We start from the raw sequence: 57,292 nt of genomic DNA, 5'->3' as shown, positions 1-57,292 counted from the left end.
GAACGTTTGTAACTACAGATATTTTTCAAATACATGTTTCAGCCAGATGTTTTGTTTCTTTGTTTTAATGTTCACTTTTATCAAGTCAGCAAATGTTAATGCCGTAAAATGAGAGTCACTGAAAAAAATTGTCAAGAGTTTTAACACAGCAGCTATCTTGTATGATGTAAAATTATTTATTACAAATATAACATCGAACAGTGATTTAAAATGTGTCAAAATATTTGAGTCGGAAAACCGTGGAAAAACTGAGGAATATTGTTTCGTTTTCTCTATATAAAGTGGAGAAGTGGATATTAAATGTAAATAATGCAGCATCATCAGGGCTGTAGTTCCCACTATGGCCACCAGAGGGCGGAATTTACAGGTGAGTTTATCGAGCTGCAGCTGGTTTCTGACTTCTGTGAAGTTGATCACGTTTATGTCTCTCTAATGACAAATATTATTATGGTCTGTCTAAAGCAGGAATGTTCAACTCCAGGCCTGGAGGGCCGGTCACCTGCAACTTTTAGATATATTATTATGGTCTCTCTAAAGGCCTGACAGCTGATTTAATATATAGATGAGTTATTTACATACAGATAATTCATCTATATATCTAAAATAGATTACATATTAATGTTTCCTGATTAAATAAATAACTGGTTTGTTCGCCAAGATGTTGAGTCAGGAGAATATTTATGAAATATATTTTTTGTCTGGAAAAAATAATAATTATGATAATTTTGCTTCAGAGCCCAATTATTTAATTTATATAACATCCTAAGAAAATTACACACTTATACTTTCTGATATTATAAACTAACAAGCTAAAATGTACTAACATGAGAATTTAGTTCATTGTGTTTTACTTTGAAAGAATTCCAAGGAAGTGCTAGTCACATATTAGTTCTCTAGCTTTACTCTGATTGTATTTACACACCGAGTCCACTAGGGGGCAGAAGGCTAAGTTAGCAGTTAGCTAGTTTCCCGCTGCCGACCGGCTAATGAAGCTCTTGCTCTCTTTGTGTTTCTGCTGTGGTATTTCAAAAACATTTTTTTCTATTTTAACATGAAATCAGTGTTTTATCAGTCAGTGTGAACTACAAGCAGCTCCAGAGAGAAGAAAACCTGCAGAGACTCTGAGCGGAGCTAGCGATGCTAACAGACTAGCAGCAGCAGCAGCTTGTTTTATACTCAGTGATTCTGGTGAATGTTGATGTTTTGATTCATCAGCTGTTGCTTTTTCTCCAGTGATGACAATACTCGATCAGCTTATTGACAGAACCAAGTGGGTTTTAGTGGAACCGCATTAAAACGATTCTGGTCTGATCTCTCTGACAGAATCTTGTTTCTCAACAGCTGATTGAGAATCTTCATCCATTCATCCAGAGCTGGAAGTGAGAGGATGAGGACCTGAGGCACTTCAAGAAGCTGGACCCCTGCAGGGAGGGAGGATTCCAGAGGCTGAGTCTGCTGCTGCTGCTGCTGCAGAAACACTGAATGCCATTAAGTATTTCAGTCCAGTTTCTTGGACTCTGCAAATAAAACACCAACAAGTAGCTTTTCAGTAAGATATTTTCCTCTGCAGTGCCTGCTGCTGGCAGGCCGCAGACGATGAAGGTCTCCATCCTCTTCCTCTGCAGGTGAAGTCAGTGATCAACTTGCAGCCTACACTGGAAACGCTTTGTGCTGAAAACAATCATTGCTTTTGTTGTTTTTTTCTCCCAAATCCAAACTTTAGAAAAAGGAGGATCATTCCAGAAGTCGGGTCAGAACTGGCCGGTAGTGGGGTCAAAGATCACAGAGGAAGCACAAAGCTGCGATGGCGGCGCGGTCTGAGCTGCAGCTTTTTGGATCATGTGACATGTTTGTCGGTGCAGCTTTCTGAATGTAACGTTTTGTTCTGGTTCTTCTTCTTGTATTTATGCTGCTGAGCCACCAGCAGATATTTATTCACATCCAAATAAAAACTAAATATATAAAAACAAACTGAATTCCTGTCATTTAATTAGTATTAATTTCATCTGACATTCAGGAAATAAAACAACTGCTTCTAAACGTTTCCGATTTTCCAGACTTTTTATTTTATTTTTAAAAATTTCAAACTTATTTTTTGAATAAAAATTTAAAATGTATTTAGGGTCATTAGGCTGTGTTTTAATTAAACCTTATTTTATTTTTCCCTCTATTTCCAACTAGGTGAGGCTAAATTTAAAAAGTTTTTTATTTATGTATTTTATGAATTTGCAGAGAAAAGTTTTATTTTTCTCCCTTTGCAACAGAAACTGAAACACTGGGTAACATTTTGTATTTTTACAAAGTTCAAACTGAACATTGGATGGAAAATCAATATTTTCCTTCTGGTTTCAATGATCTTAAAAGTTCCCAACATGTGAGGAGAAATAAAAGCCTAAAGCCTCCAAGTGAAGAAGTAAAAGTGGAGCTGCAGATGAAGTGAAATTGTTCCAGATCTCCTCCGTTGTTGTTCTGAACATGTTGAGCAGTAAATGTTGATTCTGCTTTTCCTGCCCAGATGCATCAGCTCAGTTTGGACCTTCTGGATCCTGAACTTTGAGTTTTTCTCCTGGATCAGAGACGATTCTGAAGCCACGCCTCCAGTTGTCACAGTAAACGCCCCTTTTTCACCCAAATCCTCCAAAACAGAAGACAAGTTTAAAAAAAAAAAAAAGCAATTTAGTGTAGATGAGCGAGTGGCAGAGAGAGGAGGAATACAGGCTGCTTATCTAAAGGTTGTTGGTTTGAGTCCAGCAAGGATCTTGTTGCGTTTTGACTCAAATAAAGGAAAAATTAAAGTAAAATTGGTAGAGTTCAGGACTCGAACCTGCAACCTGTGGACTCCCAGTCCACTTCTTAATCCTCTGAGCTACTGCTCATTACAAACATAAATGATTTCCGCGTAAATTGTCACAAAAAAAACCACCACATTTTCACACTTTGTTAAATTTTGTGGAAAAACCTGGCGAGGGAAGAAAAGAGGCGAGGAAACGTGTTGATCAGAGAGTTGATGACAGCTTGGAGCTTCAGGTCTTCAGATTCTCTTCATCTTCAGACCAAAGACTTTCCAGATTCTCTGCAGCGACTCGTTGGGCTCCTGCAGACCTTCGTCTGTTCAGCAGTAAATCCACCAGCAGGACTCGGCTTCTCACAGACTCCAGCTTTATTTCTTCATCTTTACACAGAAATACTTTCTCTGGGCCTCCACCTCAGAGGGAACAATTAAAGCCCGACAATGACTTCTGAGTAGAAAATATTTACAAACAAGATTTTATTCTATTTTAAATGTAAAATTATTGATTTTTTGTTCAGTTCAATAAAAACACTGAGTAAACACTTCATCGAGAGGTGCAGGCTGCAGAGTGAGGCCCAGCCTCTTCACTGACGTCATCATTGTGGGACTATTTAAGATGTGAGACATGCGCAGTTCTGACTTTTTGGAATAAAGGAAGCGGTGGTTTTCCTCCTGGTTCAACTGAACCAGGACTTTTCCTGCCCTTATGACGCCAACCAGAGGAGGCTGCAACATTAATAATAAAGAGCTCGACATTTCCCAACCAGAACTTAGAATCAAAGAGGAGATCCGAGTGGCGGAATGTTTACGAAGCAACACAAAATGACACTTTTATTAAAGCGCAGCTAACAACCTGCATGGGTCCAGATGCTCGGTCAGAATATGACACAAATAAATAGGAAAACCAACAATTACCGAGCAAAGCAGGTCGGTTTTAAATGAAATACAGAACCGGTGTTAATTATCTTCTTCTTCTACTACTACAGGGTGTCAGTGGCGGCTGCAAACCAACTTCAGGTGCATTACCGCCACCTACAGGCCAATCAGAGAAGCACTCACCTGTACGGTCAGAGAGAAGCTGGAAACGGAAGTTCAGGTTTGACATTAAAGTTTTTATTGCTTCTTCTACTTTTATTTAATATTGTCGTTCAAATACGTTTGCCCAACGTAAAATACATGCAATGCACATTATGCAGGAAAAAATTATCTAAAATCTGTCATATATCATTATTTGAATGCAAGCGTTTAACTTTGTGTTGAAGCTGGTGGGATGAGAAAGAGGAAGCGCTGATGTAGCCACAGTTACTGCAAGACCTGTTCATTTATTAGTGCTAAGAATAAGAAAGTATTGTTGAGAATTAAAATTCTATTTCAACAGTATCTTGGGATGTGGAAGAACAGCTGGAAGAAGTGGCTCATTATTTGGCCTCAACTTTGAAGTTGAGGCCAAATAATTTCTTTGTGACATGACAAGTTCAGAATGAATGACTGTTTTCAAAACTTACAATTGGGGTCTATTGATTAAATTGTGGTCAACAGTTTAAAGGAGATAGCTCTCATTTAGCTTTTTATCCAAAGATAACAGCTGCAGGTGAAACATTTTGAAACAGAAACAGAGAATAAACTAGAAGAAAACCAAGATAACTGATTCCCAGTAAGATAAATGAAGGCAGATTCTTCTCCTGGGTTCATTGAAATGTTTTCTCTGTCAGTGTGAACCAGAAGCAGCTCCAGAGTTGAAAACATCCCGCAGTTGAAAGAAATTCAAAGTCAATTATTTGAATTCCTTTCTTAGACAGGAGCCCAGTTCTGCTTCTATTATTATTATTATTATTATTATTATTATTATTATTATTATTATTATTATTATTATTATTATTATTATTATCGCTACAGTTCTGATTACAGACTGTTGGATCTATTACCTAACACTCTTGCTGGACATTAATGAGGACACAGGGAAACGGTTAAATTTTCTTATGCAATCTTCCAATTGAACGGAGAACTCTGCCCAGAGTCATCCCGTTATCTCTGTCTCCGGACCAGTTCTAACGTGCTTCTCTGCAACTGCATATTTTATTACATTGAGGCGTAGCTTAATTACAAACATTTGCATAGAAGGAGTGGCAAACACAATACACATTCTCAAGGTACTGTCTTTGCATCTCCTGATGTCACAGTTGTTTGTTGTCTCTGGACCATAAAACTAGAGTTTCTTGGGACATCTAGCCTTTGATCCACTCTCCTGCTCGGTGTCAACTCTTTCTCCCTGGTTGGCACCTGTGGTGCCCTTGTCCTCCTGTCAGGGCAATTGTGACTGCAGGCATACTGCTCCGTTCTCTGGATTCTCTGGTTCAGTTCCCTCTGGGGTCGTAAAGTTCAGTTCCCGAGACTCTGGGTTGTTTGCAAACGACCCATTCTTCCTACCAGGCTAACTGTCACCCTGGCCATCCGTCTCCAAAGTGACAAACTCATTGCTTCAAAGATAAAAGAAACACAGATCCCAGGGGCAAACAAAGATTTATCAACCTGTATAGTCTCCTAACCTTGAATATTTATATTTGTATTTATATAAAATCTAACACAGACACTCTCAGTGAGTGCTGGTTGGAGACATCCTCAAAGTTCACAGCTCACACAAGCTGATTATCAGCAGCTGTGGGTCTAAACTCTGATGCTGAACAGCAGCGTCTGACCTTCAGTTCACTAATAATCGATCCAAATTTTATCATTATTCAATTTTATCATTAAGCTTGTCTGAATGATTTGAGCAACAAGAAAATATTATATTTCTAAGTATCTGTTGTTTACCTTGTGGTCTGAATTATTTTAATTATACATTTCCATCTCTAATCACATACAAGTCCGAAATATATTGATTTCTATCTACAGGATTGAGTCAGAAACTGTTTCGTGAAAAGTTGAAAGTTTATCAGTTTTGAGGTGGTTGGGTGAGTTCATACTGCCCTCTGGTGGTGAAATATCGCAACAACAGACATTCGTCAAGTACATTTTTGTTTTAATGTTCACTTTTATCAAGTCAGTTCAAGTCAGCATATGTTAATGTCGTTAAAGAAGAGTCACTGCAGGTTTTTATTCAGTCTGATTCTGACCAGAAAAAACGTCCAGCAAAGAGTTTAACATAGCAGCTTTTTTATTATTTAAAACTCTCTTCATTACAACAGTGAATTTTAAAAATGTCATAAAAATTTGAGTCAGAAAACAGTTGATAGAGTCAGTTTTTCTCTAAACTCCACATTAAGTGGATTTTAAACGTAAACAATGCATTATGGAGACCGTAATTCCTATTGTGGCCACCAGAGGGCGGTTTGTTTTTCTTTCGAAAAAGTTTATTGATACTTGGGACATTTTAAAAACATGGCATTTATGCAGTTATCCAGAGAATTTTTTATCTTTCTTTAAAATACGGTTTCGTTATTTAAATTAAACTAAAAGCAGATAAGAAACAAGAATAAAAACATCACAGTTCAAACTCCGGACTTGACAGGGAGTCATCCCGGTCCTTCCAAACAGTGATGGCGCCCAGCGGGGGTCCACCCTTATGCTCCTTCCCACCTGCGTGACACGGAGAGCCAGGCCGCCGCTGCCGGGACCTCTGTCCACGGAGGCGCAGGCGATTCTTGGTGGCTGTGTCCTCGGCGCGCCACCTGCAGCTCTTCTTGCTGCCGCCATCCGGATCACAGCCACGGGGGGGATCTGCCTGCGCCTGCTCACCAGCAGGTTTCTGGAGGTCCAAATGGCGTCTTTGATGGTGGCTCGGGTGAGCCACACCACTGCAAAGTCTGTTTTTGTACATTTCTGTTGGCTCACCCCGTACAGCATAAGCTGTGCATTGAGGACCCCCCCTGCCGGCAAGTGTGGGAATTGCGAGGAGCCGGCCGTTGCCCACAGGTCCTCAGCAGCGCTGCACTCCCACAGCAGGTGCCTCACCGACTCCGGCGCGCCACAACCGGTCCTGGAGTCTGTTTGGGAGGACGGGATGGCTTACGTTGCGCCAAACGGAGGTGGCGTCCCCGTACAGGAGCCCGCGCACTGGGGTAACTGGTTCCCGGTCCTGCACAACAGGGATGATAAAACGGTGATTAGTTAAAACCCAGAGGGCGGAAATACCCCGCTCTGAATTTAGAGGTGTTTGTGGAGCTGCAGCTGGTTTCTGACTAATAAGTTGATTACGTTTATATCTTTCTCATTATAAATATTATTATTATTATTATTATTATTATTATTATTATTATTATTATTATTATTATTATTATTATTATTATTATTATTATTATTATTATCGCTACAGTTCTGATTACAGACTGTTGGATCTATTACCTAACACTCTTGCTGGACATTAATGAGGACACAGGGAAACGGTTAAATTTTCTTATGCAATCTTCCAATTGAACGGAGAACTCTGCCCAGAGTCATCCCGTTATCTCTGTCCGGACCATTCTAACGTGCTTCTCTGCAACTGCATATTTTATTACATTGAGGCGTAGCTTAATTACAAACATTTGCATAGAAGGAGTGGCAAACACAATACACATTCTCAAGGTACTGTCTTTGCATCTCCTGATGTCACAGTTGTTTGTTGTCTCTCTGGACCATAAAACTAGAGTTTCTTGGGACATCTAGCCTTTGATCCACTCTCCTGCTCGGTGTCAACTCTTTCTTCCTGGTTGGCACCTGTGGTGCCCTTGTCCTCCTGTCAGGGCAATTGTGACTGCAGGCATACTGCTCCGTTCTCTGGATTCTCTGGTTCAGTTCCTCTGGGGTCGTAAAGTTCAGTTCCCGAGACTCTGGGTTTTTGCAAACGACCCATTCTTCCTACCAGGCTAACTGTCACCCTGGCCATCCGTCTCCAAAGTGACAAACTCATTGCTTCAAAGATAAAAGAAACACAGATCCCAGGGGCAAACAAAGATTTATCAACCTGTATAGTCTCCTAACCTTGAATATTTATATTTGTATTTATATAAAAATCTAACACAGACACTCTCAGTGAGTGCCGGTTGGAGACATCCTCAAAGCTCACAGCTCACACAAGCTGATTATCAGCAGCTGTGGGTCTAAACTCTGATGCTGAACAGCAGCGTCTGACCTTCAGTTCACTAATAGTCGATCCAAATTTTATCATTATTCAATTTTATCATTAAGCTTGTCTGAATGATTTTGAGCAACAAGAAAATATTATATTTCTAAGTATCTGTTGTTTACCTTGTGGTCTGAATTATTTTAATTATACATTTCCATCTCTAATCACATACAAGTCCGAAATATATTGATTTCTATCTACAGGATTGAGTCAGAAACTGTTTCGTGAAAAGTTGAAAGTTTATCAGTTTTGAGGTGGTTGGGTGAGTTCATACTGCCCTCTGGTGGTGAAATATCGCAACAACAGACATTCGTCAAGTACATTTTTGTTTTAATGTTCACTTTTATCAAGTCAGTTCAAGTCAGCATATGTTAATGTCGTTAAAGAAGAGTCACTGCAGGTTTTTATTCAGTCTGATTCTGACCAGAAAAACGTCCAGCAAAGAGTTTAACATAGCAGCTTTATTTTATTATTTAAAACTCTCTTCATTACAACAGTGAATTAAAAAAATGTCATAAAAAATTGAGTCAGAAAACGGTTGATAGTCAGTTTTTCTCTAAATTCCACATTAAGTGGATTTTAAACGTAAACAATGCATTATGGAGACCGTAGTTCCTATTGTGGCCACAAGAGGGCGGTTTGTTTTTCTTTCGAAAAAGTTTATTGATACTTGGGACTGTTAACATGGCATTTATGCAGTTATCCAGATAATTTTTTTATCTTTCTTTAAAATACAGTTTCGTTATTTAAATTAAACTAAAAGCAGATAAGAAACAAGAATAAAACATCACAGTTCAAACTCCGGACTTGACAGGGAGTCACCCCGTCCTTCCAAACAGTGATGGCGCCCAGCGGGTCCACCCTGGTGCTCCTTCCCACCTGCGTGACACGGAGCCAGGCCGCCGCTGCCGGGACCTCTGTCCAGGCGGCGCAGGCGATTCTTGGTGGCTGTGTCCTCGGCGCGCCACCTGCAGCTCTTCTTGCTGCCGCCATCCGGATCACAGCCACGGGGGGGATCTGCCTGCGCCTGCTCACCAGCAGGTTTCTGGAGGTCCAAATGGCGTCTTTGATGGTGGCTCGGGTGAGCCACACCACTGCAAAGTCTGTTTTTGTACATTTCTGTTGGCTCACCCCGTACAGCATAAGCTGTGCATTGAGGACCCCCCCTGCCGGCAAGTGGGAATTGCGAGGAGCCGGCCGTTGCCCACAGGTCCTCAGCAGCGCGCTGCACTCCCACAGCAGGTGCCTCACCGACTCCGGCGCGCCACAACCGGTCCTGGAGTCTGTTTGGGAGGACGGGATGGCTTACGTTGCGCCAAACGGTGGTGGCGTCCCCGTACAGGAGCCCGCGCACTGGGGTAACTGGTTCCCGGTCCTGCACAACAGGGATGATAAAACGGTGATTAGTTTAAAACCCAGAGGGCGGAAATACCCCGCTCTGAATTTAGAGGTGTTTGTGGAGCTGCAGCTGGTTTCTGACTAATAAGTTGATTACGTTTATATCTTTCTCATTATAAATATTATTATGGTCTGTCGAAAGAACTGACAGCTGATTTAACATATAGATGTCTTATTTGAGTATAGATATGTCTATATTTCGTAAGTAAATCTCACACTTAAGTTTTGATTAAATAATAAACTGGTTTGTTTGCCAACATGGTGAATTTCCAGTTTAGAGTCAGGAGAATATTTATGGAAATTGTATTTTTCTGGAAAACAGAATAATTGTGATGATTTGGCTCCGGAAACACATTTTACTATTGATATCATATCCTAAGAAATTTACACAGTTCATGATTTCTGGTAAAATAATTAACAAGCTAAAATGAACTTACAGGTGAATTCAGTTAATCGTGTTTTACTTTGAAAAAACCTTTTATATTAAATTTTTCTCCATTAGATATTTTCATCCTGCTCTATTCTCTGATCTCAGCGGGTTGGATTTGATCACAAGCACATTTTTATGTTTCTATTTTTCAGGCTTTGATTCTCAAATTTATCCACTGTTAATCTTTTTGGGAGGATTTTTGTGAAGTAAGTTTAATTTTCTTTTCCATTTATGAGAGCCCTGCAGTGACTTTTTAACAACATTAATTTCAGTTGATTTTATTCGACCTGATAAAGTTTAATGACTTCAGCAAATCATCTGGTTGAGTAATTAATCAATCCTCCACCAAAACCTGTTTGTTCTGCTGGTTTTCTGCTGAATCCATGAAAAAAGATGCTCAGTTTCGGATCTACTTCACTAAAAGCAAAATCTAAATACTGAAGGTTTTCAATCTTTATTCTAGTTTTGTTGTTTCACTCTGTGAGTCACGTGAAGTCATGTGGAAAAGAAACTGAAAGCAACTTTGGGTTCCTTCAGAACAGCATCCACTTTGAGTCGCAGGAGGAAAACAACTGTTGACTTGTAAATAACAGTAAGTGTTGCCGCTCCGTGTCTCTCCGTGTTTCTCTCGGCTCTCTGGAGCCTTTCTAACCGATGAACCACTGCAGCTTCCCGGGTTCTCCACCACCGGGTCGCTTGGCTTCAGTTTACTTGATTACTTCCTCATCTAGACAGGAATTAGTCACGGGTTAAATAAAATGCTTTATTGTGAGCATTTACAATTTTACTTCACTAATAGGTTGATTTGTGGTAATAACACTGTTACTGATGATTGACACATTTGTGAGGTAAAAATGAAGATTAAAGCCGCACAGCGGCGTCATGCGTCCCTCGCAGCCAAGCGCTGCTCGGGCCTTTTGGCCGCCACGGGTTGAGGCCCGCATGTTAGTCAACTCAGGCAGGTACTTATGGATCTTCACAAAAGATCTGGTACAGATCGGTGGATGTAGACAGGAGATATACAGTCAGTTTTCACAGGATGAAACCCATATAAATCATAGAAAAAGTAAAACATACAGCAAAAAAAAAGCTGGTGACTGCCTGTTAAAAGTGGGCAGGGCAAAGGTGATGTCATCAAGTGACCATGTAAATGTGATCAGGACTGGTCTGCAGAAAGACGTCATACGAAGTGTGATGCAGCTGTGATCTTGCATTTGGAAGTTATTGAATCTTGATGTTTCAGGGGAATAGTCAAAGTTAGTTTCAACCATATGGTATTGAAGGAGACCCAATGATGATCAATCACAGTAACTTTGGTGACTCAGTGAGTTTCTGTGTAGGAGATAAAACAGTTTATATTTTCATGGCGAGTAGGTGAACTTTGACCCCTGGTGACACCCCTTCAGCATGCTCAAAAACTCAGTTTTGATAACTTTAGATGGGACATGCCTTATGAGCAGACTGACCGAGTTTGAAGCCGATGAATCAAAATCCCTAAGAGGAGTTCGATCAAATACGAAGGCTGTAAACGGCAAAAATGGGGTGAAAATCGGAACTTCAATCCAAAAGGGCCGACTTCCTGTGATATTGTGATACTGCAGCTGTTTACCCATGATTCCTTGCAGTGGATCCAGCTGGTATTTACCCATGATTCCTTGCAGCAGGTCCTGCTGGTATTTACCCATGACTCCTTGCAGTGGGTCCAGCTGGTATTTAGCCATGATTCCTTGCAACAGGTCCAGCTGGTACCTCAGCTGGATGCTGTGGTCCCTGAAAGCTGCTTTGTGACTCTTTAGTTGAGAGGAAATCCTGTGGAGCTGCACACAGAGGCTGACATGTTGCTGAGATCCCAGCTGGACCCGGTTCTGTCTGGAGGAGAGCTGTGGACCCAACCTGAGCTGCTGCTCCCTCAGAACCTCCTGCACACTGACTCCCTCCATATAGATTTACAGTAGATCCAAATGTTCACTTCTTCATTCACCTGATTCACTCTGATTCTCTGAACACATGATGGGAACCAGCTTTCTGCTCCAGTTACTGGAACTGGATCACTGGGACTGACGTTCTGGTTTCTCTCTCAAAAGGTCCAGAAGATGGAAGATCTGGATCTAAAAGAACCTCCAGTCCATCAGTCCATCTATGAGGAGTGACGGTCCAAAGAAAACAACCCAGAGTTCAGTACTGAACCTGGACCCTCAGACAGAAAGTAAGAAACCAGTTTCTAACTGATTCATGTGAATCTATAGAGATAAAATATAAATTAACTGGTTGATCTCAGTGTTTTAATAAACAGTAACTTAATTTTCTCACTTATTAATTTAAAGTTAGACATGAAGGATGTTGGTCAGTAAATGAGTTTGAATGAAGGTCTGAATGAATTAATATGGATTAAAATGTTGCATGAAAACAAAAACATGTGAGGAGCAACAATACAGATTGTCTGTAAACCCACTGAAGCAGTGAAACCAGCATCTTCCAGACTGGGAACACTGGCATCAGTCATCATACCAAATATAATTCAATGAAGTACTTAAAACCAGAAATCATCAATGTTCTGAGGTTCTGTTCTGACCCAGTTTCTGGTCCCTGGTTCTTTGTGGACTTCATGAACGTGTTCAGCTCCAGCCTGTTGCTAGTGAATATTTCCGAGATGAAGAAATGTCTTCACAGGAGGAGCTTTAGTGAGGAGGAGCTTCCATCCTGCTGTGCTTTGGGTCAGAATGTTCTGATGGATCCGGGCTGGACCAGCTGCCCCCAGTGTGGGAAACAACCCAGAACAGGATCTGGACTGACAGCCAATCAGAGCAGCCGTGCTCCAGGTGAGACTGAACATGTCCAATCAGAGCTTCTTCCTTCCAGATCCACGTCTTTAGTTGAGATTTGGACATTTAAGGTTTAAAAGTCTTTTTGTGGTCAGTAACTCGACTTTAGAAACTATTCATGTAATTTCAGCCTGTTCAAAAAATGGCCACAAGATAAATGTACAAATTTGACTTTATTTTGTTCATTTTAAAATGAGAAGTGAAGACTCTTACTCTGAAGGGTCATGTTGCAGCAAGTTAAAATAATCATAATATGATGAATCTGCACATTTTAGTTAAAATCATAGACATTGTCAAACTCATAGCTGAAGGGTTTCTGTATTTTATGTTTTCTCCTACATATTATATTATTTCTAAGTTATTTAAGTGCCATAAGGTCTGTATTATTATCATTATAATAATTATTATTATTGTTTTTAATTTAAAATGAGCAGCTCTAAATAAAACATTTCATAGAATCAATTTGATGATTCTTACAGATAATTTTATTTGTGTTTCAGCACATTATGAGTTTAAGGGGGATGAAATAGCAGAAAGGATGCTCAGGGTATTGGTTGATATTAATGTTATGTTTAGAATAACAGAAATAAAGTGAATAATAAAACAATAAAAGAAAGAGAGGTGACAAAAGTTCTGGGTCAGCAAAAAAGTGGAGGACAATCTGGGGACCAACAACTAGAACAGAAACCTTTATTCACTCTGACAATATAACACAGACTGCATTATATATATTTACAGTATAAATGCAAAATGTAATAATACTAACAATCTGAGGAAAGTCATTTTAAATGTGAACATTATCAACATAATGAGTCATTTCTTTGGCAGATTAAACCTTTTTCTCCAGATTTCTTTCATATAGACTGAAAATGAAGGGAGGAAACATTTTTCTGCTTCTATAAGGACAATGATGACATGATGCAGAAGAGTTGATGTTACTGAAAACTCCTGGATTCAATGACTCTGATGGTTTTGTTCCAACTTTATCACTGAATCATGTTTTTTACTACAGTTGTCTTCTGTGTTTCATTTTTATTTTTAAGTCTGAATTGTAAATGTGTGGCAGTGAGCATGTAAAACAGTAAAACAGAGAGAGGAGAATGAAAACATGTCCATACATAGAGTATGGAATATTCAGAACAATTCAAAGAGCATCAAACGTTATAAAACTGCGTTTTGAAGCCAAAATACCTTAGAAATATTCAGAGCCAACCATGAGAATCAAGTCATTTCAAAATAAAACTCAGTTTCACACAAAGACGCAGCTTAAATGTTTGGCTGTTGAACTGAATTGTTCAAAGTGGCAATGAAGTTAATAATCTATCAGCAGCTTCACAAATCTCTTTTATAAACATTACATTACCAAGACACATTAAAACAAACCTTTATCTTGGCTTTTTTTCTATTATTCCTATTTTCTTTCTCCCTGAAGAATAAGTTGTTTTTTGAGACATTGTTTTCCAACTTATCTTCTGACCGGAGCTTTGGATGTTTGGATCGGCTCTGGAAGCACCAGGTCTCTAAAACTATGATTTCTACATACATTATCAAATATATTGTAACAAATCAATTCATGAGGAAATTGTGTGATTATGTCATTGTGAGAGATAAAAATTGATATAAAAAAAAAATCAGGTCCACTGATAGGGCCCCTTGGAGGCCCTGGGGATGCTTAGTTTCTTGGGCCGGCTCTGAGACTGACGTTGGGATAACTTTCTCTAATTATTGAATTATGTTTCCTTCATCGAAGTTTTATGAAGAAGAACCAACTGGCCACTTTATTAGTCCAGCAAATTGTTTTTATTTTGTTTGTTTTTCTTTTTTTTTTCAGATATTGTTGGTCAGTATCAGCCTGATCTTAAAGAGTCTCTGAAGATGAAGATCCAAAGTCTCTCTGAAGGCGTTGCTGAACATGGAAATAAAACTGATCTGAACCAGATCTACACTGAGCTCTACATCACAGAGGGGTCAACTAGAGAGGTCAACCAGGAACATGAGGTCAGACAGATTGAAACAGCATCCAGGAAACAAGAACAGTCAGAAGAGAAGACATCTTTAAAGTCCCACCTGGAGGAGATCAACCAATCAGAACAGTGATGACCATGGGCGTGGCTGGCATTGGGAAAACACTGTTAACACAGAAGTTCACTCTGGACTGGGCTGAAGGCAAAACCAACCAGAACATTGATTTCATATTTCCATTCACCTTCAAAACTGAATTTACTGAGAGAAGAAAAGTTCAGCTTATTAGAACTGATTCATGAACGATTCACTAAAACCAAAGGAATCAGCAGCTTTGAATCGTTCCAGGTTCTGTTCATCTTTGATGGTCTGGATGAAAGTCGATTTAGTCTGGACTTTAACAACACTACAATGTTGACTGACCCTGAAAAGTCGACCTCACTGGATGTTCTGCTGACAAACCATCAGGAGGAAAACTGCTTCCCTCTGCTCTCCTCTGGATAACCACACGACCTGCAGCAGCCAATCAGATCCCTGCTCAGTGTGTTGACATGGTGACAGAGGTCAGAGGGTTCACTGACCCCCAGAAGGAGGAATACTTCAGGAAGAGATTCAGAGATGATGAAGAGAAGGCCAGCAGGATCATCTCCCACATCCAGAAATCCAAAAGTCTCCACATCATGTGTCACATCCCCGTCTTCTGCTGGATCACTGCTAAAGATCTGGAGGATGTGATGAAGACCAGAGAGAGAGAGAAACTACCCAAGACTCTGACTGAGATGTACATAGAGTTCCTGCTGGTTCTACTGAAAATGAAAAGGGAAAAGTATGAAGGAGGACCAGAGAATGAATCTATCTGGAGTCCAGAGAACAGGAAGCAGATTGAGTCTCTAGGAAAACTGGCTTTTGATCAGCTGATGAAGGGAAACCTGATCTTCTATGACAAAGAGCTCAAACGGTGCGGCATCAACATCCAAGATGCGTTGTTCTCAGGAGTTTTCACTGAGATTTTTAAAAGAGAGAGAGGGACACGTGACGTCTCCGTCTACTCCTTTGTTCATCTGAGCATCCAGGAGTTTCTGGCTGCAGTCTACATGCTCCACTGCTTCACCAGCAGGAAGTCAGAGGAGATCAAGACGTTCCTGGGAGACGAATACAGAGAAACATCTCTAGATGAGTTCATGAAGAAAGTCATGGAGAAATCCCTCCGCAGTCAAAATGGCCACCTGGACCTGTTCGTCCGCTTCCTTCATGGTCTCACTGTGGAGTCCAACCAGAGAGTCTTAGAAGATCTACTGGGTCAGACAGAGACCAGTCCAGAAACCATCCAGAGAATCATCACCACCTGAAGAAGATGAACACTGATACAATCTCTCCTGACCCATTTATGAAGAGCACTAAAATATTCTCTTCTGGCCCGTTTATGAAGAACACTGATAGAATCTCTCCTGCCAGAAGCATCAACATCTTCCACTGTCTGGTGGAGATGAACGACGTCTCATTTTATCAGGAGATCCAACGGCTGCTGGATTCAGGGAAGGAGCTCTCAGAGACTAACTGTTCAGCTCTGGCCTTCATGCTGCAGATGTCAGAGGTTCTGGATGAGTTGGACCTGGAGAAGTACAACACATCAGCATCAGGACAACTGAGACTGTTTCCAGCTGTGAGGAACTGCAGAAAGGCTCGGTGAGTCCAGATGTTTTCATTGTGTGATGCTGATTCAGCTCTATTGTCCTCCTGTTTCTTCTTCTGTCTTCAAGTTGATTCTGGATGTTTTTGCTCTTTATCTACTTCCTTCATCCCCTGGATTATTTCAGCCAATCAAACATCTAAACATTCAGCTCATCCAGGACAGATGCAGCTTCTGGTTTTAGACATGTTGATTATTTTAAAAATATTTAACTTTTTATCAGTTTTCAGTTGAAATGAATAGAAAACCCTGAACTCTAGAAAATCTATTTTCTCTAAGATCCAATCAGCCAGAGAAACTTTTAAACTTTAAACTCTTCACTCATTGAGCCGCTGCTCCATCATTCATATTTAAGGATCTTTGACTGTTTTTATAAATAATTGTTGGGTTTAATAAAAACATTGACCATTCAAATAATCCTCCTCCCTCTAGTTTCCTCTGAGTTTGTAAATGAGACCAAAAATGTGGTTTTTGTCGTCTGGTTCCAGAAAAAGTTCTAGTTTCTGTCAGATCCTCCCAAAGCTCTGAGAATCTGCTTCCAGAGCTGGAACCATTTTCCTCATCAACTCTTCATCTGCAGCCTTTGTTGAAGCTGTTAGCTGTCCTCCATGAAGACTGCAGAGACATGAGCTTCAACTCTGGAGACATCCAGCCTCTTCTAGTTACTGGAGAACTTTCACTGCTTCACCATGAAATGCTGCTGGACCCAAACGCTCCGTCTCCTCCAGGGGTTTTGCTCTTCAGCTCTTTAGGAGTTTAGCAACAATTTCTCCTGACATCCAAACCTTTGTTCCTCTGAGACAATGGACAGACCACTGCAGAGACATGTGTCCCTCTTCCAACCAGTTTGTCCAGTTCCTCTCAGATCCACAGTCTGAGAGGACGGTTCTGACCCGAAAGAGCAGCAGGACCGGTTCTGCTGCTGCTCTGCAGGACGACCAGAACAACGTGAAGCTTTTAGCTGCAGCAGGTTGACGACTGTCCACTTTCTACTTTGTTAAAGCATCAAATCCAGCAGATGAATGGAGACAGAACTGGAGCATCATGTGTTTGTTCTGCTCCCAGTTTCCTCTGTGGCAGCATTTAATAACCTGCTGCTGGGAAACATGTTTCTATACAAATATATTACTATTATTCATGATGATGCAGCAGATATTGGCTCAACAAACCAGAGATGCCAGAGGTCCACAGCAGCTGGACTTCCTGTTCTGCTCACTTCATTTATAACTCACTTCCTGCTTGGTGGAAGATCTAAACGGTCTAGTCAAGTCAGAGCTGTGAGCAGTTCCTCCTCCTCTCCATCATCTCCAGTCGTTTCCTTCATTCAGCTCAGTCAGCCTCTTCATCAGCTGCTGCAGAGAAACTGAACTTTCCTTCACTGATGATAGAAGATCTTCAACAACTGACTGCAGCTGAAGGTCTGAGGACATGAAGCCTGAACCAGAACCAGAACCTGGACCTGGACTCTAACCAGGAACTGCACAGATTCTCTGTGGGGTCAAACTCAGTAGATTGAAGATCAGATGTTGATCAGATGATGACATCACTGTTATCATATTTTAGTCTGTTCATGATCCAGATTGATTTCATTAGAACTGAATTTATTTCTTCTCTAATCACAGACTTGGTGACTGTTCGCTCCGAAAGGATGAATGTGAAGTTTTGGCCTCGGCTCTGAAGTCCAACCCAGATCTGACTGAACTGGAAATAAATCAGATCTTCATACTGGGAGGTGGAGACTCTGATATTAAGCATCTGGTTGAGATCCTGGAGAATTCAGTCAGTAAAGTGAAGATTCTGAGGTTTGTTTTCTCTATTTATACAATAAAATCATTTATTGATACTTTAATCAATAGTTAATCAATTTAATGTTAATATATATTATTTTAAAACAACCTGTTTAATCATCAGAATAAAATCTCTAAAACATTTGACCTTATTAATTATTTTCTTATTTCAGACTTTGACATTATTGAACTTTGTTTTTCAGTTTTTCACTTTAAAATGTTTTTGATGAACAAAATGAGTAAAATAATTGAAATGCTGTGAATGAATGATGGAGATGTTTCAGTTTGGTAAAGATTCAGATGCTTTTATTTCTGATTCTTTACATCAGAATGAAATGTTGATCCTCCAGAGCCACAAACACTGACGAGTTCAAATCCTCATTAATGAACGTCTAAGAAACCACTGATTGTAGAAAAGCAAATCTAGATGCAATGAATGAAAGTGAGGTTTGCAGCAGCAGCAGGTTCCTCAGCTTTGACCTGAGGCTGTGGTTCTGTTGGGCCGGGTCAGAGAGGAACCGTCTCCTGAGGAAATAATGGCCTCCATTGGCTTTCAGCAGCTTTAATAGGAACCCAAAGGCCATTAATGAAGAACCTGACTGGTTCTGATCCAGTTACCAAGTCGGGTCTGATGATCAGGAACCAGCAGAAATAGCTCAACTCATCCAGACTGATAGAAAACTTTGAGTTTTTTTGTTGAACAAATGTTCTGGTTCTGCTGGTTTGGACTCTTTAAACCAGTTTGACTGGATCAGATGTTAGAATCAGTTCATCATGTTTATTTTACATTCAGGGAAATTAATTTTATACATTTTTATTCTTTATTTGTTCATATTTCAGTTTTAACTGCATCCTGTTGGTTCACATCTTTTATTTTTTATTCAGATTGTGGGACTGCAGTTTATCAGAGACCAGCTGGACGTCTCTGTTCTCAGCTCTGAAGTCCAACCCGACCCATCTGACAGAACTGGGCCTGTACAGAACCAACCTGGAAGGTTCTGGACTGAAGGATCTCTGTGGTTTTCTACAGACTGAAGGCTGCAGACTGATAACATTGGTGTATGTAACGATATAATTATTGCCATTTCTGTGAATAATTCTATATAATTGATCATAAATCAAAGTTCATTTCTTCTGATCTAATCAATATTTTCTGAGTTTGTTCCTGGATCCAGAGTTTAATTTAGTTTCTCTGTGTAACTGAGTTGGACCTGCTGATCTGAGGTCACAACAGGACAGCATTCGGACCCCAGTGTGTAGAAATCCCCCTCAGGTCAAGCAGGTCAAAGGTCAACATGAAATGTCCCTTTATTGAAGATCCATAAATCCCACATTAGCTTTAAATCTCCTGCTATTAGTTGATGATGATCCAGTCCAGGTTTAAAGAGTCCAGGTGTTGCAGTGTTTTAACTAGACCAGATTAAAGATGCTGATAGTCAATAATTAGGTGGAATGGCCCTTTATCCACTTCCTGAGTCAGAAGATTCAATCAGAAACCAACTTCAGCTTCATCTGAATAAATCCAGACCTCTGAGTTTTTCTCTGAGCTCAACAGGCTGCAGATTCTTCAGGACATGAGTTTCTGCTCCCAGAATCAGAACCAGCAGAGATGCATCACATGGATCTGCAGCAGGTTGTTAGGAGAGGTTCTCCACAAGCTCAGACTAAAGGTTCACAGTCTGACAGAGACGGACAGAGAAAGTGGACTAACTGGATGAAATGGTTCCTAGAAACAGGGAAGCTTTCTGGGGACTTGACTGCTGCTCATATGGAGCTGCAGCACATGCAGCAGTTTGATGTTGCAGGAAGCAAAACTAAATGGAAGCAAGTGATGAATTTCCATTTTAGTGTCAATTCCACTAATGGAGCAAATGAAAGTCAGTCGTCCTAAAACCAGTGAGAGCAGCTTCCAGAGGAAAATCTGAGTTTGTTGTGACAGTCAGACTCTATCAGGATGACCCAGTCTGCTGGCAGAGATCCTGGACATGAAGACACATAAATAATATCAAGAAGATTCATTAACAGTCCTGCAGGAAATACTGACTTTGTTAAAGTCATTTTGTTCAAACATCTTGATTCAGCTCTCATTTTGTAGGACAGGAAGTGAGGTCTTACCTTTGTAATGCTTTGTATGCAACAAGCTTCAGCAGTTCACTGAAATCATTCTCATGTGTTTACTGGAAAATAGATTTAAAATGATTCATCTTCACTACCAGGTTGTTCCTTTATGATAATGTTCCCATTTCTGCAGCGTCTCTGATGAACGATTCAGAACCGGAACTAAATGACCCACAATGACCTCACAGAAAAAAGGATCAATATTTTCTAGTTGATGGTTCAGAAACTGAATCAGCACAAAATGATCAATTTTCAGAATGTGATGAGATCCTCAGAAACTTTGAGACAAACTTTGAGTTTCTTTGTTGATCAAATGTTCTGGTTCTGCTGGTTTGGACTCTTTAAACCAGTTTGACTGGATCAGATGTTAGAATCAGTTCATCATGTTTCTTTTACATTCAGGGAAATTAATTTATAAATTTTTATTCTTTATTTGTTCATATTTCAGTTTTAACTGCATCCCGTTGGTTCACATCTTTTATTCTTTATTCAGATTGGATCAATGCAGTTTATCAGAGACCAGCTGGACGTCTCTGTTCTCAGCTCTGAAGTCCAACCCGACCCATCTGACAGAACTGGACCTGTTCAGAACCAACCCGGAAGATTCTGGACTGAAGGATCTCTGTGGTTTTCTACAGACTGAAGGCTGCAGACTGAATACATTGAGGTATTTTAATGATACAATTATTGATATTTCTGTGAATAATTCTATATAATTGATCATAAATCAAAGTTCATTTCTTCTGATCTAATCAATATTTTCTGAGTTTGTTCCTGGACTTGGATCCAGAGTTTAATTTAGTTTCTCTGTGTAACTGAGTTGGACCTGCTGATCTGAGGTCAGAACAGGACAGCATTCGGACCCCAGTGTGTAGAAATCCCCATCATGTCAAGCAGGTCAAAGGTCATCCAGTCTAGAAAAGTGAATTCCTGGAATCTGACAGGAACAAATCAATAATCAATGATTGATGCTTCAACACTTTGATCAGAACCTGGAATGATTTTATTGACTAAAATCCTCCAACACATCATGACCCAGGACCAGGTTCTGGTTCTGGTTCTGGTTCTGAAGTCAGCAGGTCTTTATTGGAGCAGCAGCTTGTTGGCATTAATATTCATGAGAATCTTTAACTGGTTCTGTTGGACTGGTTAACCTGCATCCTGTTGGTTCACATCTTTTATTCTTTATTCAGGTTGAGGAGCTGCAGTTTGTCAAAGATCAGCTGTGATTATTTGGCCTCAGCTCTGAAGTCCAACCCGACCCGTCTGACATATCTGAACCTGAGAGGAAACAAGCTGAAGAAATCAGATGTTCATCAGCTGAAGGATCTTGTAAAGACTTATGGTAAGTAAATGTTTGTAGTGAGTCCAGCTGCTGTCAGCATATTGAACTAAACCCAGTCAGCATCAAAGCAAAGTTCCAGTGTTCCCAGTAAAGCTGCAGCTTCTCAGTGGGAGGAGAATGGTTCAGGCTTCCTGATTGGACACAGCAATCAGCCAATCAGAGGAGCAGCAGCTTGCTGTGTTGTTGCTGTGTCCATGTCTCCAGGACGTCCAGCTGGACTCCAGCGTCCAGCCGCCCAACATGTCTAGAGACAGTGGTCCTCATTCATCAAACAGCAGCAGATCTGATCTCAGACCTGCTTGTTCTCTCAGTTCAACAGGAAACAACTGATCAGGTTCATCTTGGTCACAGCTCTGAGATCAGTATGACTGCAGCCTGGAAACCATCTACTGGATGTGCTGCGTCACTGACTGCTGCTGGAGAGGCTGGAAACACTCACTGATCTGCTCTCCTTCCTTCTTCTCTCTGCAGGTTCTGATCTCTGTAAAGTAGAGAACGTCTCTGTGTCCTGCTGATCCTCAGAGGTTGAAGCTGCAGCAGTTTGAGTCTAAAGAGTATCTGGATCAAGATGATGACCTCTGACCTCTTTTCCATTTCTATTTCAAATGTTTTCCAGATGTCGATCAGGATGTTGAAGATTTTCAGTTTTATTTTTCATCTGATCTGTTTGATGATCTGCAGGAAAAAAAAGAGAGGAAAATACTCTAAGTTCGTTAGAAAAGTTAAATTGAGTAGAAACATGAAGCATTAATTTCATTAAAAACTTGTTAATGGGACAAACTGTAATTTTATTCTGTTGTGATGAAAAAAGTTGATCTAAAATCAGACATGATAGCAGCTCTATAGATTCAGAGCCAAACAGTAAAACTTCCTCTGGATCTGTGGCATTAAATCCACTTGAGATCCAGACGTCCTGACCAGATCCTGCAGAGAAAAGAAACAATATTTGAACGTGGATCATTTGGACTCAGCTGCTTGGATGTGTGCTTGGATTTGAAAGGTTTTGTTGTGAAGCAGAAATTTGATGAAGTTCACAGTGAAGACGACTTCAGTCCACCTGAAACCTGGTTTCACTCAAACCGTCTTTATTCACTTTAAGTTTCTGATGCAACAAGAAGGAAGAAAAGGTCAAAGTTGAACCAGAGATCAACTCCATGTTGCTCACAGATGTGATGGGATCAGTTTGCACAGCTGTAGTTCAAGGAGAACAGTTTTATTTTCCAGCTTTTGACGAAATTATCTGAATGTTGTGACTCGTTTCCCATCAAATTCCTGACAGGAGAAGCAAAACCTCACGTCTCCAACATGAAACTGCAACAGGATGCAGAACTTCCACCGAGCGTCACGTCACTCACAGCAGATCAGGAGCCTCGCTCTTCTCAACACCGCCTAAAACCTGGGATAAGGGGTTAAAGGTCATCTCCTGCACCTAGTGCAACATTTCACTTCTTATGAGAGCGTGTCTCAGTTTAGAGGCCAAAACCAGCAAGAAGCTTCAGAGTTTTCCTGCAACGTAGCTCTGGTCTATTGGCTTCAGTGAGGCTGGTTTTACTGAAGATGTGTTCAGGTCAGCAGGAAAATTCAGCGCTGATACAGGCGGGACGAGCGACTCAACCTCTGATGATGATTGGATAAAAATTTATATGTTCAGATCTACATGAGATGAAACAGTTAATTCTCATCACATATAGGACATTCTCCATCGGTCACCCTGCCGTCGTTCTGGATTTATTCATTATTTACATCGTCAATAGAAATTGTTCAACCAGATGTTTATCTTTGTTTTAATTTTCACTGTTATAAAGTCAGATCAAGTCAGCTTACATTACTGTTGTTAAATAAGAGTCACTGCAGGATTTTATTCCGTCTGATTAGAAATTAAATGTCTTGTAAATAGTTTAAGACAGCAGCTTTATTTTATGATTTAAAACAGTTTTTATTACATATATAACTCCAAACATTGAATTAAAATATGTCAGAATATTATTTGAGTTAGTAAACTGTCAATATGATTCAGGAAGACTGTTTGTTTTCTCTAAACTCCACATTAAGTGAATATTAACTGTAAATAATGCAGCATGATCAGGGCTGTAGTTCCCACTATGGCCACCAGATGGAGGAAATACCCCTTTCTGAAAATAGAGGCGAGATTGTGGAGCTGCAGCTGGTTTCTGGAAATTGTGTTTTATCTGTCAGTGTGAACTAGAAGCGGCTCCACAGATGAAAACATCCCGCAGAGACTCTGAGCGGAGCTAACGATGCTAACAGACGAGCAGCGGCTTCAGGGGAGCTGTGGCTCCTAAACTGGAGCTTCAGCTCCAACAGAGCTGAATCAAAGCTCTACACTGGTTTATACGCTAAGATACTGAGCTTCCGGTCTGAAGGTAGGAAAATATTTAAGAAAAGTTAAATTGTCCTGGAATCAGAATGATGTTGATGTTTTAGCTACAGAGTCACGAACTGAACTATTAGAGCAGGGACGGATTTTGCCCTCTAGTGGACCAGATGGTAACTACAGCTACTTGAACAAAATCAAGTAGCTGTAGTTACCATCCGCTGGTACTTTCACAGTAAAAGCCATAGAAACGAATTCCTCTGTTAGCTTTCATTTGAAATAATAAATTTTTCTCTCTGAAACAATAAACTGTTATTCAAGAGCAGCAAATTAAATTGTACTCATTTCAAACTGAAATTATTTTCAGTTCAGAAAAGTATTTAAATAACATTAACAGCATCCCCATCTCTGACCCAGATCTATCTCTGACCCGGTTCCATCTCTGACCATCCATCATTTTATTTGAGAAAAAAGATTTTACATGTTTTTTTTTTTCTTTTTATGTTCATTCTAAAATCTAAATAATGAAGTTTTGCATCATCATTGATTCTCAGATTTAATTTTTCTCAGTTTATTGTGGTTTTTACTTTTTTAACCCCATATTTCATGTTTTGAGTTTTAGGACTCGATGTGTCTCATCAGACTCTTTACTGAGATTTACTGATTTACTGAGACCTCGGAGAATCACTGGGATAATGTGCTGATTGGGTCATGATTGCTTTTTTTTTATAATTCTTCTAACGTAATTTGGGTTCCTCTGTGTTTAATGATAATTCAATAAAGTTTTATAAAATGTTCAACAGAACAATTTTTTTTTCAGTTTTAGTTTGACAGCTTGTTAAAACAGAAACATCCTGTTAAATTGATCTAAGATTTTTAAGCTTCTAATAAAGGCAAAAGTTTGATTTTATGTTATTCAGACTGAAGATGTTTAAATAAAACACATAAGAACCATTTAAATGATAAATGCTGTTATGTTTTTCTCTAGGCTTCTTCTTTAACCTGCTTCAAACAATTAGGGTACATTTATTACCTTTCCGAGTGTTTTATTATAAAAATTGTTTTAATGTTTGACATATATATTAATAATTATATTTTTAGGCAGTGATTCTTTTTGGGACGATTTTTATTGAAGTTTAGTTATATATTCAGTTATGACTCCAGTAGTGACTCTGATTTAACAACATTAATATAAACTGTTTTTTTTTTTTTTACTTAACAAAATTGAATCCTGAATCTTCTAGTTTCTTCTTGAAACGATTTCCTGTGATAAAATGTTGGCTGGAAAAGAGCTGAAAACTGAGAAAAACCTGAATAGTTCAAATGTGACCTAAAGTTTTACAGCTCCACTCACTGGTGATACAAAGAGAAACATGAAAGCAAAAGTGTTTCCTGTCACCTGAAAGGGGGAGGAGTCTAAGATGCTTCCAGATGCTTAACGTCACCTGGAAGGGGGCGGAGCCTCAGGTACGGATCAGGATCAGGACTAACTGGTTCAGACTCCATTCGCAGCAGAGCAGAGTTTGGATTGGTGAGTTTTCTCTTTTTCTTGTTTTCCTCTCTCTGGGTTTTCTCTCTGTGGAGGAACCAGAACTCGACCCGGTTCTCCTTCAGAACCAAGCTGCTGGCTTCATGGAGCTGTGGTTCTGGTCGGGTTCTGGTTTCCTGTTAATCAGAACCAACAAACTAATGTTGCTGAGCTGAACTGGTTCCAGTATCTTTACTGGTTCTGCTGCTCTTCCTACTCATGTCAGAAAATGCCGACCTCAGAGACTCACATCTGGTTTTAGAGGAAGAATTGAGCTGAATCATTAAAAACTGGTTTCTAGGATGAAATCGTAGATTCTGGCTCAGCTTTGTGAATAAATTCTAGTCTGTCTCCTGCAGAGCAACACGTCCTGCTCCGTATTTCTGTTCAGTTTCATAACGAGCCTCTGATGACATCACAAGAGGCCTCATCTCAGACTCTCCCAGTAAACAGACTGGGAGACCAGTGGGTCTCTGATTATGATTCATGTCTGCAACTTCCTCATCAGTTGTTTAAGTCCCGCCCCTTTAGAGCAGCAGGTAAATACTTGTTCTGTCGCAGGAATCTGGTGGGCGGATCAGCCCAAAATGATTCTATAGAGTCGCACTTCTTCAACATCAGATGCTTCTAAATAAAAGTACAAAGTACAGCATCGTAAAAATACTCCTGAAATGCTATTTTCAAAAAAGTAACTCAAGTAACAGAGTAACTAAGTAGTTACTACCCAAGAAGCTCCAGTTTAATACACTGTAGAGTCAAACTGGGACCAGTAGGTCTTCACCAGTTGTGACCAGCTGAGATATGGGGTGTCAGAAGACGGGGGGTGAAAAACTATTTATAGATAAAGTTACTCCCATTGGGTTCAAATCAGTCCTGGTTCTGATCCAGGAGGATTTTGAAATGTTTCTCTTGTCTTCAGAGGCTTTTATCAGTAAATAATTAATCTGAAGCCTCTTCATGTTCGGCTGCATTTGAAAACTGTTCAACTTCTGTCCAGTGAGGCTGTCAGTCTGATCTGGTGGCATCATGTCATCAGACAGTTCTTCATGTGTATATATATATACGGTTTGTGTAGTGTGCAATAATGACCTTTTCAAATTTAACCTAAATAAATTCAGAACTTAAAGTAACTTTTTACAGTGCATCAGTGTTCTTGCTGCAGGAACTCTCACTGTAAAACCTCTGGTGTTTTAACCTTAAAAAAATAGAACAAAAACATTGTAAACTAGTTTCTCTTCTTCTTGAAATCAGCAGAAAGTGTTTCACATCAGTCCCGTCCCTCAGCAGTCTGGGGTTCAGCAGAAACATGTTTTTTCTTTTCTGTGGATCAGAACCGGCTTTATGCAGTCCACAGATTTTCTCTCTTCCTCTTCACTGAGTTTCGTCTTTTTCCAGGTTTTCCTCTTGTTGCTTCTTACAGCAAGTAGAAACTCTTTGTCTCTCAAAGCTCTGCTGGAAAACTGCATCCAGATCCAGACTGACTGATCCAGAACCAGTTGCCAACTCAACAAAAGAAATTATTTAGGCTAAAATCAAAATCAGGAGTTCAGGCTTTTTAAAGTTCAGTGATCGGCCGGAAAACTGCAATCGGTGCATCCCTAAAATAACTTTATAATTCCTTTAAATGGAGCAATATTAATAATTTAAACACATTTTATAACTTGTAAGAAACTATTTACATTTCAATTTCTAGCTAAAAATGTTGCATTAATGTGCCTCTTGATATTAAAGTTCTATTCTGAGATGGATCAATTGACTAAATATGTTTCAGGCCTCGCTGAATGAGGGGGGCTTCATCCCCCTATAGCAGCTGGTATTTACCCATGATTCGTTGCACCGGGTCCAGCTGGTATTTACCCATAATTCCTTGCAGCGGGTCCAGCTGATACCTCAGCTGGATGCTGTGGTCCCTGAAAGCTGCTTTGTGATTCGTTATCTGAGAGGAAATCCTGCTGAGCTGCACACAGAGGCTGACATGTTGCTGAGATCCCAGCTGGACCCGGTTCTGTCTGGAGGAGAGCTGTGGACCCGACCTGAGCTGCTGCTCCTTCAGAACCTCCTGCACACTGACTCCCTTCATACAGATTTACAGTAGAGTCAAATGTTCACTCCTTTCATTCACCTGATTCACTCTGATTCTCTGAACACATGATGGGAACCAGCTTTCTGCTTCCAGTTACTGGAACTGGATCACTGGGACTGACTGGTTCTGGTTTCTCTCTCAAAAGGTCCAGAAGATGGAAGATCTGGATCTAAAAGAACCTCCAGGATCCATCAGTCCATCTATGAGGAGTGACCGGTCCAGACATGAACCTCCAAACTTCAGTAATGAACCTGGACCCTCAGACAGAAAGTAAGAAACCAGTTTCTAACTGATTCATGTGAATCTATAGAGATAAAATATAAATTAACTAATTGATCTCAGTGTTTTAATAAACAGTAACTTAATTTTCTTACTTATTAATTTAAAGTTATACATGAAGGATGTTGGTCAGTAAATCAGTTTGAATGAATTAATATGGATTAAAATGTTGCATGAAAACAAAAACATGTGAGGAGCAACAATTCAGATTGTCTGTAAACCCACTGAAGCAGTGAAACCAGCATCTTCCAGACTGGGAACACTGGCATCAGTCATCATACCAAATATAATTCAATGAAGTACTTAAAACCGGAAATCATCAATGTTCTGAGGTTCTGTTCTGACCCAGTTTCTGGTCCCTGGTTCTTTGTGGATCTTCATGAACATGTTCAGCTCCAGCCTGTTGCTAGTGAATATTTCAGTGATGAAGAAATGTCTTCATAGGAGGAGCTTTAGTGAGGAGGAGCTTCCATCCTGCTGTGCTTTGGGTCAGAATGTTCTGATGGATTCGGGTTGGACCAGCTGCCCCCAGTGTGGGAAACAACCCAGAACAGGATCTGGACCGACAGCCAATCAGAGCAGTCGTGCTCCAGGTGAGACTGAACATGTCCAATCAGAGCTTCTTCCTTCTATCGTCTCTGTGGAACCAGATCCACGTCTTTAGTTGACATTTAGAATAGAATAGAATAGAATAGAATAGAATAGAATAGAATAGAATAGAATAGAATAGCATTTATTGTCATTGAACAGGATTCAACGAAATTTCTATTGCAACTCCCGTGCAAAAAGTCAAATACAATATTAAATAAACAAACACACAATAATAATAATATATACAACTAAAATTAACTAAAGGCACTCAACCACACCAAAGAAGAAGCAGCAGGTCCAATTATGGTAAGTGCAGATGATGTGACAGTGCAAGTGCAGAACAATATGGCTGTGTGGGGGTGGGGGGTGTATGTGAGGTTATGATATGTGTGGGAGGGGGCGGCAGGGAGTAATGGCTCTGACGGCTGTGGGGAAGAAACTGTTTCTCAGTCTGTTTGTTGTAGTCCGTATATTCCTGTACCGCTTGCCTGATGGCAGCGGCACAAACAGACTGTGGCCCGGGTGGCTGGAATCCATGGCTATGGATCCAGCTCTCTTCTTGACCCGGCCTATGTAAATAGAGTCCAGGTCCGGGAGGGGGCATCCCACAATGCCTTGTGCTGTTCTCACCACCCGTGTCAGTTGTTTCCTCTCCAGTGCTGTGCAGCTACCGTACCACACAGTCACGTTGAGGCAGAGGACGCTCTCGATCGTTGCCCTGTAAAAGTTCACGAGCAGCCGTGAGGAAAGTCCAGCCCGTCTCAGTTTCCTGAGGAAGAAGAGCCTTTGTTGTGCTTTCTTCACCAGGTGGGAGGTGTTGGTATTCCAGGAGAGGTCAGAGGTGATGTGGAGGCCCAGGAACTTGATGTTGTCCACACGCTCCACCTCTTCTCCATCTATGAGAAGGGGAGTGTGACCCGTCCTCCTGGACCTTCTGTAGTCCACAATGACCTCCTTGGTCTTCCCTGTGTTCAGCACCAAGTTATTGGCTGAACACCACTGAGTGAGCTGCAGAATTTCCTCTCTGTAGTGGGTCCGTTGTTGTCTGAAATGAGACCCACTACTGTTGTGTCGTCCGCGAACTTGACGACTGTGTTGGTGGGGTGGATGGCAACGCAGTCGTGTGTAAACAGGGTGAAGAGAGCTGGGCTGAGCACACAGCCCTGCGGCGTGCCTGTGTTGAGGACCAGTGGGGACGATGTTGAGCCACCTATTCTCACCACCTGAGGCCTGTTGGTGAGGAAGTCTCTGATCCAGTGGCACAGTGAAGCAGGCAGCCCCACCTTGAGTAGCTTCAGCACCAGCTTGTCTGGGATGACGGTGTTAAATGCTGAGCTGAAGTCTACAAATAGCATCCTGACGTAGGTGTTGGGATGCTGCAGATGGGTCAGGGCTGTGTGCAGAGTGATGGAGACAGCATCCTCTGTTGACCGGTTCGCTCTGTAGGCGAACTGGAGGCTGTCCAGGTCTGCGGGATGAAGTGTCTGATGTACCTCAGAAGAATCCTCTCAAAGCACTTCATGATCACCGGGGTCAGAGCGATGGGCCGGTAATCGTTCAGGCTGGTGATGGTCGTCTTCTTCGGTACAGGGATGATGGTGGAAGACTTGAGACACTCAGGAACCATGGTGAACTGCAGGGACAGATTGAAAATGTCCAGAAACACTCCTGCCAGCTGGTCGGCGCACGTTTTCAGCGTCTGGCCTGACACCTTGTCCGGTCCTGTAGCTTTGCGGGTGTTGATCCTCCTCAGGGTGGACGTCACCTGGTGCTGCTGCAGGACGAGAGGCTGGTACTGCTCTTCCAGTCGGGGTAGATGTACAGCTTCTCTGCTGCCCACTGTGTCAAAGCGGGCAAAGAAGCTGTTTAAGGTGTCAGGCAGGGTGGGGTCGCGGCTGGTCAGCTGAGTGCTGTGTTTGTAGTCTGTCATGGTCCTGATGTCTCTCCACATGCTACTGGGGTTGTTGATGAAGTGTTCCTCAATTCACTGTTTGTACTGGAGCTTGGCCTGCTTAATTCCTTTTTTCAGTTCCGACCGGGCCCTGCTATAAGCCAACCTGTCTCCAGATCTGTAGGCAGCATCCCGGGCTTTCAGCAGGGCCCGTACTGTGCTGTCCAGCCATGGTTTCTGGTTTGGAAACACTTTTATGGTCTTAGCAGGTAGGACAGCATCAGTGCAGAACTGAATATAGGACAGAACGGACGATGAGTATTCCTCCAAGTCTGCTCCGTCCCTGAACACTCCAGTCTGTGTGCTCAAAGCAGTCCTGAAGTGCAGAGGAGGCCTCCTCAGTCCAGACCTGAACTATTCTGGTGGTCGGCTTAGTTCTGCAGGCCAGAGGCTTGTAGACAGGAATCAGCTCCACTGAGATGTGGTCAGACATGCCCAGATGTGGACCTGCTACAGCCTTGTAGGCTCCGGGGGTATTGCAGTAGACCTGATCCAAAATGTTATTGTCTCTGGTGGGAAAGTTTATGAACTTGTGGAATTTGGGAAACACAGCCTTCAGTTCCACGTGGTTAAAGTCCCCCACAATCATGGCCGCCTCCGGGTTGGAGTTCATTGGACATTTAATGATTAAAAGTCTTTTTGTGGTCAGTTGTTTCAACTGAATCTGTCTTTTTCCAGCTGGCGGAAACTTATGTATCAGTAACTCGACTTCATAAAGTCCTCGTTTAATTTGACCCTGTTCAAAAAATTGGCCACAAGATAAATGTACAAATTTTACTTTTTATTTTGTTTGTTTATAAATTACAAGTGAATACTCTTACTCTGAAGGGTCATGTTGCAGCATAACATGTCATCAGCTCTAAATGAAATAGCAGAAAGGATGGCTCAAGGTATTGGTTGATATTAATGTTGTGTTTAGAATAACAGATATATAGTGTATAATAAAACAAAAAAACAAGGTGGAAAAAGTTCTAGGTCAGCAAATTGCCCATCTTCCAATATGGTGAATCTGACCTTGCTGAGAAGGATTTTTGTTCTACTTTTATTAGTTATTTCACCAGACCTTTAAGGTTCTGCAGGAAAATTAGTTTCCTATTGCAGCTTACAATTAGGGAAATGACTGAAGAACAATTCCACATAATTTCTCCTTTAGCATCTTTAACGTGATCTACTTCAAAAAATTAAAATATGCAGACTTCAATCATGTGTAGATTATTCAGGCCAGAATTTCTAAAACCAAGTTTGTAGTTTTTTTTTTTCTCTAAACCAAGCTCCATGAAAGCTTTTATTTGTGAAGCTTCAATACAAGTTGATTTCAACCCTTTTAATGTATCTGGACCACATTAAAATGGTGAAATGATTAAATTGTGTGTTTTTGTTATTGTGATGACATAGAAATCATTATTTAATAAGAACAAAAATCAGCTCCACTGAAGGGGCCTCTTGATCCCTTGGTGGCCCTGGGGCCCTAAGCAACAGATTGCCTTGGGCCGGCCCTGAGACTGATGTTGGAATAACTTTCAATAGGTTTTCTCTAATTATTGAATTATGTTTCCTTCATAGAAGTTTATGAAGAAGAACCAAACTGGCCACTTTATTAGTCCAGTTACTTGTTAAAATATTGCAAATTGTTTTTATTTTGTTTGTTTTCTTTCTTTTTTCAGATATTGTTGGTCCAGCTCTTAAAGCGTCTCTGAAGATGATGTTCCAAAGTCTCTCTGAAGGCGTCGCTGAACTTGGAAATAAAACCGATCTGAACCAGATCTACACTGAGCTCTACATCACAGAGGGGTTAACTAGAGAGGTCAACCAGGAACATGAGGTCAGACGCATTGAAAACAGCATCCAGGAAACAAGAAACAGTCAGAAGAGAAGATCTTTAAAGTCCCACCTGGGAGAGATCAACCAATCAGAACAGTGATGGCCCCTGGCATTGGGAAAACACTGTTAACACAGAAGTTCACTCTGGACTGGGCTGAAGGCAAAACCAACCAGAACATTGATTTCATATTTCCATTCACCTTCAGAGAACTGAATTTACTGAAGAAGAAAAGTTCAGCTTATTAAACTGAAATTATTTTCTAAAACCAGGAATCAGAAACTTTGAATCGTTCCAGGTTCTGTTCATCTTTGATGGTCTGGATGAAAGTCGATTTAGTCTGGATTTCTACAACAATCCAATCCTGACTGATGTTACAGAGTCCAGCTCAGTGGATGTTCTGCTGACAAACCTCATCAGGAAGGAACTGCTTCCCTCAGCTCTCCTCTGGATAACACACGACCTGCAGGAGCCAATCAGATCCCTGCTCACTGTGTTGACATGGTGACAGAGGTCAGAGGGTTCACTGACCCCCAGAAGGAGGAATATTTCAGGAAGAGATTCAGAGATGATGAGAAAGGCCAGCAGGATCATCTCCCACATCCAGAAATCCAAAAGTCTCCACATCATGTGTCACATCCCCGTCTTCTGCTGGATCACTGCTAAAGTTCTGGAGGATGTGATGAGACCAGAGAGCGAGAGAAACTACCCAAGACTCTGACTGAGATGTACATAGAGTTCCTGAAGGTTCAACTCAAAATCAAGGAGGAAAAGTTTGATGGAGGAAAAAAGACCAAATCTATCTGGAGTCCAGAGAACAGGAAGCTGATTGAGTCTCTAGGAAAACTGGCTTTTGATCAGCTGCTGAAGGGAAACCTGATCTTCTATGACAAAGAGCTCACACAGTGCGGCATCAACATCCAAGATGCTGCGTTGTTCTCAGGAGTTTTCACTGAGATGTTTAAAAGAGAGAGAGGGACACGCGACGTCTCCGTCTACTCCTTTGTTCATCTGAGCATCCAGGAGTTTTCTGGCTGCAGTCTACATGCTCCACTGCTTCACCAGCAGGAAGTCAGAGGAGATCAAGACGTTCCTGGGAGACAAATACAGAGAAACATCTCTAGATGAGTTCATGAAGAAAGTCATGAAGAAATCCCTCCGCAGTAAAAATGGCCACCTGGACCTGTTTGTCCGCTTCCTTCATGGTCTCACTGTGGAGTCCAACCAGAGACTCTTAGAAGATCTGCTGGGTCAGACAGAGACCAGTCCAGAAACCATCCAGAGAATCATCACCAACCTGAAGAAGATGAACTCTGATAGAATCTCTCCTGCCAGAAGCATCAACATCTTCTACTGTCTGGTGGAGATGAACGATGTCTCATTTTATCAGGAGATCCAACGGCTGCTGGATTCAGGAAAGAAGCTCTCAGAGTCTGACTGTTCAGCTCTGGCCTTCATGCTGCAGATGTCAGAGGTTCTGGATGAGTTGGACCTGGAGAAGTACAACACATCAGAATCAGGTCGACAGAGACTGGTTCCAGCTGTGAGGAACTGCAGAAAGGCTCGGTGAGTCCAGATGTTTTCATTGTGTGATGCTGATTCAGCTCTATTGTCCTCCTGTTTCTTCTTCTGTCTTCAAGTTGATTCTGGATGTTTTTGCTCTTTATCTACTTCCTTCATCCTCTGGATTATTTCAGCCAATCAAACATCTAAACATTCAACTCATCCAGGACAGATGCAGCTTCTGGTTTTAGACATTTTGATCATTTTAAAAATATTTCACTTTTTATCAGTTTTCAGGTTGAAATGAATAGAAAACCCTGAACTCTAGAAAATCTATTTTCTCGAAGATCGAAGATCATTGAGCCGCTGCTCCATAATTCAAAATTTTAGGATCTTTGACTGTTTTTGTAAAATGATTTTTTAGGTTTAATGAACATTTGAATCATTGAACTAAATATTGCAATAATTATAAACTTTGTGAACAGTGTTGATCTTCATCATTCTCTCCTCTTCCTCCTCCCTCTAGTTTCCTCTGAGTTTGTAAATGAGACCAAATGTGGTTTTTGTCGTCTGGTTCCAGAAAAAGTTCTAGTTTCTGTCAGATCCTCCCAAAGCTCTGAGAATCTGCTTCCAGAGCTGGAACCATTTTCCTCATCAACTCTTCATCTGCAGCCTTTGTTGAAGCTGTTAGCTGTCCTCCATGAAGACCTGCAGAGACATGAGCTTCAACTCTGGAGACATCCAGCCTCTTCTAGTGACTGGAGAACTTTCACTGCTTCACCATGAAATGCTGCTGGACCCAAACGCTCCGTCTCCTCCAGGGGTTTTGCTCTTCAGCTCTTTAGGAGTTTAGCAACAATTTCTCCTGACATCCAAACCTTTGTTCCTCTGAGACAATGGACAGACCACTGCAGAGACATGTGTCCCTCTTCCAACCAGTTTGTCCCAGTTCCTCTCAGATCCACAGTCTGAGAGGACGGTTCTGACCCGAAGGAGCAGCAGGACCGGTTCTGCTGCTGCTCTGCAGGACGACCAGAACAAAGTGAAGCTTTTAGCTGCAGCAGGTTGACGACTGTCCACTTTCTACTTTGTTAACGCATCAAATCCAGCAGATGAACGGAGACAGAACTGGAGCATCATGTGTTTGTTCTGCTCCCAGTTTTCCTCTGTGGCAGCATTTAATAACCTGCTGCTGGGAAACATGTTTCTATACAATATATTACTATTATTCATGATGATGCAGCAGATATTGGCTCAACAAACCCAGAGATGCCAGAGGTCCACAGCAGCTGGACTTCCTGTTCTGCTCACCTCATTTAGAACTCACTTCCTGCTTGGTGGAAGATCTAGACGGTCTAGTCCAAGTCAGAGCTGTGAGCAGTTCCTCCTCCTCTCCATCATCTCCAGTCGTTTCCTTCATTCAGCTCAGTCAGCCTCTTCATCAGCTACTGCAGAGAAACTGAACTTTCCTTCACTGATGATAGAAGATCTTCAACATCTGACTGCAGCTGAAGGTCTGAGGACATGAAGCCTGGACCAGAACCAGAACCAGAACCAGAACCAGAACCAGAACCAACCTGGACTCTAACCAGGAACTGCACAGATTCTCTGTGGGGTTAAACTCAGTAGATATTGGTCAGATGATGATCAGATGATGATCAGATGATGACATCACTGTTATTATATTTTAGTCTGTTTATGATCCAGATTGATTTCATTAGAACTGAATTTATTTCTTCTCTAATCACAGACTTGGTGACTGTTGGATCCAAAAGGCTGAATGTGAAGTTTTGGCCTCGGCTCTTAAGTCCAACCCAGATCTGACTGAACTGGTAATAAATTGGATCCACATAAATAAAGCTGGAGAATCTGATATGAAGCATCTGGTTGAGATCCTGGAGAATTCAGTCAGTAAAGTGAAGATTCTGAGGTTTGTTTTCTCTATTTATTCAATAAAAACATTTATTGATTTTTTTAATCAAAAGTTAATCAATTTAATTTTAATATATATTATTTTAAAACATCCTGTTTAATCATCAGAATAAAATCTCTAAAACATTTGACCTTATTAATTATTTTCTTATTTCAGACTTTGAGATTATTGAACTTTGTTTTTCAGTTTTTCTCTTTAAAATGTTTTTGATAAAAAATGAGTAAAATAATTGAAATGCTGTGAATGAATGATGGAGATGTTTCAGTTTGGTAAAGATTCAGATGGTTTTATTTCTGATTTTTTACATTAAAATGAAATGTTGATCCTCCAGAGCCACAAACACTGACGAGTTCAAATCCTCATTAATGAACGTCTAAGAAACCACTGATTGTAGAAAAGCAAATCTAGATGCAATGAATGAAAGTGAGGTTTGCAGCAGCAGCAGGTTCCTCAGCTTTGACCTGAGGCTGTGGTTCTGTTGGGCCGGGTCAGAGAGAACCGTCTCCTGAGGAAATAATGGCCTCCATTGGCTTTCAGCAGCTTTAATAGGAACCCAAAGGCCATTAATGAAGAACCTGACTGGTTCTGATCCAGTTACCAAGTCGGGTCTGATGATCAGGAACCAGCAGAAATAGCTCACTCATCCAGGCTGATAGAAAACTTTGAGTTTCTTTGTGGATCAAATGTTCTGGTTCTGCTGGTTTGGACACTTTAAACCAGTTTGACTGGATCAGATGTTAGAATCAGTTCATCATGTTTCTTTACATTCAGGGAATTAATTTATACATTTTTATTATTTATTTGTTCATATTTCAGTTTTAACTGCATCCTGTTGGTTCACATCTTTTATTCTTTATTCAGATTGGAGAACTGCAGTTTATCAGAGACCAGCTGGACGTCTCTGTTCTCAGCTCTGAAGTCCAACCCGACCCATCTGACAGAACTGGAGCTGAGCGAAACCAACCTGGAAGGTTCTGGACTGAAGGATCTCTGTGGTTTTCTACAGACTGAAGGCTGCAGACTGAGACATTGAGGTATTTTAATGATATAATTATTGATATTTCTGTGAATAATTCTATATAATTGATCATAAATCAAAGTTCATTTCTTCTGATCTAATCAATATTTTCTGAGTTTGTTCCTGGATCCAGAGTTTAATTTAGTTTCTCTGTGTAACTGAGTTGGACCTGCTGATCTGAGGTCAGAACAGGACAGCATTCGGACCCCAGTGTGTAGAAATCCCCCTCAGGTCAAGCAGGTCAAAGGTCAACATGAAATCTCCCTTTATTGAAGATCCATAAATCCCACATTAGTTTTAAATCTTCTGCTATTAGTTGATGATGATCCAGTCCAGGTTTAAAGAGTCCAGGTGTTGCAATGTTTTAACTAGACCAGATTAAAGATGCTGATAGTCAATAATTAGGTGGATTGGCCCTTTATCCACTTCCTGAATCAGAAGCTTCAATCAGAAACCAACTTCAGCTTCATCTGAATAAATCCAGACCACTGAGTTTTTCTCTGAGCTCAACAGGCTGCAGATTCTTCAGGACATGAGTTTCTGCTCTCAGAATCAGAACCAGCAGAGATGCAGCACATGGATCTGCAGCAGGTTGTTAGGAGAGGTTCTCCACAAGCTCAGAGGTTCACAGTCTGACAGAGACGGACAGAGAAAGTGGACTAACTGGATGAAATGGTTCCTAGAAACAGGGAAGCTTTCTGGGGACTTGACTGCTGCTCATATGGAGCTGCAGCACATGCAGCAGTTTGATGTTGGCAGGAAGCAAAACAAAATGGAAGCAAGTGATGAATTTCCATTTTAGTGTCAATTCCACTAATGGAGCAAATGAAAGTCAGTCGTCCTAAAACCAGTGAGAGCAGCTTCCAGAGGAAAATCTGAGTTTGTTGTGACAGTCAAACTCTATCAGGATGACCACAGTCTTCTGGCAGAGATCCTGGACATTAAGGAGACATAAATAATATCAAGATGATTCATTAACAGTCCTGCAGGAAATACTGACTTTGTTAAAGTCATTTTGTTCAAACATCTTGATTCAGATCTTATTTTGTAGGACAGGAAGTGAGGTCTTACCTTTGTAATGCTTTGTATGCAACAAGCTTCAGCAGTTCACTGAAATCATTCTCATGTGTTTTTACTGGAAAATAGATTTAAAATGATTCATCTTCACTATCAGGTTGTTCCTTTATGATAATATTCCCATTTCTGCAGCGTCTCTGATGAACGATTCAGAACCAGAACCAAATGACCCACTATGACCTCACAGAGAAAAGGATCAATATTTTCTAGTTGATAGTTCAGAACTGAAATCAGCACAAAATGATCAACTTTCAGAATGTGATGATATTATAAAAGGATTGAAATCAACCCGTTTCCATCTGTCATACTGAGCAATGAGCTGCAGTTCAAATACAAGCAGCAAAAAACATCATTAATAGATTAATGAAGAAACTGGAGCCATAAAATATCAGCAGATCAATGATGGACAGAGCAGTCGGAGAATCCAGAGCCTGGAAGGAAACATGGAGAGAAAAACATCCACTGAGTTTAAGATCCTCAGAAACTTTGAGACAAACTTTGAGTTTCTTTGTTGATCAAATGTTCTGGTTCTGCTGGTTTGGACTCTTTGAACCAGTTTGACTGGATCAGATGTTAGAATCAGTTCATCATGTTTCTTTTACATTCAGGGAAATTAATTTATACATTTTTATTATTGATTTGTTCATATTTCAGTTTTAACTGTATCCTGTTGGTTCACATCTTTTATTCTTTATTCAGATTGTGGGACTGCAGTTTCTCAGAGACCAGCTGGACGTCTCTGTTCTCAGCTCTGAAGTCCAACCCGACCCGTCTGACAGAACTGGACCTGTTCAGAACCAACCCGGAAGATTCTGGACTGAAGGATCTCTGTGGTTTTCTACAGACTGAAGGCTGCAGACTGGAGAGATTGTTGTATGTAATGATATAATTATTGATATTTCTGTGAATAATTCTATATAGTTGATCATAAATCAAAGTTCATTTCTTCTGATCTAATCAATATTTTCTGAGTTTGTTCCTGGATCCAGAGTTTAATTTAGTTTCTCTGTGTAACTGAGTTGGACCTGCTGATCTGAGGTCAGAACAGGACAGCATTCGGACCCCAGTGTGTAGAAATCCCCCTCAGGTCAAGCAGGTCAAAGGTCATCCAGTCTAGAAAAGTAATTCCTGGAATCTGACAGGAACAAATCAATAATCAATGATTGATGCTTCAACACTTTGATCAGAACCTGGAATGATTTTATTGACTAAAATCCTCCAACACATCATGACCCAGTACCAGGTTCTGGTTCTGGTTCTGGTTCTGAAGTCAGCAGGTCTTTATTGGAGCAGCAGCTTGTTGGCATTAATATTCATGAGAATCTTTAACTGGTTATGTTGGACTGGTTAACCTGCATCCTGTTGGTTCACATCTTTTATTCTTTATTCAGGTTGAGGTGCTGCAGTTGTCACAGATCAGCTGTGATTATTTGGTCTTAGCTCTGAAGTCCAACCCGACCCGTCTGACAGAACTCAACCTGAGAGGAAACAACCTGAAGGAATCAGATGTTCATCAGCTGATGGATCTTGTAAAGACTGTAAAGTAAGTAAATGTTTGCAGTGAGTCCAGCTGCTGTCAGCATATTGAACTAAACCCAGTCAGCATCAAAGCAAAGATCCAGTGTTCCCAGTAAAGCTGCAGCTTCTCAGTGGGAGGAGAATGGTTCAGGCTTCCTGATTGGACACAGCAATCAGCCAATCAGAGGAGCAGCAGCTTGCTGTGTTGTTGCTGTGTCCATGTCTCCAGGACGTCCAGCTGGACTCCAGCCGTCCAACATGTCTAGAGACAGTGGTCCTCATTCATCAAACAGCAGCAGATCTGATCTCAGACCTGCTTGTTCTCTCAGTTCAACAGGAAACAACTGATCAGGTTCATCTTGGTCACAGCTCTGAGATCAGTCTGACTGGAAACCATCTACTGGATGTGCTGCGTCACTGACTGCTGCTGGAGAGGCTGGAAACACTCACTGATCTGCTCTCCTTCCTTCTTCTCTCTGCAGGTGGAAAACACCTTTGTTGTCCTTCTAATCCTCAGAGGTTGAAGCTGCAGCAGTTTGAGTCTAAAGAGTATCTGGATCAAGATGATGACCTCTGACCTCTTTTCCATTTCTATTTCAAATGTTTTCCAGATGTCGATCAGGTTTGAAGATTTTCAGTTTTATTTTTCATCTGATCTGTTTGATGATCTGCAGGAACAAAAGAGAGAAAAATACTCTGAGTTCATTAGAAAAGTTAAATTGAGTAGAAACATGAAACATTAATTTCATTAAAAACTTGTTAATGGGACAAATTGTAATTTTATTCTGTCGTGGTGAAAAAGTTGATCTAAAATCAGACATGATAGCAGCTCTATAGATTCAGAGCCAAACAGTAAAACTTCCTCTGGATCTGTGGCATTAAATCCACTTGAGATCCAGACGTCCTGACCAGATCCTGCAGAGAAAAGAAACAATATTTGAACGTGGATCATTTGGACTCAGCTGCTTGGATGTGTGTTTGGATTTGAAAGGTTTTGTTGTGAAGCAGAAAGTTGATGAAGTTCACAGTGAAGACGACTTCAGTCCACCTGAACCTGGTTTCACTCAAACCGCCTTTATTCACTTTAAGTTTCTGATGCAACAAGAAGGAAGAAAAGGTCAAAGGTGAACCAGAGATCGACTCCATGTTGCTCACAGATGTGATGGGATCAGTTTGCACAGCTGTTGTTCAAGGAGAACAGTTTTATTTTCCTGCTTTTGTTGATGGATGCAAATTTGCATCAGAAGATGAGAAAATAACTTTTCTGTGGTTTATTTGTGTGGATTTAAAGTGGAACAAGTTTAAAGAAAAACTAGAGGAGAAACCTGAGCCAGCGTTCTGACAGACCAAACACTGAGGAACCAGAGTTTGCATCGTCAAAGTGACGAAAATCATCTGAATGTTGTGACTCGTTTCCCATCAAATTCCTGACAGGAGAAGCAAAACCTCACGTCTCCAACATGAAGCTGCAACAGGATGCAGAACTTCCACCGAGCGTCACGTCACTCACAGCAGATCAGGAGCCTCGCTCTTCACCTCAACACCGCCTAAAACCTGGGACCAGGGGTTAAAGGTCATCTCCTGCACCTAGTGCAACATTTCACTTCTTATGAGAGCACGTCTCAGTTTAGAGGCCAAAACCAGCAAGAAGCTTCAGAGTTTTCCTGCAACGTAGCTCTGGTCTATTGGTTTCAGTGAGGCTGGTTTTACTGAAGATGTGTTCAGGTACGCAGGAAAATTCAGCGCTGATACAGACGGGACGAGCGACTCCACCTCTGATGATGCTTGGATAAAAGTTTATATGTTCAGATCTACATGAGATGAAACAGTTAATTCTCATCACATATAAGGACATTCTCCATCGGTCACCCTGCCGTCGTTCTGGATTTATTCATTATTTACATCGTCAATAGAAATTGTTCAACAAGATGTTTATCTCTGTTTTAATTTTCACTTATAAAGTCATATCAAGTCAGCTTACATTACTGTTGTTAAATAAGAGTCACTGCAGGATTTTTTTCAGTCTGATTAGAAATTAAATGTCTTGTAAATAGTTTAAGACAGCAGCTTTATTTTATGATTTAAAACAGTTTTTATTACATATATAACTCCAAACATTGAATTAAAATATGTCAGAATATTATTTGAGTTAGTAAACTGTCAATATGATTCAGGAAGAATGTTAGTTTTGTCTAAACTCCACATTAAGTGAATATTAAATGTAAATAATGCAGAATGATCAGGGCTGTAGTTCCCACTATGGCCACCAGATGAAGGAAATACCCCTTTCTGAAAATAGGCGAGATTGTGGAGCTGCAGCTGGTTTCTGGAAATTGTGTTTTATCTGTCAGTGTGAACTAGAAGCGGCTCCACAGATGAAAACATCCCGCAGAGACTCTGAGCGGAGCTAACGATGCTAACAGACGAGCAGCGGCTTCAGGGGAGCTGTGGCTCCTAAACTGGAGCTTCAGCTCCAACAGAGCTGAATCAAAGCTCTACAGCTCTGGTTTATACACTAAGATGCTGAGCTTCCGGTCTGAAGGTAGGAAAATATTTAAGAAAAGTTAAATTATCCTGGAATCAGAATGATGTTGATGTTTTAGCTACAGAGTCACGAACTGAACTATTAGGGCAGGGCGGATTTTGCCCTCTGGTGGATCCAGATGGTAACTACAGCTACTTGAGAAAATCAGAGCGTTTACAAACCACATTCACTTCCGCTGTTACTTTCACAATAAGAGCCATAGAAACGAATTCCTCTGTTAGCTTTCATTTGAAATAATACATTTTACTTTCGTTGTTTTTCTCTGAAACAATAAACTGTTATTCAAGAGCAGCAAATTAAATTGTACTCATTTCAAACTGAAATTATTTTCAGTTCAGAAAAGTATTTAAATAACATTAACAGCAGCCCCATCTCTGACCCAGATCTATCTCTGACCCGGTTCCATCTCTGACCATCCATCATTTTATTTGAGAAAAAAGATTTGACATGTTTTTTTCTTTTTATGTTCATTCTAAAATCTAAATAATGAAGTTTTGCATCATCATTGATTCTCAGATTTAATTTTTCTCAGTTTATTGTGGTTTTTACTTTTTTAACCCATATTTCATGTTTTGAGTTTTAGGACTCGATGTGTCTCATCAGACTCTTTACTGAGATTTACTGATTTACTGAGACCTCGGAGAATCACTGGGATAATGTGCTGATTGGTTCATGATTGTTTTATTTTTGTTTTTTTTAATAATTCTTCTAATCTAATTTTGGTTCCTCTGTGTTTAATGATAATTCAATAAAGTTTTATAAAATGTTCAACAGAACAATTTTTTTTTTCATTTTAGTTTGACAGCTTGTTAAAACAGAAACATCCTGTTAATTAATCTGAGATTTTTAAGCTTCTAATAAAGGCAAAAGTTTATTTTTATGTTATTCAGACTGAAGATGTTTAAATAAAACACATAAGAACCATTTAAATGATAAATGCTGTTATGTTTTTTTCTAGGCTTCTTCGTTAACCTGCTTCAAACAATTAGGGTACATTTATTACCTTTCCGAGTGTTTTATTATAAAAATTGTTTTAATGTTTGACATATATATATTAATAATTATATTTTCAGGCCGTGATTCTCAAAATTTCCCACAGTTCATCTTTTTGAGAAGATTTTTATTAAGTTTAGTTATATATTCAGTTATGAATCCTGTAGTGACTCTGATTTAACAACATTAATGTAAGTTGATTTTTTTTTTCTTGATAAAACTGAATCCTGAATCTTCTAGTTTCTTATTGAAATGATTTCCTGCAATAAAATGTTGGCTGGAAAAGAGCTGAAAACTGAGAAAAACCTAAAAAGTTCAAATGTGACCTAAAGTTTTACAGCTTAACTCACTGGTGATACAAAGAGAAACATGAAAGTAAAAGTGTTTATTGTCACCTGAAAGGGGGAGGAGTCTAAGATGCTTCCAGATGCTTAAAGTCACCTTGAAGGGGGCGGAGCCTCAGGTACGGATGAGGATCAGGACTAACAGGTTCAGACTCCAGTTAGCAGCAGAGCAGAGTCTGGATCTGGTGAGTTTTCACTTTTTCTTGTTTTCTTCTCTCTGGGTTTTCTTTCTGTGGAGGAACCAGAACTCGGCCCGGTTCTCCTTCAGAACCAAGTTGCTGGCTTCATGGAGCTGTGGTTCTGGTCGGTTCTGGTTTCCTGTTAATCAGAACCAACAAACTCTCTTAAAGCTGCAGTTTCCTGTTGCTGAGCTGAACTGTGAATAAATTCTAGTCTGTCTCCTGCAGAGCAACACGTCCTGCTCCGTGTTTCTGTTCAGTTGTTTCATAACGAGCCTCTGATGACATCACAAGAGGCCTCATCTCAGACTCTCCCAGTAAACAGACTGGGACACCAGTGGGTCTCTGATTATGATTCATGTCTGCAAAATCCTCATCAGTTGTTTAAGCCCCACCCCTTTACAGCAGCAGGTAAACACTTGTTTCTGTCGCAGGAATCTGGACCGACCCATTGGTCCTGGTTCTGTAGCTCTGAACTCATTCAGTGTTTCTGGTTGTTTTCAGACTGGAGAAATAAAATGAACGGCACAGGTGGGCAGATCAGCCAGAAATGATTCTCTGGAGTCGCACGACTTCAACATCAGATACTTCTAAATAAAAGTACAAAGAACAGCATCGTAAAAATACTCCTGAAATGCTATTTTCAAAAAAGTAACTCAAGCAATAGCTCGTTTAATACACTGTAGAGTCAAACTGGGACCAGTAGGTCTTCACCAGTTGTGACCAGCTGAGATATGAGGTGTCAGAAGACGGGGGTGAAAACTATTTCTAGATAAAGTTACTCCCATTGGGTTCAAATCAGTCCTGGTTCTGATCCAGGAGGATTTTTAAATGTTTCTCTTTTCTTCAGAGGCTTTTATCAGTAAATAATTAATCTGAAGCCTCTTTATGTTCGGCTGCATCTGAAAACGTCCAACTTCTGTCCAGTGAGGCTGTCAGTCTGATCTGGTGGCATCATCTCATCAGAGTGTTCTTCATGTATATGTACATATATACATATATACACAGAGACACATGAATCAGTAAAGAAGAAAAGTTGCTCAGAGGGAGCAGACTTTTGTAAAACTTTCCTTTCTTACAAATAATTAGTGCAGAATACAGTAAATTAGTCTAAAAAGAATTTATTCTGTTGCAATATATTTAGGTGTACAATTATGAGACAGCATATTGTTTAAATGTGTTGAGTTTTAGTTTTTTTTAATTGATGTAAAAATAATCTGCTTCACTTTCTAACAAACATTTGTTTCATTTCAGCTACAGATATTTGTTTCTTAGATTCATTTCCTTCTTCTCTTTCACTGAATGTTTTCCAGTTGTAAACTTTGTTTTGCTTTATTTAATATTTGTAGAGTTTTGAAGTCAACTAAATGTCTACATTTGGAGTATTTTGGTTTTAAAAACAGTGGATTTATCTGATTTCTGAGCCCAGCATCAAGGATGATTCTTGTTGCTCTTTTTAATGTTGAATTATTTCTAGACGACTCGTATATTAGTCAAAACCTCAGATAACATTGTGGCAGTAAACAATAACCAACAACTTAACAGGTTTTAATTTCCCTGTTCTATAACGATGTGTAGCCATGTTGGATTGTGTTTCCAGCAAACTTTCTGATTCCACCAAACAAAGCAGGAGGAAAACAAACATGAATGTCGTTGATGTTGAATCTGTTGAATCAGTTCATTTTATGCTGCAGATTCTGGAGGAAGGTGATCAGATAAACAACAAATACCTTTCCAGAAATATTTAGTGACTGACAGAAAAGCAGGAAGGTAAATGTTTGTTCTGTTTGCTGGAATCTGGATGGACCTGTTGGTTCTGATTCTGTAGCTCTGAGCTCAGTCACCACTCCCTGATCCTCCCAGACTCTCTGGAAACACACGATGGAGGTCAGTGATCAGGAACAGACAGAGCAGATAATAATAAAGTCAACAATAATCTGATAATTAAGGAGAAGTCTGTGTTCTGATCCAGATGTTTGAATTAAAGATGGAAGCTCAGGAGCTGCAGAACCTTATGTTTTTCTTTTCAGTTCTTCATTCTCTTGTTTTGGTTCTTTCTCTCTGATCAGACGGTTCTTCATCCTGCCTCCTCTGACCCGATGTTTGGATCTGAACCCGAGTGAAGTCCTCCGTCCATCTGAAGGTGAGAAGTTAGAACGTTCCAGAAACAGCAGTTCTAGCCTCTCAGATACAAACTGCAGGTTTTAATGGACCTGCCTATGCTGCTGGTTCTGGGTTAACTGGTCCAGTTTCTGTACTCTGAGGTTCTGCTGTGAAATCATGCTGCTGTTACCATGGTACCAGCTGCTGGTCTGCTCCTCAGGTGATGCTGATGTTCAGCCTGAACGTTTTTACTGCTCCTTCTGACTCTAAGCAGAACAACTTCCTCAAAACCAGATCTGGACCTGAACGGTTCCAGAACCGCTGCTCTCTAACAGGAGCCACTCCAACATGGCAACAAGCCGCTGAGTTCAGGACCAACACTTCACTGCTTCATAGGAAACGTTCACTCCTTCATTCACTACATCTGACCTCAGTCTGGAGGTTTCTACAGACCTGGAGCAGGATCCAGTTCAGGATCCAGTTCAGGATCCAGTTCAGGATCCAGTTCAAGATCCAGTTCAGGATCCAGTTCAGGATCCAGTTCAGGATCCAGTTCAGGATCCAGTTCAAGATCCAGTTCAGAGCAGAAAACAGCATCATGGAGGAGTGCATGACTCAAAGTTATCAAGTTAATTAGTACAAGACATTACAGCAACAGGGCAGTTTAAAGTTTAACATAATAAACAAAAAAGCAACATTACATTGTAGTGGAAAAATAAATAAGTTATAAAAAGTTGTAATACAGAAAAAAGTTACTTTATTTTCTAGTTATGTCTCAAAGGCAACTCTCAACAGGCGAAGGCTTTTAGTCTTGATTTCAGCTGTTTTGATGTTTTCTGGAAGTTTGTTCCAGATTTGTGGTGCATAGAAGCTGAACGCTGCTTCTCCATGTTTCCTGTTGATCAGAACAAAACAAACTCTTTTAAAGTTTCCTGTTGCTGAGCTGAACTGGTTCCAGTATCTCTACTGGTTCTGCTGCTCTTCCTCTTGATGTCAGAAAATGCCGACCTCAGAGACTCACATTTGGTTTTAGAGGAAGAATTGAGCAGAATCATTAAAAACTGGTTTCCAGGATGAAATTGTAGATTCTGGCTCAGCTTTGTGAATAAATTCTAGTCTGTCTCCTGCAGAGCAACACGTCCTGCTCCGTGTTTCTGTTCAGTTGTTTCATAACGAGCCTCTGATGACATCACAAGAGGCCTCATCTCAGACTCTCCCAGTAAACAGACTGGGACACCACTGGGTCTCTGATTATGATTCATGTCTGCAACTTCCTCATCAGGACTGCAGCTCAGAACCTGTTTTTAAGCCCCGCCCCTTTAGAGCAGCAGGTAAACATTTGTTCTGTTGCAGGAATCTGGACCGACTCGTTGGTCCTGGTTCTGTAGCTCTGAGCTCAGTCAGTGTTTCTGGTTATTTTCAGACTGGAGAAATGAAATGAACGGCACAGGTGGGCAGATCAGCCAGAAATGATTCTCTAGAGTCGCACTACTTCAACATCAGATACTTCTAAATAAAAGTACAAAGTACAGCATCGTAAAAATACTCCTGAAATGCTATTTTCAAAAATGTAACTCAAGTAACAGAGTAACTAAGTAGTTACTACCCAAGAAGCTCCAGTTTAATACACTGTAGAGTCAAACTGGGACCAGTAGGTCTTCACCAGTTGTGACCAGCTGAGATATGGGGGGTGAAAAACTATTTCTAGATAAAGTTACTTCCATTGGGTTCAAATCAGTCCTGGTTCTGATCCAGGAGGATTTTGAAATGTTTCTCTTGTCTTCAGAGGCTTTTATCAGTAAATAATTAATCTGATGCCTCTTCATGTTCGGCTGCATCTGAAAACGTCCAACTTCTGTCCTGTGAGGCTGTCAGTCTGATCTGGTGGCATCATCTCATCAGACAGTTCTTCATGTATATAAATATACAGTTTGTGTAGAGTGTGCAATAATGACCTTTTCAAATTTAACCTAAATAAATTGAGAACTTAATGTAACTTTTTACAGTGCATCAGTGTTCTTGATGCAGGAATTCTCACTGTAAAACCTCTGGTGTTTTAACCTTAAAAAAATAGAACAAAAACATTGTGAATTAGTTTCTCTGCTTGTTGAAATCAGCAGAAAGTGAATCACATCACTCCGTCCCTCAGCAGTCTGGGGTTCAACAGAAACATGTTTTTCTTATCTGCGGATCAGAACCGGCTTTATGCAGTCCACAGATTTTCTCTCTTCCTCCTCACTGAGTTTCGTCTTTTTCCAGGTTTTTCTCTTGTTGCTTCTTACAGCAAGAAGAAACTTTGTCTCTTAAAGCTCTGCTGGAAAACTGCATCCAGATCCAGACTGACTGATCCAGAACCAGTTGCCAGCTCAACAAATGAAATTGTTTAGGCTGAAATCAGAGTCAGGAGGTCAGGCTTTTTAAAGTTCAGTGATCGGCCTGAAAACTGCAATCGGTGCATCCCTAAAATAACTTTATAATTCCTTTAAATGGAGCAATATTAATAATTTAAACACATTTTATCAGTTGTAAGAAACTATTTACATTTCAGTTTCTAGATAAAAATGTTGCATTTTTGTGCCTCTTTATATTGAATTTCTCTTCTGAGACGGATCAATTGACTAAATATGTTTTAGGCCTCGCTGAGTGAGGGGGGGCTTCATTCCCTATAGAAGCAGCTGTTTACCCATGATTCCTTGCAGTGGGTCCAGCTGGTATTTACCCATGATTCCTTGCAGTGGGTCCAGCTGGTATTTACCCATAATTCCTTGCAGCGGGTCCAGCTGATACCTCAGCTGGATGCTGTGGTCCCTGAAAGCTGCTTTGTGACTCTTTAGCCGAGAGGAAATCCTGCTGAGCTGCACACAGAGGCTGACATGTTGCTGAGATCCCAGCTGGACCCGGTTCTGTCTGGAGGAGAGCTGTGGACCCGACCTGAGCTGCTGCCCCTCAGAACCTCCTGCACACTGACTCCCTCCATATAGATTTACAGTAGAGTCAAATGTTCACTCCTTCATTCACCTGATTCACTTTGATACTCTAAACACATGATGGGAACCAGCTTTCTGCTTCCAGTTACTGGAACTGGATCACTGGGACTGACTGGTTCTGGTTTCTCTCTCAAAAGGTCCAGAAGATGGAAGATCTGGATCTAAAAGAACCTCCAGGATCCATCAGTCCATCTATGAGGAGGACTGGTCCAAACCAGAACCTCTAGACTTCAGTAATGAACCTGGACCCTCAGACAGAAAGTAAGAAACCAGTTTCTATCTGATTCATGTGAATCTATAGAGATAAAATATAAATTAACTGGTTGATCTCAGTGTTTTAATAAACAGTAACTTAATTTTCTTACTTATTAATTTAAAGTTAGACATGAAGGATGTTGGTCAGTAAATCAGTTTGAATGAATTAATATGGATTAAAATGTTGCATGAAAACAAAAATGTGAGGAGCAACAATTCAGATTGTCTGTAAACCCACTGAAGCAGTGAAACCAGCATCTTCCAGACTGGGAACACTGGCATCAGTCATCATACCAAATATAATTCAATGAAGTACTTAAAACCAGAAATCATCAATGTTCTGAGGTTCTGTTCTGACCCAGTTTCTGGTCCCTGGTTCTTTGTGGACCTTCATGAACATGTTCAGCTCCAGCCTGTTGCTAGTGAATATTTCAGTGATGAAGAAATGTCTTCACAGGAGCAGCTTTAGTGAGGAGGAGTTGTGCTGTGCTTTGGGTCAGAATGTTCTGATGGATCCAGGCTGGACCAGCTGCCCCCAGTGTGTGAAACGACCCAGAACAGGATCTAGACCGACAGCCAATCAGAGCAGCCGTGCTCCAGGTGAGACTGAACATGTCCAATCAGAGCTTCTTCCTTCCAGATCCACGTCTTTAGTTGAGATTTGGACATTTGAGGTTTAAAAGTCTTTTTGTGATCAGTTGTTTCAACTTTTTCCAGCTAGTGGAATCTTATGTCTCGGTAACTCGGCTTAATAAAGTCCTCATTTAATTTGACCTTGTTCAAAAAATTGGCCACAAGATAAATGTACAAATTTGACTTTTTATTTTGTTTGTTTTTAAAATTATAAGTGAAGACTCTTACTCTGAAGGGTCATGTTACAGCATAACATGTCATTAGCTCTAAATAAAACAAACACTTCATAGAATCACTGATGATTCTTACAGATAATTTTATGATGAGGTTAAGGAGAATGAAATAGCAGAAAGGATGGCTAAGGAGAGCAGCAATCAGGTATTGGTTGATATTAATGTTGTGTTTAGAATAACAGAAATAAAGTGAAAATAACAAGAAAAGAGGTGGCAAAAGTTATAGCTCAGCAAATTGTCCAGCTGTTAAAATGGTGAATCTGATCTGCTGTAAAGGATTTTTGTTCTATTTTTATTGGTTATTTCACCAGGCCGTTAAGGTTCTGCTGGAAAATTGGAGTTTACAATTATAGCTTTCAATTTGGGAAGTGATTAAAGGACACTTGGGAGAAAATTATTTAAACTCTGCCACGGAGTTTAAATCACTTCCTGCCCATTAGAAAGTGATTTTGAGCAACCTCAACCTCACTGAAGTCTCTGAAAAGCTCCTGGTTCAAGTTTGAGGTTCAGTCTGGCAGATGATGGTAAATGTAGAATACAAGGAGTTATGTTACAGAAAAGCTTCTTCAGGAAGTGAATAGTTTGTGATTCAAACGTTGTTGGAGAATTATCAGGCAGATGAATGTGAGGACAGCAGAGCTGCAGCAGCAACAGAGGAGTGGAGGACAATCTGGGGACCAACAAGGCTCCTTAAACCATGGAGCACAGAAATCACAAGAGGTGAACTAGAGAAAGATTACTAGAAACAATAACTACATGCTATAGTGAAGAGTTAAAAACTCAGAGAGACAACTAGTGACTTGTCCCCTGTCTGCCAGATCCTGGCTTTTACCTGGATTTATGGAAATATTTTCCCTAATCACAATCTATAGTTTAAAGTATTCTGCTATTATTGTAGAATAATGTAGCCCATATTTTAAGAGTGCAAGTATTGCAGCTCTTAAACTCAAGCAGATTGAAAATGCTCAAAGGTAAAGGCGGCCTTTTAACCGTTTCCTGAATGGGAAGCTCAATCTGAAGCCAACTTCAGCTCTGTAAAATCCAAACTGTTTCCTGAGTTTGATTCCATGAATGAGGAGTAAGATGGTGAACCACAACTCAGATCGCCCTAAAACCTGAACTAACAGGAGCTGTGCCCCCTGCTGGATGTTATTTACATCAGAATTAATATGATTTGGCCATAATTTGGTGCTAAAATAGCAGCGGCCTCAGACGCCATCAAAGAGTATAATTTGATACATGGGTCTATGTTGTTGTTTGTTATATTAATGTCTATTTTTGTGATTCTCATTCCAAGTATTTTGTGTAGTTTTGACTGCAAATATCTCAGTAAATTTGAACTAAGATTCAAATTTATGAATTTATTTTGCTTTGTAATGTGAACATTACTGATGTAATGACTCATTTCTTTGGTAGATTAAAGTTTTTCTCTCCAGATTTCTTTCATAAAGACTGAAAATGAAGGGAGGAAACATTTTTCTGTTTCTATAAGTTCAATGATGACATGATGCAGAAGAGTTGATGTTACTGAAAACTCCTGCATTCAATGACTCTGATGGTTTTGTTCCAACTTTATCACTGAATCTTGTTTTTTACTACAGTTGTCTTCTGTGTTTGAGCAGATGTTGGTCTGCAGGAGGTTCTAGAGGAACATAAGATCAGTCTGAGGAGAAGATGTGAATGTGTGACTGAAGGAAGTGATGAAACAGGAAGTAGAACCCTCCTCAATAGGATCTACACTGATCTCTACATCACAGAGGGACAGAGTGACGAGGTTAACACCCAGCATGAGGTGAAGCAGCTGGAGAGAGCTTCCAAGTTCCAGAACCTCCATGTTTCTGCAATCAGGGTCCACAACCTTTTTAAAGCCTTCCCTGATCAACATGGACCCATCAGAGTGGTTCTGACCAACGGCGTTGCTGGTGTTGGAAAAACCTTCTCAGTGCAGAAGTTCACTCTGGACTGGGCTGAGGGCTTGGAGAACCAAGATGTCAGTGTGGTGGTTCTGCTTTCGTTCAGGGAGCTGAACTTGATCAGAGATCAGCAGCACAGTCTTCTCTCTCTGCTCCATGTTTTCCATCCAACACTCCAGAAGCTCCCAGCAGAGCAACTGGCTAAATGCAAACTCCTCTTCATCCTTGACGGTCTGGATGAAAACAGACTTTCATTGGACTTCAACAAGAGTCATCTGGTTTCTGACGTCACACAGAAATCATCGGTTAATGTTCTGCTGACAAACCTCATCAAGGGGAACCTGCTTCCCTCGGCTCTCATCTGGATAACTTCCAGACCTGCAGCGGCCAATCAGATCCCTCCTTCATGTGTTACCAGGGCAACAGAAGTACGAGGCTTCACCGATGCCCAGGAGGAGTACTTCAGGAGGAGGTTCAGTGATGAAGAGCTGTCCAGCAGAATCATCTCCCACATCAAGACCTGCAGGAGCCTCCACATCATGTGTGGAATCCCAGTCTTCTGCTGGATCACTGCTACAGTTCTGGAGAACATGGTGACCTCAGAGCAGAGAGGAGAGCTGCCCAAGACCATGACTGACATGTACTCTCACTTCCTGCTGGTCCAGACAAAGAGGAAGAAGAACAAGTACCATGGAGGACATGAGACAAGTCCACAGGAGCTGATGGAGGCTGACAGGGAAGTTCTTCTGAAGCTGGGGAGGCTGGCGTTTGAACATCTGGAGAAAGGAAACATCATGTTCTACCAAGAAGACCTGGAGCAGTGTGGTCTGGATGTCACAGAGGCCTCAGTGTACTCAGGAGTTTGTACAGAGATCTTCAAAAGAGAGAGTGTGATCTTCCAGAAATCAGTCTACTGCTTTGTTCATCTGAGCATCCAGGAGTTTCTGGCTGCAGTCTACATGCTCCACTGCTTCACCAGCAGGAAGTCAGAGGAGATCAAGACGTTCCTGGGAGACGAATACAGAGAAACATCTCTAGATGAGTTCATGAAGAAAGTCATGGAGAAATCCCTCCGCAGTCAAAATGGCCACCTGGACCTGTTTGTCCGCTTCCTTCATGGTCTCACTGTGGAGTCCAACCAGAGAGTCTTAGAAGATCTGCTGGGTCAGACAGAGACCAGTCCAGAAACCATCCAGAGAATCATCACCAACCTGAAGAAGATGAACACTGATAGAATCTCTCCTGACAGAAGCATCAACATCTTCTGCTGTCTGGTGGAGATGAACGACGTCTCATTTTATCAGGAGATCCAACGGCTGCTGGATTCAGGGAAGGAGCTCTCAGAGACTAACTGTTCAGCTCTGGCCTTCATGCTGCAGATGTCAGAGGTTCTGGATGAGTTGGACCTGGAGAAGTACAACACATCAGATGATAGACGACGGAGACTGGTTCCAGCTGTGAGGAACTGCAGAAAGGCTCGGTGAGTCCAGATGTTTTCATTGTGTGATGCTGATTCAGCTCTATTGTCCTCCTGTTTCTTCTTCTGTCTTCAAGTTGATTCTGGATGTTTTTGCTCTTTATCTACTTCCTTCATCCTCTGGATTATTTCAGCCAATCAAACATCTAAACATTCAGCTCATCCAGGACAGATGCAGCTTCTGGTTTTAGACATTTTGATCATTTTAAAAATATTTCACTTTTTATCAGTTTTCAGGTTGAAATTAATAGAAAACCCTGAACTCTAGAAAATCTATTTTCTCTAAGATCCAATCAGCCAGAGAAACTTTTAAACTTTCATCTCTTCACTTACTGAGCCGCTGCTCCATCATTCAGATTTTAGGATATTTGACTGGTTTTATTAAATAGTTTTTTAGGTTTAATGTAATTTTAAACCATTAAAATAAATCATTGCATTAATTATAAACTATATGAACAGTGTTGATCTTCATCATCCTCTTCCTCCTCCCTCTAGTTTCCTCTGAGTTTGTAAATGAGACCAAAATGTGGTTTTTGTCGTCTGGTTCCAGAAAAAGTTCTAGTTTCTGTCAGATCCTCCCAAAGCTCTGAGAATCTGCTTCCAGAGCTGGAACCATTTTCCTCATCAACTCTTCATCTGCAGCCTTTGTTGAAGCTGTTAGCTGTCCTCCATGAAGACCTGCAGAGACATGAGCTTCAACTCTGGAGACATCCAGCCTCTTCTAGTTACTGGAGAACTTTCACTGCTTCACCATGAATGCTGCTGGACCCAAACGCTCCGTCTCCTCCAGGGGTTTTGCTCTTCAGCTCTTTAGGAGTTTAGCAACAATTTCTCCTGACATCCAAACCTTTGTTCCTCTGAGACAATGGACAGACCACTGCAGAGACATGTGTCCCTCTTCCAACCAGTTTGTCCCAGTTCCTCTCAGATGGACAGTCTGAGAGGACGGTTCTGACCTGAAGGAGCAGCAGGACCGGTTCTGCTGCTGCTCTGCAGGACGACCAGAACAAAGTGAAGCTTTTAGCTGCAGCAGGTTGACGACTGTCCACTTTCTACTTTGTTAAAGCATCAAATCCAGCAGATGAACGGAGACAGAACTGGAGCATCATGTGTTTGTTCTGCTCCCAGTTTCCTCTGTGGCAGCATTTAATAACCTGCTGCTGGGAAACATGTTTCTATACAATATATTACTATTATTAATGATGATGCAGCAGATATTGGCTAAACAAACCCAGAGATGCCAGAGGTCCACAGCAGCTGGACTTCCTGTTCTGCTCACTTCATTTAGAACTCACTTCCTGCTTGGTGGAAGATCTAGACGGTCTAGTCCAAGTCAGAGCTGTGAGCAGTTCCTCCTCCTCTCCATCATCTCCAGTCGTTTCCTTCATTCAGCTCAGTCAGCCTCTTCATCAGCTGCTGCAGAGAAACTGAACTTTCCTTCACTGATGATAGAAGATCTTCAACATCTGACTGCAGCTGAAGGTCTGAGGACATGAAGCCTGGACCAGAACCAGAACCAGAACCTGGACCAGAACCAGAACCAGAACCTGGACCAGAACCAGAACCTGGACCAGAACCAGGAACTGCACAGATTCTCTGTGGGGTCAAACTCAGTAGATTGAAGATCAGATATTGATCAGATGATGACATCACTGTTATCATATTTAGTCTGTTTATGATCCACATTGATTTCATTAGAACTGAATTTATTTCTTCTCTAATCACAGACTTGGTGGCTGTTGGCTCCAAAAGGATGAATGTAAAGTTTTGGCCTCGGCTCTGAAATCCAACCCAGATCTGACTGAACTGGAAATCGGATCCACATGTATGGAGGTGGAGACTCTGATATGAAGCATCTGGTTGAGATCCTGGAGAATTCAGTCAGTAAAGTGAAGAAACTGGGGTTTGTTTTCTCTGTTTATCCAATGAAATCATTTATTGATATTTTAATCAATAGTTAATCAATTTAATGTTAATATATATTATTTTAAAACAACCTGTTTAATCATTAGAATAAAATCTAAAACATTTGACCTTATTAATTATTTTCTTATTTCAGACTTTGAGATTATTGAACTTTGTTTTTCAGTTTTTCTCTTTAAAATGTTTTTGATGAACAAAATGAGTAAAATAATTGAAATGCTGTGAATGAATGATGGAGATGTTTCAGTTTGGTAAAGATTCAGATGCTTTTATTTCTGATTCTTTACATCAGAATGAAATGTTGATCCTCCAGAGCCACAAACACTGACGAGTTCAAATCCTCATTAACGAACGTCTAAGAAACCACTGATTGTAGAAAAGCAAATCTAGATGCAATGAATGAAAGTGAGGTTTGCAGCAGCAGCAGGTTGCTCAGCTTTGTCCTGAGGCTGTGGTTCTGTTGGGCCAGGTCAGAGAGGAACCGTCTCCTGAGGAATAATGGCCTCCATTGGCTTTCAGCAGCTTTAATAGGAACCCAAAGGCCATTAATGAAGAACCTGACTGGTTCTGATCCAGTTACCAAGTCGGGTCTGATGATCAGGAACCAGCAGAAATAGCTCAACTCATCCAGACTGATAGAAAACTTTGAGTTTCTTTGTTGAACAAATGTTCTGGTTCTGCTGGTTTGGACTCTTTAAACCAGTTTGACTGGATCAGATGTTAGAATCAGTTTCATCATGTTTCTTTTACATTCAGGGAAATTAATTTATACATTTTATTTATTTGTTCATATTTCAGTTTTAACTGCATCCTGTTGGTTCACATCTTTTATTCTTTATTCAGGTTGATTCAATGCAGTTTCTCAGAGACCAGCTGGACGTCTCTGTTCTCAGCTCTGAAGTCCAACCTGACCCATCTGACAGAACTGGACCTGAGCTTCACCAACCTGGAAGGTTCTGGACTGAAGGATCTCTGTGGTTTTCTACAGACTGAAGGCTGCAGACTGGAGAGATTGAGGTATTTTAATGATATAATTATTGATATTTCTGTGAATAATTCTATATAATTGATCATAAATCAAAGTTAATTTCTTCTGATCTAATCAATATTTTCTGAGTTGGTTCCTGGATCCAGAGTTTAAATTAGTTTCTCTGTGTAACTGAGTTGGACCTGCTGATCTGAGGTCAGAACAGGACAGCATTCGGACCCCAGTGTAGAAATCCCCCTCATGTCAAGCAGGTCAAAGGTCAACATGAAATGTCCCTTTATTGAAGATCCATAAATCCCACATTAGTCTTAAATCTCCTGCTATTAGTTGATGATGATCCAGTCCAGGTTCACAGAGTCCAGGTGTTGCAGTGTTTTAACTAGACCAGATTAAAGATGCTGATATTGTGATCAATATTCCCATTTCTGCAGCGTCTCTGATGAACGATTCAGAACCAGAACTAAATGACCCACAATGACATCACAGAGAAAAGGATCAATATTTTCTAGTTGATGGTCAGAAACTGAATCAGCACAAAATGATCAACTTTCAGAATGTGATGATATGATAAAAGGATTGAAATCAACCCGTTTCCATCTGTCATACTGAGCAATGAGCTGCAGTTCAAATACAAGCAGCAAGAACATCATTAATAGATTAATGAAGAAAAACTGGAGCCATAAAATATCAGCAGATCAATGATGGACAGAGCAGTCGGAGAATCCAGAGCCTGGAAGGAAACATGGAGAGAAAAACATCCACTGAGTTTAAGATCCTCAGAAACTTTGAGACAAACTTTGAGTTTCTTTGTTGATCAAATGTTCTGGTTCTGCTGGTTTGGACTCTTTAAACCAGTTTGACTGGATCAGATGTTTAGAATCAGTTCATCATGTTTCTTTTACATTCAGGGAAATTAATTTATACATTTTATTATTTATTTGTTCATATTTCAGTTTTAACTGCATCCTGTTGCTTCACATCTTTTATTCTTTATTCAGATTGAGGGACTCCAGTTTTATCAGAGACCAGCTTGACGTCTCTGTTCTCAGCTCTGAAGTCCAACCCGACCCATCTGACAGAACTGGACCTGATCAGCACCAACCTGGAAGGTTCTGGACTGAAGGATCTCTGTGGTTTTCTACAGACTGAAGGCTGCAGACTGAAGACATTGAGGTATTTTAATGATATAATTCTTGATATTTCTGTAAATAATTCAATATAATTGATCATAAGTCAAAGTTCATTTCTTCTGATCTAATCAATATTTTCTGAGTTTGTTCCTGGATCCAGAGTTTAATTTAGTTTCTCTGTGTAACTGAGTTGGACCTGCTGATCTGAGGTCAGAACAGGACAGCATTCGGACCCCAGTGTGTAGAAATCCCCCTCATATATATATATATATATATATATATATATATATATATATATATATATATATATATATATATATATATTATATATATATATATATATATATATATATATATATATATATATATATATATATATATATATACATACCATGGCGAGCCATTACCATGGTTCGCCATGGTAATGGCGAACCAACCAGACATTGTCGTAGTGGATAAACAACAGAGGAAAGCCGTTGTGGTAGAAGTAGCAATATCAAGTGATTG

General features: G+C 40.6%; 1 protein-coding gene and 2 pseudogenes across 1 annotated transcript; all 3 read left to right on the top strand.

The window, feature by feature from the left end:
* Positions 1 to 11,879: 11,879 nt before the first annotated feature.
* LOC129353461 (NLR family CARD domain-containing protein 3-like) lies at positions 11,880 to 22,860 on the top strand (annotated as a pseudogene).
* Positions 22,861 to 31,094: 8,234 nt separating this feature from the next.
* Positions 31,095 to 37,123, top strand: LOC129353452 (NLR family CARD domain-containing protein 3-like; annotated as a pseudogene).
* Positions 37,124 to 45,005: 7,882 nt separating this feature from the next.
* On the top strand, positions 45,006 to 52,739 carry LOC129353450 (NLR family CARD domain-containing protein 3-like; the record flags this gene model as incomplete). The annotated part of the gene is made up of 5 exons (XM_055022799.1): positions 45,006 to 45,030; positions 45,213 to 45,286; positions 48,371 to 48,494; positions 48,946 to 49,088; positions 50,974 to 52,739. Coding segments are annotated over exons 4-5 (1,857 nt in total), but the record flags the coding sequence as incomplete, so codon positions are not given.
* Between the last annotated feature and the right edge of the window lie 4,553 nt (positions 52,740 to 57,292).

This window comes from Poeciliopsis prolifica, unplaced genomic scaffold (assembly GCF_027474105.1).
Source record: "Poeciliopsis prolifica strain line A6 unplaced genomic scaffold, Auburn_PproV2 SCAFFOLD091, whole genome shotgun sequence".
NCBI classification, from domain to species: Eukaryota; Metazoa; Chordata; class Actinopteri; order Cyprinodontiformes; family Poeciliidae; genus Poeciliopsis; species Poeciliopsis prolifica.
The sequence above is the reverse complement of the archived record's forward strand: the minus strand, read 5'-3'. Positions and strand labels throughout refer to the sequence as shown.